Source organism: Scleropages formosus, chromosome 16 (genome assembly GCF_900964775.1).
Source record: "Scleropages formosus chromosome 16, fSclFor1.1, whole genome shotgun sequence".
In the NCBI taxonomy this organism is placed as follows: domain Eukaryota; kingdom Metazoa; phylum Chordata; class Actinopteri; order Osteoglossiformes; family Osteoglossidae; genus Scleropages; species Scleropages formosus.
In genome coordinates this window covers 18,831,460-18,903,548 of record NC_041821.1, presented here as the reverse complement: position 1 = coordinate 18,903,548, position 72,089 = coordinate 18,831,460, and the positions used below count along the sequence as shown (strand labels likewise).

The 72,089-nt window shown below is 40.9% G+C and overlaps 1 protein-coding gene across 1 annotated transcript; it reads left to right on the top strand.

Annotated features, from left to right (window-relative positions):
• Window positions 1-40,596: 40,596 nt before the first annotated feature.
• Window positions 40,597-68,583, top strand: LOC108933797 (protein jagged-1b-like). The gene is made up of 26 exons (XM_018751127.2): window positions 40,597-40,941; window positions 41,330-41,656; window positions 48,102-48,159; window positions 50,770-51,027; window positions 51,926-51,986; window positions 53,773-53,903; window positions 54,054-54,173; window positions 55,557-55,670; window positions 55,787-55,903; window positions 56,543-56,656; window positions 56,776-56,822; window positions 57,730-57,903; window positions 58,253-58,403; window positions 59,163-59,327; window positions 60,267-60,380; window positions 60,588-60,701; window positions 60,817-60,930; window positions 61,283-61,399; window positions 61,938-61,965; window positions 62,325-62,410; window positions 63,043-63,156; window positions 63,656-63,765; window positions 63,892-64,131; window positions 64,875-65,006; window positions 65,488-65,638; window positions 66,460-68,583. The coding sequence occupies exons 1-26, from the start codon at window positions 40,870-40,872 to the stop codon at window positions 66,948-66,950; spliced, it is 3,720 nt and encodes a 1,239-aa protein (XP_018606643.2). The 5' UTR covers window positions 40,597-40,869; the 3' UTR covers window positions 66,951-68,583.
• The last annotated feature ends 3,506 nt before the right edge of the window (window positions 68,584-72,089 follow it).

Below are 72,089 nucleotides of genomic sequence, written 5' to 3'. Positions count from 1 at the left end.
CAACGATGATGAGTCAGCATACAGAGAGGAGGTGATTCAGCTAGCAGAATGGTGCAAAGACAACAATCTATCTCTAAATGTTGACAAGACTAAAGAGATAATTATTGATTTCAGGAGGACCCAAGTAGCTCACTCACCTCTGCCCATCAACGGAACAGCTGTAGAGAGAGTCAAAAGCTCCAAGTTTCTTGGTGTGCACATGCGAAAGGAGCTCTCCTGGACCCTGAACACCAACTGCCTAACCAAGAAGACCCAGGAGCATCTCCATTTCTTACAGAGGCTGAAGAGAGCGAAACTCCTCCCTCCCATCCTCACTACGTTCTACAGGGGGAGGATAGAGAGTGTCTTGACCAGCTGTCTCACCGTGTGGTACGGGAACTGTACAGTCTCCGACCGCAGGACCCTACAGCAAGTGGTAAGAACAGCTGAATAGATCATCGGAGTTCCTCTTCCCTCCATCGACTCTGTATACAACAACCATTGCAACCGCAAGGCCAACAGCATTGTGGACGACCCCTCTCACCCCTCTCATGGACTCTTTGACCTGCTGCCTTATGGCAGGAGGTACAGGAGCATCCGCGCCACCACCAGCAGACTCCGCAACAGTTTCTCCCCTGAGGCAGTTAGACTTCTCAACACCCAGCTACCTCCCAACACTCAACTGGCTCCGTTGACCAATTAACTCAGCACTACAGTACTGCCTACAGCTCACAGCCATACCCGTGTCCTATCCGGTGTATTTATTTATTTATTTACTTATCCATTGTCTTATGCTATGTTCTGTCTTGCACCATGGTCTCCGAAGAGAGACTGTTCCACTGTACACAAGCTGTATGGAGGAATGACAATAAAAAACTACTTGTAACTTGTTGTTACTTGTAACACGTTAAAAGACTAGGGTCAGTTGATTCATCATTCCACCAAGGGACCATCCCTTTCATATGGTGGTTGTGCTTGTGCTTGTATGAACCTGAGAGTTGTGTCACCTGGAGTTTAGTGCTCCTATGAGCTGTCCCTTGTTGAGAAGGTTTGAAGGGAGAACCTAGACAAAGACTGGTCCATAAAGACCCTTATGAACACACACATAAAAGCTGAGTGTACCCTACAGAGGTTAGCACTACCAGGATGCATCACCTGGACCCAGGCTTGTGAGTGGAAAACCCACATTACCCGGAGAGGCCCAGAAGTAAATGAGGTAGAGCATGTCTGTCCCAGCAGCTTTCCTTAAATGTCATAGTGCTTTTTAATTATAGAGTTAATGCAACAGATAGTCTTTGAAGTCCAGCTTGTGTAATGTTCACCCATGTACCTTCTCCATGGGTATCATTCAAGGCTATAAACTGTAGTGGAGTGTTTTTATTTATTTATTTATTTAATGAGGTTTGTTTTAAAGTGACACTGTCTAAGTGGGGTGAAAGCACAGTAGACTTTGTAATAGCTCTTGTTTTTCTTTTCCCCAAGGCTAAAATGGGAGACAGAGAGTGAGGCTGTCTGGGCCTCACTCTCTCTCTGTCTCTCACACGCAGAGGGAGATAGACACCGGCCGCAAGACCCCTCTGTTCCTCGCATTCCAGTGACTCTGTGATGTTTCTGCTTTGCTGAGGACAACAATCACATCTGAGTCCCATAAGGGCTCAGAACAGCTTAGTATGTTTGGAAAGATTTTTTTGTTTTAATAAATCTAAAGAAGAAAACAACAGCGCAATTGGAATTGAAAAATGAAGGGAGTTACTTGTAGGGGGATGGGTAGGAAAGAGGTTAGTGGAAAGAGAGGATTTATTTATCCTTTTTTTTTGTATGAAACTGCATTATGTGACTTAGTTGGGTCTGGTGCTGATCTCATTCTGTGTCGTTACAGAGCAGAGGGTTTCTCCTCTGTGGCATGCCTGTCAGTTCAAACGACTAAAATTTAGTGCAGAGATTTGGAGAGACTGGGAAGGTTATGGCAGGCCCTCTGGTTTTCAGAGTACTGATATGTGGGACATTTCCACTGACTGCCTGTGCAACCAAACTGTACTCTTGGATTTCAGTCTCTTAAACCCAGTATGTGACTCAGATTTTTCCTTGTACCATACTTTCTCTTTCAGCTATTATTATTATTATTATTATTATTATTATTATTATTATTATTATTATTATTCACTCTGTCACTATTACAATAATAATTATTTGCACCATGCAAGCATTACACTGTTTTTTTTTTGTTGTTAGCATATGTTAGCATTCAGTACAAGTTGGCATACATGCTGAGATGTACAGTCCCTTCCTCTGCAGCACCAAAGCGGTAATGATACCACTTAGTGCCAAAACATGTTCCTGCTTGGGGCAAAAGTTCGTTAGGCTAAGGTTGAGAGGGCTTCCTGGACTAGTCGGCTTCATATGCAACCAATCACCAAATACTCAGTCATTGCGGGGAGGGTCATACGTTGTCCAGAAAGCAAGATGATTGGCTTTGAGTCCCGCAATCCCTTGGTAATTGGCAACTCCTTAGTGATACAATATGATTTCCAGCTCTTCAGTTATGTTACTTTTATGTTACTTTTTGCAGAACCCTAACCTAAGCAGCCATTTTACATTTTACTAGGAGAAATTCAGGCCAAATACTTTTCACTCTGTTACAACAGCAGGGAAGTGGTAAAATCCAAGTAGCAAAATTGTCATTGTGGACATTATTACATGTCAGCTGCCCAGGTTTGACCAAATGGCATTGAAAGACAACCTTTGGGATTTGTTTGGATCATTCAATCCAAACTAATAATTTACTTCACCTGTATTAAAGAGACCTTCCTTTGTTGCTCAGTAGGTAGCGTTGCAGTCAGAGCTACTGATATGCGGTCTTTAAATTCTGGGTTCAAATATGCCAAATCATGGTGAGTATCTTAATGCACAAATCTCCATGGACAAAGTCATCAGATAAATAAAGTGTTAATGATAAAGTATGAAAATTGTAGACATAGCCTTTATTAAAACATTATAAGCAGTGAATACTTCCATAATAGTCTTCAGGGCAAATTTTGTTGATACTAACCTTCGTTCTCAACCCCTCCTACAGAATCACTCATCGATTTTTTTTTTTTTCTTTTATTTATAAAATTTATTATAGTGTGCAGGTTGTCAGGTCACATTTGCACTGATCCGTAGTTGTTTTCATTCAAAGGAAAGAAAAGGGCACCATAAGTAAGAAGAAGGTGGAAATGTCCGGTTGTGGATACACCTTTATAATTTCACTACATATCAGCTACAGGTACACAGCCCTGAAGAGCGCCCCGGGTTGACAGTTAGATGTCCTTTTTTGACCCTGCTGTTGCTGCCAACTTGGAGTGTACAAGGAACTTGCTGAGCCAGGGTAAAGCTCAAAATGTGCCAGTCTCCCCCTTGAGAAAGCATGACACTTCACAAATATGAATTATTCAGGAGGTATGCAGCCCCCCTGGTCCAAGTCCATAGAATAAGTAAATCGATACTCAACACAGTCAGTGTAAGAAGGGACCCATCTACCAAATAATGCAGTAACAAGGGAAATATATTACTAATATGAAAATGGTACAAAAATCAAGAAAAATTATTCAGGCACATCACTTTTTTGTGTTATGTTATATACATTTCAGGAGCTGTTTTCCTACATATACTTCCATATATTTCAATATACTTTTAAAAACATATTTCTCTTCCACACATGAACAAGTTCCACAGTAGGTACAAATTTAGCCAATGTGTGCACTTTTTATTGCTAAATTCAATTTTCAGGACAATACAAAAAACAAACACACTTGCACCCTTCTGAATTATTAATGGTTAGCTGCAAAGAAACAAGGCTTGTTTTATTCTCTTTATGAGATGGTTTATGCATTGTCTCTGAAAGGCAATTCATTTTGTTTTCTAAATTTCACTGTCAGTAAATCATGGTCTCACTAATGCGACAATATAAATTCATAATGTGAAAGGATTATCTGGGTATGTCTTGCAATTAAATGCCTTCATGTGTGGGTTTTTGGGACTCCTGCCAGAGTCTCTTCGGCACCAGTCCCAGCCTTTTATTTACTTTTAATTCATTTTATGTGGAAAGAATGTTATTCAAAGTATTGAAATGTCCCCCAACCCCCCATCAAAGATTTCAGCAGCATTCAGGGAATGTCAAAGCTTTCAGAATTCTGTTGTCTCTGTGAGGCCACACAAGTAAATGTAATCAAGATGTGGATGTCATAATCATATCAAGAAAGACAAAGTAGCTGACATTCTCAATAAAATATGTGAATTTCATAAAGAAAGAAGAATTAATGAGCAATGGAAAAATGTTTCAGTTATGAGTGTACATACTTGTAAATACAGTTTATTATAAATATCAATCAGTTGGTGGAGCATCAATGAAGATAGGTTTGCCTGTTAAACTACTGATGCACTGAATGACCTGGTTGTTGGAACTGATTATGATTCCAAACTGGGAACAGAGGAACTGCAGATATTTACGTCCTACAGAGTTGATCTAAGGCACAGATCTAAGCCCATCTGACATGAACATGTGCTTACCCATATGTGATTGTCAGACCATCTGTACAATCTATTACTGCAATACATCAACACCCAGATGTTTTAAGATGTGAAAGTGGGGAAAAATGTCAGATGCATTTGTGGTTTGAGAGTCTGCTGTAAGCAAATGGGGAATCTATGCGTGTGAACATGTCCAGAGAGGTTCATCATTCTAATAGCTCAGGAGTATAGGATTTAAGAGTATAGTTTTGGTGCTGCAGCAGAGAAAAATACCATACAAGAAATACCCTACAACCCTACTAGGGAATCGATCAGAGAACAATATGGTAATTTGTAACCAGACCTGACTTTATTTTCTGTGACAAGTTAATGCATCCATACATCTGCTGTTATTGTTCTCTCTGCCTATTTCAGTTTTCCCCACCAAAACCATTCTGGCTATTCTTAACTGACATACAAGCAATAGCAAGTGAGTGGCTAGGTTACAAAGAAAGGAAAAAAAATCGTCCAAAGTCACTGCAGGTAAAAACACGTTTATATCCTTTTCAAGTTGCTTTTTTTAATGCTGATCTGGACTTCAGGAACAAATCTGGGAAACATCATGGAAGACCTTCACATGTCTCTCCAGGAGTCAACACCTAATGCCTTGTTTTCTTCATGATTCCTCGTATGTCGGAATGCCACCTCTTTGCATTGGGTGCCTAAGAGGTTGGCAGACGGCCAAAGTGGTACATTTTCACCGTATGAACCCCACCAAGGCCCAGAGCACTCGAAATGCACTCTGCTTGACATTTTCAGCCATTTCACTCATTAACATTAGCCATTAACATTGTACTTGTGGAGGTCTGCCTAATTTAGACCTTTTAAACCAAAAAAACAGACAACTTCACTTTTCTTTCACACACACATCAGAACAATGTGAAACCCCCTGACCCAGCATTGTTGAAAAAGTTTCCATGTGTTTATAACCTTTTCTTTTACCAAGACTGCAGTGTTTACTTAAGGTTTTCACAATCACCGCTGATTGCTTACTTTGGGAATGTATATTCAAAAGTCAGGGCTGGCCAGATGTTTTGTTAAGCAATAATCACATACAATATAATTAAGAAGTATTTTTATCACTAGTATTTTTAGAAAAAAGAAATCTGTTAAGTTGGTAAAAAAAATTCTTTTGAAATTATTATTTTCTGTTATTATCAGCTTTGCAGCATTACAGTTCTGTGTGTAAATATTTGACAAGTGTTACACAATGTACAACACCAATTATAATATTTACAGTAAACATTTATTTGAGTCACCTTTGGAAAATTGAGAACCGAGGCATTGAATTGCAAACTAAATTTAACAGCTGAAACTGAATATACCGCCCACCCCCCAATCCCCCGTTGAGGCAACGCACGTTTCTTGGTGTTCATAATTTTAACAATTCCCGAGAGAAAACTACCTCAGATTTTTTTTAAAGAATTACTCATTGACAGCTCATGAGCTTTATCAGAAAATAAACTGTAAGAATAAGCAGCTTGAAAATTATAAGTAAAAAATGTAGCTAAAGCAAATGACTAAACTGAATAGGCTGTGTCTCAGTAAAAAGCAACATCTCAGTGTTGAGTGTGTAGGGGGCAGTATCACAGTGTTTTTCAAAAAAAATTTTAATATTTGGAAATACATAGGGAGGGTAGATAAATGCATTCTGACTATACTTTCTTCTTGAATTTAATAAGGTTAGGGAGATGACATCCTTGAAAACCTTTTATTATGTCAGGATGTGAATGTGCCTTTAAAGAAACAACAAAGAAAAAACATGTGTAGAACTTCTTTCTGTCAAACCAATAGCAACAGCAATTCATCAGGATCCATAGAGATATTAGCTCACATTCTATTGCAATATGGCAATGCATACCTCATGCTTCCTATGAACTTTTCATGGACATGGTTTGCCTAGTTAACTAGGACGGGAAGGCTCATGAATAAAAACATAACACAATAATTTGAGTCGAGAGAATGATTCTGAGATGAAGCTGACCGGAGTGAATCTGACAAATTAAAAGTTCTTCGTGTTGGCTATTTTTTCCTTCCATGAGGATAACTTCCCACACACCAAGTGTATCAAAGGGGACATGCTTTAATCTGTTTTGCTCGTATGTATAGTTCTTAACCACCATGTTGCCAACTTTAAATCCTCTTCATTTATTCGAAAGACTCAACAGCTCAAGCAACTTAAAAGTTATTTCCCCCCCTTTCATAAATCACAGGAACGTGGTAACTGTGAAATAGAGGTAATAGCTAATGGCTTTTATTCAGCCAGCCTCAGCTTTCTGGCAAAACTGCATACACTGCAGGTATGATATGAGCCCCTGTGGCATTTGGTTTTTGTCACAGATTTCTGCTAAACATGACACCATATTAGACAGGTTGATATGAATAAAAGAAAATACAAAAACATATCATTTTTGATCATCAACCTGGCATCGACCCCAAGCCCAGGACGATGCCACACATTTGAGAAAGAATGTATTTTTCCCTACTTGGAAAGTGCTCATTATTTTTCAGGTCCAGGCCAAAAGCCAGCAAGGAAAACTGCAATTTTCCTTTTAAATAAATGACACTGGCATGCAAATCTAGGGGTATTAAGGGGGCTAGTGGTAGGAAGCTTTCTGCACATGATCCCATGCACTTTCCGTGGTTGTCGCTCGGTGGTCAGTTTTTTCTTTTCCTCTCGCTGATGGGAACAACCGGGGCAGGGTAAAGAGATGCAGCCGAAAACAGACCAGTCCAACCATGTTACTCCTGAGACTGTCTTTTCACTTGGGATCAATAAGAACCACTTTCTGGCTCTTAAAGCAACTTACTACACAGTAACAAGTCTTGCCAAAGTCATTTACGGAACTGGAGCATCTTTTAAAGTAGTTCAAATAAATCAGCAAATGTGCGTGCATGTCTGGTGAAGGAACTGGCTAACCCTAGCTGTAAAATATTTCATCTTTCTTTGCAATAACTTCTGCAAATCCATGTTAAATTAATACTTAACCATTGTCACAATGTTGGCAAAAAGTGGCAAGTCTTCTTTTAGGGTTTTTTTCTGAATGGAAATGCAGATTTAAAAAAAAAAATGTGATAATACGTAAAATAGAGGTTACTAAAGTGAGGGGCAGTGGTGCAGCGGGTTTGGCCTGGGCTCACTGTGAAGCGGGTCTGGGGTTTGAGTCCTGCGTGAGGTGTCTTGCAGTGGACTGGGGTGTCCTGCAGTGGACTGGCGTCCCATCCAGGGTGTGTAGTCTCCTCCATCGGCCTTGCACCCTGTATTGCCAGGTTAGGCTCCAGTTCTCCTCGGTACAAGCAGTTGTAGACTGTGTGTGTTAATAAAATGTTATAACTATGGTTTCTTTTTCTGAAAATAGGGTCTAAAAACAGTTTTTCATCTTGGCATAGAGTATATACCTTACCTAACAGGAAATGATTCTTTATCAAGCCGTTATTGTGATGAATCAGTTATGCCAGTGTCATTTTTCCTTGTCTGTCAGATGTCAATGTAATTACTGGGGCTTGTGGAAAAATGAAATTATGTCATGTTTATCCACAAATTCTGAAGCACTTATTCAATGTGTACATGGAACTCTTTCTGCCCAAACAAGACATTTTACTGTTTACTAAAGCAAACCTCCACTGCTCTGATTTATCCCTCATTTAATTCTTTCCATCCCCATCACAGTAATTAATTGCTAGATGATTATGACTGATGGAGATCCAGCAAATCGTTTTGTCTTCACCGCTTCTCTCCACCCCCCTCCTATTCTCTTACTTTCTGTGTGGTTTCAGTTGTAATTTTTTTTTCTCCTCCACTGCCCATATTCCACACCACATGAGGACAAAGGATTCAATTCAAGGACCTCTTCAGACTTCTAAACATCCCTGATGCAACAGTAGGAAATTTTCTGTTTGTAAGCAAAATATGTCTCTAACCCCCACCGTCTCATTTCATTGTGAGCCTCCTTCATCCTTTGCTTTTGGCACTGGGTAGCAGCTGGATTGGGATTCATCCCCCTGACAGTTACCTTGCCTGAGGGTCATGGACCATGATCCCAGCAGCACTAGGATTGTCTCTCTCGTGGCTGAATACGATCCTACCCAGGTTCTCACAAAGCATATAGTCATTCTTCGGGTATTTCACCTCCTTTCACTTCATCTCTCAGATAGATTATTGAAAAAGCTATCTATTGTAATTAAAATTTCTGTGAAAAGTTCTCTGTTGATTGTATCACCTGAAAGGTTTATTAGAAATAAAGCAAATACATTGTTGTGAATTTTAATAACTCTCTGCATTGGTCTAACACATTGAAAATGTCTAAGCTATTCCATATAAAACCCTTTGTTCTTTACTTTTACATTTGCAGTAGATGTATACATTTTGCAGATGTGTTTCTCCAAAATAATGTATAACTCTAAGTAAACAGAAATACATTTCACAGCAAGTGAAGGGTTTTATACAGAGAGCAAATTTTTCCAATACTGTATTGTGAAAGCACAGACTGTTGGTGTGATATCACTGTTTTACTGGTTCACATTTCATGAGCTGCATATACAGTAGAATTAAACATGACAGGAAATGCACAGGTGATTGTGACAGATGGCGTGATACAAATGTGTAGAGCAGTTTGGAGGTCAGGAGAGAAGTGAGTCCAAAATAAATGCATCTCGAGACCCTTTTTAAATGCTGAAAGGGCATCAGCAGTCCTGGGGGAATTCTTATCAGATACAGATATTATTAATAAACACAACAGCCCTTCAGATGGTGTTGCATCTCTCTTTCAGACTTAAATCTTGTTTAGGGGAAAAGATTTCTTTTCTACACTCTCCCTATGTTTTTGTTTTCCACATCAGAGAATAATCCCATGGAAACCACATGGAAAATACAAGTCACTGGACAGCTGAATACATCAGAAAGGATTGGAGAAAAGTAAAAATGTTGCTAAACTGCTACAGTTTATTGAATATGTGACATAAGTTATGAATACCCACTAAATTACAGTAACAGAAAGTTTAATTGTTGGCAAATGCTGTTTGAATGGCCATCATCGTTGGCCTTGTATGGCTCTCTGGCATGAGTATCATGTGACAGTCTAATGGTAAGTCACTTTAGTGACACTGTTGACACAGCAGCAACTCATAGTGCAAAGGGGTTTCCTGAACTGCCCTTTGTCTGAGCTTAATGATATTCATGGGTTCAACGAGGGACTTTGAAACTCTGTTGTATAACTTTGTGTGCCAGTTTTGTAGATTGAGAAAAAATGTGTTTCAATTATGAATGAAATCCCTAAAGTTTGGAATTGAAATTGAGAAGTATTTTAGAGACAACAGTTTTAAATGACACACTACAAATCTAAGTCCCACAACTTGCTTAATGACTCTAATGAAATGTGGGAAGGTCATTGAATAAATAGCTAACAGCACATTCTTTAAATAAGGAGAAGATTGAGAAAACATTTTAGTTATTTGCAGCTGCAAACCCAAGACATGGCACCATTTTTTCCATGTAATACTTTCGAAAGAGGAAAAATAATTTAGAGGAGTGTGCTTTGTACTAGCCCTAGCTACTGGCCCTCACATTTCATACAACATCCATTCTAGATATTCCAATAGTGACATTTCATTGAATTGCTAGGCCGTGTATTGCTGTTCACTTTAAACAGTTTTATTTATTTTGCTTTTTTGATGGGTGGCGCGGTAGCGCAGTGGGTTGGACCGGGTCCTGCTCTTCAGTGGGGCTGCGGTTCGAGTCCCGCTTGGGGTGCCTTGCGACGGACTGGCGTCCCGTTCTGGGTGTGTCCCCTCCCCCTCCGGCCTTCCGCCCTGTGTTACCGGGTAGGCTCCGGTTCCCCGTGACCCTGTATGGGACTAGCGGTTCTGAAAATGTGTGTGTGTGTGTGCTTTTTTGATTTTAATTATTGTTGTGTAGTACAGTATTTCAATAACTGTCTGTTAATTGCTTAAAAATGAAAGTATCCCATATATGGTCAAAGAACAATAACAAAACAGGTAGAAATGCCAGCTGAACTAAAGCTGATGAAATTAATTTATTCAACTGCTTTTATTTATTTAGTGGACACATTGGAGAAAAGCATCCACTGAACCAATGAAGGTAAAGGTAAACTGAATATTTGGAAATCAAGCAGTTGTTAATATATATTTCTTTTAAAAAAAAAAAATCTCTATTCCATAAAATTGTGGATTTAATATTGCAGACTTCAGTGACAGCTGTGGTGACTAAGAATGGGCAGCATGGCTGCCAGTTGATATTTACTGGCAAAAAAGAGAAAGAATAAATAGAAGGGGTCTATAAAATTCAATGGTTAATCCAACGGAGTTGGTAGTTATTATCCTGAGGCCAGATAACGTCGGTGGACCATGTGGTAAGAATCAGGAGCACAAGCTCATGCAGACAAAGGGGCTGACCAGACGGACCCCACCCCCACCTCCTCACCAACTCCTCAGCAAGGGCAGAAAAAAGCTCAATTTTCACACCGAGGTGTTTCGGGTTCCAGCGGGACTCACATGAAAGGACCGCCACTGGTAGAAAGTGCCCAAGGATACTCTGCAGCACAACAATCTGAGGACAATTTAGCCCTGGTGGAAAGCCTGGTTCAAGGGGATCACGCTGCATAATTGCACATTCCTCTGTGAATGTGTACTATTTTGATGAGTGAGCCAGACCTCAGAACCCAGGGCAAAGCAGATCCTTGCAAAGAAACACGCATAATAATTTCTTACAAATCTACATTTTCTTATGGATGTTAAATAAAACATTTTTCCCCTTGATTGAACCCTTCGCCACCTTGGAAAGAGTTGAATGATCCCACAGAGGGCAATGAAAAAAAACCCTTAGAGCATCAAATCTTCCTGAACACAATTTTCCTTTGACTTTATGAGAATATCAAAGAACAATCTTCAGAAATGAGACGTGATAGATCTGGTGTGGCACAAAGTCATAAAAACATAAGGAGAAATTATTAGCATCCATTTCTTCATCATCTGAACGTTGATGTTGGCTTCAGTAGCCATAATCCTGCCCCACTCTTCTTACCGTGAATCAGTTCATTACAAGTTTATTTCATGGGTAATTTGAATCATGCAGACTTGCTTTACATCTTCCAGAGATGAAGATTACAGCCAGTAATGCAGATCTATTGGGGCACCACATTCAGCAATGGGTATTCAAAAAATAAGGTCATATTCAAAACCAAGGTTAATTCAGCTGACAAGAATGTACCTCTTTTAAAAAGTACCTTATCAGAAGTATGATAAGAGAAATGTAAATAACTGAATAAGTACTAATAATATGCTATCATAACAGCTTATGGGACTAGAGCAGAAAATGGTTCAAGTTCCGAAAAACAAGCTACTGCTGCAGTGTTTAAAAATGTGAACTGCTTCTTTAAATTACCCACATTGAAAATTGCGTTACTTTGGTAAAACCATGGAACAAGTGACAGTAGTTTATTATAATTAAAACCAGAATGTTGAAGAAAAGTCTCTAGGAGTTTAAGAACAGCCTAATAATGCTGTGAGCATTTAGGTCAGGGGTGGTCAACCTTAGTCCTTCCGGGCTGCAGGGTATACTGGTATTTGTTCCAACTGAGCTCTTCACTTGGCCTGAATTGGGATTTTGATTAAATGTGCTGCACTATATGAAATATGCAAGGAGACAACTTCCAAGGGGGAACTAGTTGAGAACTGGCTACTTTCAATCTTGTTAAACTACATTTTATAGTACTACCACAAGTACATTTGGGCCAAAAATACGGTATACTCCCTTTATTCTTTTGAATGAAAAGAGTTCTATTCAGTTTCACAAATATTTTCAGCTTATTGTTCATTTTTAATGGTTCAAGGGTTAAAATTGTCATTAATTTTTGGGTAGAAGAGAAAAAAAAATTTGAAATATTTAAAAGCATGTGCACATGCTATGGTTTAGGTTATTGCAACTTGTCCAGCCACCAAAATCAGGAGCAATAAGTAGTTTCAGCAAGTAATGGAGTCAATTGTCAGAGATATTACTATAAACCAGTTTCCCAGAGCAAAATCAGTTATAAACCTTTCTGTCCTCTGAAGGTTCAATATCAAAAGATTTTTATTAAGCCGATAAAATACACACATTGATTTCTTTTCACGAAAAACTGAGACTTAGAAGAAAATGCAAAGCACCTGTATATTTCCATAATCAAATTCAAATTCCCTTCTGGAACTTATTAGATAGTGTTACTTGATCACACCTGTGCAATATTGCAATTCATTGACCTTTTGCCCTTGTTATGTGGAAGTATTAGCAATTTCTCGGTATTCTGTCTCTGTCTCAACGCTGCAGTTAACCCAGTTATGCTCATGAAATTTATATATACATTAATAAATTCTAATTATTTGCCTTTTTCTTTTAACAGCTAAATTGCTAAATGTTTCCAAAGTATGTGTAAACTGCATTATTTGTCTATACTGAATGCTGGAGGCATCACACAAAGGTTAAAAAACCTGGAAAATTCCCTCAAAATATGATATACCTTCTGAATTGACTTGAATATACTGAAACATGAATACCATCACCTCTTTTCTGCCTACGCTTTTTTTTTTTCCAGTCCAATTCATGCAAGTAACATTAACCTTTGTACTGTATACACAAAGGCGGCATGTCTGTGCTTTAATGATTCTTCCTTTTGCTGCCAATCTGTTGTTACATCCAGCTGTCAGTATGTAAGGAATTGTTATAAGCAAACAAACCACAGTACTGGTCCCACACAACAGTCTTCTACTGTATGCATATTTCTGATCTTCCCTTACCGCGCAAGTAAGCACTTACATTGTAATCATACATTTCCTTTATTCCGAAAGTGAACAGAGAAAGAGGAGCATGAAAAAGCCCCCCCACCACCACCACCACCACCACCGCCAGTGAAGACCACAGTTATTAGAATCTTACTCGTTCAACTGTGTTATCTGAACTGAAATAGACTGTAAGGGGAAAGAGGTCCACACCAAACAAGAATATCAGTTTTCATCCACGTTTTCCAGCTGTGACCTCCTTCAACAGTAACAGACAATCAGAAGCCAGAAATTCAGTAATTTCTTTGTCCTTATTAAGGGGTGACAGTTTACATCAGGCATTTCACAGTGGGTATAAAGAACAAAACTGTGCTCAAGAAACCACAAGAAAACAATTTTTAAAAAAAAAAATAAAATAATAAATTAAAAATATAATAAATTGAAAAACAGAACAATTTATAAATTGCACCAACTTGGGCATGCAACATCCTTTCTTTGCTGTTTTAGTCTCCTTTTCCTGAATATTCTTTATATCATTACCCAAGGGTTTCATTAGGAAATTGTATAATTATTCTATCAATAGAGTAACTTGAGCTGTTTACCAGGCTTTCGTCTCTTCCAGAGACTTTGAAAAAATACTTTCAAAAAAGCTGTTTAAAGAATTTTTACTAGTCTATCAAATAATACCAAACATTATTTTCTAATTTCTATCCGGATAAGGGACTGTGGAAGACACAACTCGAATTTCATTTAGGGAGCTCTTGCAAATACTTTATTAACATAATACGTTCATAATACTATTTTTGTTTCCAGGAAAAAAAACTGAAGATTTATTGTTAAGAAAGCAAATTTATAAAAATTGACTTGTTCAAACTCAAGGTTATGGTTACAGTTTAGGGTTAGAAGTTCAATGATTTCATAATATGGTTTTGAAGCAATAGTTTATTTCCCGATACAAAGAAGCCACATCAGTCAAAAAGAGATTACAGCGTGTCTTCTGCCATTTCTCAGTGTAAATGGATCACCACAGAGATCAAAAGACAGCCCTAACTTGCATTTTTAAAAAAGAATGAATGAACGATATTGCCTGGATTTCAGTTTGTCCTCCAGTTCTTCAAATCAGCCTAGACCCAAAACATCCTCCAGACAAAACCTTTTGAAATGGACACCGCACTGACCGGGGTTTCACATTTCCACTCCTCTACTTTGACAAACTTGAGATCCAAACTATTTGTCCCAATGTGTTTTCCGTCATCTCAGATGTCCTCTTCAGTGGTTGTTTGTAAACAGATTATGTGACTGAAATGTCACCCATGTCTACGATTTCCACTCAATCGGTAAAACATGGTTATGGCTGTGTGGCTTAAGAATTCCTAAGGTCACTATTTACGATGGAATAATAATATAAACTCAAAAAACATCTTGTTATTATATCCATCCATATTTTTTACTAACCCTTCTCCTGGTCAGGATTGCAGAGCCTATCCCAGATACACTGCGTGAAACACTGAGGGGGGTATAGCAGTTTGCTATAGGGTAGAAGCACACACCTTACAGACTATTTAGCGCTCTCAGTTCACCTGAACTGTACAACTTCAGACCGTGGCAGGAAACTGGCACACCCCGAGGAAATCCACACAGACACAGGTAGAATATGCAGATTCCAAACAGAGCAAGCCAGTTTCAAGTCCATGCCTACACAGCTTAGGCAATGTGAGGTAGCAGCATTACCCACCACACTACAGTGCTACCTTCTCGTTGTTATACTTCACAAGCAAACTGAACTTTTGAAAATCTTGACAAGAGTTAGTTTTTTCTATACTTTTTCAGTGTCTTGAAGAAATCTTTAAAGCATAGCTGGCAATGTAATTACTGGTTGTGGTTAGAGCTGCTGCTGCCTTTGGATCTAAAGGTTGCAGGTTCGATCTCCAGCTGTTGTACCCTTGAGCAACGTACTTACCCTGAATTGCTCCAGCAAAGTTGCTCAGATGTGTAGATAGGTAAGTACTGTAAATGGTATGATTTTGTATATTGCTTTGGACAAAACTGTCACTTAAATGAATGAACATTAGAAAGGTTAATGTAATCAGAAGGCATGGTGGCACAGCGTCTGGGTGGTGCAAGAGAATGTGAGTTCAATCCCGTTGTGTGTGGAGTTTGCGTGTTTCCTCTGGGTACTTCAGTTTACTTCCACAATCAAAAGACCTGCTGCTCAAGTAGATTGGTGACTCTAAGTCACGCATAGTGTGCAAGTGACACAGAGAGTGTGTTTCACTGATGTATGGGTGAGTTTTGAATTGTAAGTATTGTAAGTCCATCTATCAACCATGACTGCTTGTCCCGAGCGGGGGGTCACAGCAAGCCGGAGCATTACCCGGCAACACAGGGTGCAAGGCTGAAGGGGGGAGGGAACACACACAGGACAGGAAGCCAGTTCATCACAAGGCACCCCACGCAGGACTCGAACCCCAGACCCACCACATAACGGGCACCAGCGGAACCCGGTATTGTGAGTCACTTTGGGTAAATAACATGTGGCCTGATAACACTATTCCCCAGATACAACATTTATTCAGCCACTACTCTGGCATTGCACTTGCTTATTTGTATATCTTATAATATTTTTAAAAAAAAATGGTCAAAGGGTATCGGGATTTGTCTATCCTGTGTTTTATGCACCTACTCGATCGATGAACCGAGGTGCAGCAAGTGGTAGGTAACAAACTAGGTTTACTTGAGACTTTCATGTCTGCAGCTATGTCTCTCTCTTAATGTAATGAATAAATTGTACTTTTGCTGAGATATACATCGCTTTGGACAAAAGCGTCTGCTAAATGAATAAATGTAAATGTAAACACTATATGGTGTTATATGGAAGTTGTTTTGAAGAAAAGAGTCTGTTAAACAAAATAATATAATTACCAGTGACTGCTGGTACAACTGTTTAAAAATTTTATATTTTAGATGCAAAGGACACACTAAATCTCCTTTTTACTATGCCGGTGTACTGTACTGTACCAGTGACATATGAGAGGTTTTTGTAGAAATGTAACACTTCTGCAGAAATATCAGATGAAACATTGAAATAAAAACAAATCTGAAGATATGAATGAAAAAAAACAGTGTGACTTAAAATAACTTTGTGTGCACATGTTGGCAGTGAATGTGAGTGTTGGATTTCTTGAAGAGCCATTCAAAGGATCATTGTGGCATATAAATCATGTACAGATTAAATGGCCCTACTTCTCCCATAACCTGTCTCTGTAATTCACCTCTGTAATTCAATTACAGCTGCACTTAAGCAATTGAAACGATAACTAAATTACAAAATGCGGGAGATGAGTCTCCGCGCTCCACATCTTGTACAGCCATGAAACGCTCAGGTAAATCATTATGAGTACCTCAAAGATGAGCTTTGTTGCCCTCTACACTGACTTTCCTCAAGGTCACCGAAATGGATGGGAGGGCACACCCATTCCCCTCCACAAACACACACACACACACACACACACACACACACACACACACACACACACACACACATATACTCAGGAAAGAGGAGAGTATTGAATTTGGTGGCTGGCTCTGAGGTCAGACCCCTTCTGCCAGACCCCTCTGAGACAAAGGTGGGGTAATACCCACCTCTGGGCACATAAACACAAAAGCTTTTCTACACATGCGCTCTCGCAACATAGGTACATGCTCCCGTTTGTCACACTACTGATTCTTTACATGCAAACAGATTTCACTCTGCCTGTCACTCATTCCTGCAGCACAAACACTGAGAAGTCTCAAAGTAACCGACACTTAAAGCCCTTGTATGTTACACATCAAATCTGGCTTCATTAGCATGAACATAGATGCTGTAGAACGTCATCATAACGACCTAGAGCTCCTATAAAATCACAATGTAATGACTAATTAACCAGGGCCCAAAAGTCATAAATGGCATTTAAAAAAACACAAAATAAACATTATTAGGAACAAAATACCTTTTTAAAAATAAATTTTAAAAACTGAGATTTGCTCTATCCTGCTGATTCCCTCTGGAAATGTATGCATGACACCAATCAGTGTGAAGGGAGTTTAGTTGAGAATCAGCATCTGCTCTACAAGAATCCTGCTCTACTCCTACCTCTTAGATTTCATTTCAGCATCTTCAGATACTATGTGACTTCCCATCAACGTACTGCCCATTTGAAACAGAGGGCGAATTTGAGCTTTATTCAGTTTTTCGGAGGTCCTTCATGACTTCATTAACAATTTGTCTTGACATATTTTTAACCAAGCTGATTTGCCCTAGGGACACTGTAGGCTGCTTTGGACATGACCACAAGTTAAACAGGGAAAAAATAATAAAAACAATCAATCCGCTCCCGATGACTGGCTTTGGAATCAAACCACTAGTGTCGCTCATACACACCCACCACAACGTAGGAGGATTGTGGAATCACGAAAGACTGGTAACAGATACGAAGCTGTCACTGTGAGATTAACAGCATAAAAGTAGCCACCTACAAAATTCCAGCGTCAGAGGTACCAGTCTAAATGACCCGCTCTTCTTTTTCTTTCAGTGTTGCAGTTGCTTTGTCTTTCTTCAATTAGACACGTCCATGCATAAATGTAGTGAATAAAGACATCTTCTTAATATATTCTGAGGTTTTATATATTTCCTGAATATGTTTGCTTTTCTGTTCACGGAGGCGTTCGGAGGGAAAATACCACTTCACAGTGTTTATGACATTGTGGTATGTTTATTTAAACAGAACATTATAAATAAAATGAATATAAATATTAAAAACTTTCTTATATCCTCTTGCCTTGAGTCACACATGGCACATCTTGGCATTTCCATCTAACATTGGTTTAATCAGTTTTAGAGAGCCCAGCCCAGTTATGGTACTGGTCCAGTTCCTGTAACACTCTGGATCCTGACAGCCAGACATGGAAAGTACATAGACTATTCCAGTACTCCACCCACTCCCCAGTTACATTACTCAGTTCCTCATAAAAAATTAATAAATTGGAATGTTGCCTCAAATTAAGAAACCATATTTCTTTTAAATATTGAAGGGTCCCACATTATTCGCCAATATCGAAACTGTATGGGTAAAAACTTAATTATATCATAATTACATTTGCACTGTACGTGTATGTGTGTATGCATGTATGTACATATGTATGCATGTTCGTTCAGTTTTTATGTAGTTTTAAAATGGAAAGAGCAATGTCTTAATGACTGCATATGTCTTCGTGTTTATAATTTCAATGGAAACATTGAGACTACTTTAAAAATTGAGCACTGATCTTTTACATTTATGCTGATTTCTTACCCTGGCCTGAAACAGGAGTTTGCAGAGGACACGTGAGGGAGTACCACATGGAAACTCTAAACAGCCTCCTCGACGTCGCCCAAAATTGCATGCACATTCCTCCTCCCTCTCTGCCCCTTTTTAGCTAAGCCATAGAAAACTTAACTTATTTTGTCTGTCACTAAAATAAGAAATCATATGCCAGCCTCCTCCTCAACAACTAATGTCTAGTTTCTGCTAATTCAGACAACTTTCAACCTGTCTGGGAATTTCTTTCCTTTTGAAAAGGAGCATACAGTACATAACAGGAGCAAGGCAATAACATAATGCATTTGGAAATATGCCTAAACATCACATTTCGCTGGTTTGTGTTGCATGGTTGCCTTTTTTGGAGCAGATAAGTGTGAACCCAACATGAGGAAGTGTTAGAACAGTGGTGCTGGATGTCTCCTTAACATTGTCACCTGAAAAATTACCATCTGACCTCACAATGCAACATGTTTTATTATCACAGTCTCTGTGTCCATAATTAAGAGCTTAGGTAAATGGCACAGAACAGTGCTACCTGCTGGTTCTGAAGGACCCAAGTTGGCTGCCCTTACCCAAATCGCACTACTAACTTGTAAAACTGATGGATTTTTTAATACATTAAGTATAAGAATGGTGTGATGTTGGTGGAGTGACTAAGCAATGACTTTTTTTTCCTCTCCCTAACACGTCTGTAAGTCCACCACGGACGGTCCCAAGTCTGGCTGAGAAAAGAGGACGGTACCAACAAGAAGACTTCAGGACATCACAGTTCTCAGGGATGCCTGGAGAACCCTTGTTGGCGGCCTATGCCCCAGGAGGGGTGGAAGGCAGAAGAAGAACACATGTCTGTGCATCAATCAAAATAATGCCGTCACCTTCAGAAATAAACACTACCAGGTCTTCCTCATCAGAGAATTGGTATCAGTGGCAGGAAGAGTTCACTCTCTCCTAAGGTACTCTAATGGGAAAAAAGTCCATGAACAATAGAAAACAAACTATTTGGTTTCACAGTTTTGATTTTAGGTTGCTTTTCCAAACAAATCCCCCATTAGGAGCCAGCACACATGCATCTTAGTCTATGGGCCACTCCCAGGTATGTTCCCCCAAAATTTGAGAGGTTATGGAATTATTGATTGCAAGGTCTGTGGAAGCAATGGCTGAGGAGACTGTTTACTCCATAGGCAGATCTTGAACTTCAAATCCAAAGCCTTAGATTTTCTGAAGACTTAAAATTTTATTTAGTATTTGTGTTATTATAAAGTTGCTACATAAAACTACATGGAGGCAAATTTAATAACTGTAATATATCGGATTAGTGAGCCATTAAGACATTAAACTTCACACAAATGAATGGACTGTTACAAAATGCAAAAACTCATGTTATAAAACCGTATATTAAAAGCTTATAAACAACACTATTATGGTCAAGTCTCAGCAGGGAGAAAAAAAAATGGAATAGTTTCATATTACTTGCGCACTCCATGTCTTTCACTTCCAGCTCAGTTTAAAAAACACCCAGTGATTTAGCACAGATGTTTTTCAAGTCACCTCTGCACTAGTTACATGTCTTCTTTATGATATAATAATCCTTATGCATGCAGAATATGTTTCTGGAGGATGTTTAAAGAAGGTTGGATTGCTGTGTGTCACTTTATTCAACAAGTCCAGGCCATGAATTTCTCTAAAGTACTGATTCTTCCTTGTTTTCTCTACCGCCCACCTTCCTGATCCTTAACAAGTCCAACCAAGTGTCTACCTAATCCTCTCTTCAGTGAGGAACAAATAAAAGCAGTGAAAAGAGAGAGAGGGAGAAAGCAGCAAGCTTCATGAATTTCCTTCTCTTCTAATGTGAGTAGGCACTCGTCGTCTTCTTGGCTCTGATGTTCTGTAAAGTGTGGCTTTGGTCTGGGTGCACCACTATGGCAACTAGAAAACATGAGGACAGGGATTTCAGTGCCCACATGCAGCTTTATTTCATTGCCACTTTAGGTCGGTTATCGAAGGACACAGTCTACCGTCACACTTCTACTGAAGAAAAGCAGGTTAACTACTTTTTGTCACAACCACGCCCGCACCACAACCAGCAGCACCTGACTTCAGTTAAGCACCTGAAGGCAATCAGAGCAGTCAGTTATAAAAACCAGCCCCAGCTCCTTCCCATCTGTGGAATTTCTTTGAGACAACTGTCCCTCCAGCATTCATAGCACTTCCTCAGCACCTCACCCAGCCTCGTCTTAGTTTCCTGCTCCCTTGCCCATCTCCTTGGTCCTGGTCCTGGTCCTGGTCCTGTTTCCTATGGCATCAAACTGCGCTTCACGTCATCAACCACGTCTTCAGATTCTCCCCTCAGACCCCGTTTGTGCCTCGGATTGAACCATGCTTCCCCCTGACTCGGAGCATTGCCGCAATTGGGCCCACACCCGTCTCTCTGATTTGCTCTGTGTGACACTTTTCTAAAAGTTTCAACAGCAAAGGCACCCTTTTAGGATTCACCATATTGTCCTGTGATCCTACTCAGTGTGCTAAATGCCACCACACCATAATTTCATATAGAGAGGACAAGGGTGGGCAGTTCCTAGAGTAGGTGCAGAAAGGCCAAGGGTATTTGAGAACTTCTGTGTTCTCAGGTTTGAACAGAATATGGCTCGGGTTTGACATTTGGCCTTAGAAACATGGACAAGTGCTGGCTAGAAATTCTGCCCCACAAGGCTAACTGAGAAAGATTAAAATACTTAACAAACAGCACCATGCCAGAAAATGACTCCAATGGGAGGGAAAGGATGTCCTTGTTCTTTACTAAGGTATGTTTTTTTTTTTTTTTTTTTTTTTTTTGCCACAGAAGGCCTGTCCCTGAAAGAAGATTCTTACTTTCAACATGTAGTTGTTTTGAGAGTTTTCTATGAGGAATGTATTGGTCTCACTCTGTAGCAGCCTTCAGAATTTCCTTGGTGCATTCTTACAAACATTTAGAAAGTCTGTACTTGGCATATTTCACTGTTGTTTTTTGGTGCAGGCTTTCAAGATATCCCTGACAGAACTTTCTCAGTTTGTACCATTTTACATGATGTCCCCAGCAGACATTCAGAATACGTGACCCAGATAGAACCTCCTTTATCTCATTTTGGTCAGGCTGTTAGTATTTCCAATCTGTACAGAATTCCCTTGGTCTCATTCCTTTGTGGCTATTGTTCATCATACTGCACTTACATTGTACTCACTTTTGTTGAAGACATAGTACTTACTACAAAAGTGCAATAGAGATATTGAAACACAAAGCTGAATTATGACACACCTGTCATCTGAAACAATATCTGCTCTTTAGCACTGCAGTTTTCTCTACCTAATGTAACAGTTTCCAATTGGAAATGTGGTCTTTCGACGGCCCTAGTGCAAGCACCACACAGTGGGCGTAACAGGTTCTCGAACCTCTAGGTGGATAACATGTCTCTTTGGTCCCACACAAAAGTGGTCACTATGGAGCCCAGCTCCACGTGCAACTTTGCCACGGCAACCATTGTTGGCCACATTCTGCGGGTCCCCTTTCAATCATCAAAGCTATAGGGTTTATAATTCTGCGTATCACTCGGCACCATTGCCAGCATTTAACCTGAAACATTATCCATGGTGACACCTCCTCGCCTCGGAGAGGCCATTCACCAGTCTCCTGTTACACAAAAGAAACCTTCAAGTGCTTGTGACAGTCACCCTCAGATCGTTGGAGTGGAACGCCCAGTGTTGAATGCAAACCGATTCAGGATTAATTGAGCCCCTGAATTAATATGAGGGGCAACTCCAGGGACAACTTGAGAAGCAAAAACGAAAACACTTCGCCAGCGAATGTACTCCCTGTTTTATGGGGCACCCTTCATTGGCAGAGACTTCGTCAAGGCAGCTTTTGGGGTGGATGCCAAGGTGACAGCTGTGGCATGCCATGGGAACTGTGGACCAAGGTACACATAACAATGAAAGTATGTGGAGAATGGTATCCTCAGTGACCTTTCTGGTGGCTAAAAAAAAATGTCATAATGCACCTAATTTTTCCCCAGAATAATATTAACACCAAACTTGCATTCAGAAGGAAATATAGCACAAAAGAATCACAAAGAGGAATATTGCGTTGGATAGAGATTATGTTCATGACGTGAATGAGTGGATGTTTTGGTATTGTGCCATCAGCACAAAAGCCTACAAAGTGTTTTTTGGGCCTGTATTGCACAACAAAACATGCATAACAAAGAGCGACAGTGCTGAATAAATTAATTAATCAGTCAGAATACAAAATGCGTCAAACAAACATCTGTTCTGTGCTGTTGAAGTTCTGTATTGCAAACACTGGAAATCAAGGCACTTACTGCTTCACGTACTCTATACAAAATAACAAAATAAGACAAAACTGTATAAGTATTGTCTACAGAGTATAGCAGCCGCCACCCTCAACACTATCAGAGTAAGACTTAAAATATTAAATCCATCCTGATTTTGAATTGAAATTTATGTCCAGGAACTCTCACTTCTCTGAGCTTTTGATGGTTAATGTACTGTCTCGGGTTTTGTTTTGTGATATATTTTAAATGTCATCACCAACAAAATTTGGGGACCTTGTTACCGTAAATGCTAATCGTCAAGTGTCGTACTTCACATTTTTGCAACATGAGACAGTACAGAGCCTACTGAGCTTCTGAATATATATTCAAGTCACCTTGGCAAACCCCTAGGTTAAAAAAAATATAACACTATCATGTATTTCTTTATATTGCTAGCTATAAAGCTTTAAAATCATATCAGTACTTTTACATTTTAGTGTCAAATGTGTGAACATTGCATGTGTTTATGGCTTTGACTTTGTTAAATTATTTGGCATGTGTTTCTTCATTATTGTAGTGATACCTACTTCGCACTTGAAAAAGGTCATTTTCACTCAACGTGTGTCATTAGCTACGCCTATAGAGGATCCCTAAAGTCACTGCATTTTATGGAATTATTTCTGGCTTCCTCTGAGTACCGGAGTCCTGTCCAGTAAGTTAATTTCTTTTTTCATCAGCCTTCACTTATCAGAGACTCAATTTTGGTATGAAGTGCATCATGTTTCTTCAGGTCCTTCAGACTAAAAACAAAGATCACACCAGCTCCAAGCACTGTTTACACAGAAATCTAAATGAGAAACATTCAGAGCCACTGGGGGTACACAAACAATCTTGCTAAGATTTTTCTGTCTTTGGTTGAGGTTCCACAGTTTGTCACAAACTGCAGGTTTACATTGTCTTTTCAAAGTTGAATTCCTGTGGTAGGCTTAGAAGTTTCAGTCTTTCTTTAAATATTTTATAAGAACAAACTCAGACTGCTGCCTTTCTGCTAGAGAAAAAAAAAAAAAAAAAAACTGTTTAGTTTAATTTACAAAAATATTACAATTCTTTTAGGAAAATGAAATATAAAGCATTTTTTTGTCTTTCAAAAGGAAATAATTTTGGTTTTTTCTAGAGTTTACCATATCCTCTCTACCTACATTGCAATTTTTTTTAATGTCAGCACATTAAACAACGGTTTTGATTTTTAATTGTAAAAGGTAAAACTGAAATACTCAGTAAATACATCTCTAATCTATCTACATGATACATATAAGAATTTATGTATTTGTAATATGATCAACTAGTTTAAGTGTTACGAAAAAGATTAATTTCTTCTACAACTTTGGAAAGTCTCAAGTCTATTGTAATGTGTCAAGATACTGGACCATTGGAGATATGTCAGTAGGAGAGCAAGATATCTTTATGAAATCTTAAGAGTTCCAAATATGACAGACTGACATTAACTGAACATTGAATTCTGCAGTTATGTGATGGTGAATAAATGTAACACAAGACTGGGTGTGTTGCAAGTACATGCTTTAAAAAACTGTAGAATAATAATTTCCTGTGATAATTTGCCAGCATTAAAGGTTATCTCTGCCTGACTGATCACCAAGATGTGTTTAAAAGCACTCCTGCATTATGTCACATCTGATACTGCCCTTATCTTGTTTGTTGTTCCTCACATAGAATTTGAAGTACCTATTCATCAGTCATGACTGAGAAATAAAATCCACTCTTGGATCCATTTATGTCTTAATTCCCATTTCATTCAAATTCAATGGAATTTAACTGGATTGTTGAGTGGACCTGCTACGTAGTGAGAACCCAATGTGAACAGATATGATTTACATACATTATCAGATTGGTTAATCGATTTTCTGCACCTACTCTTTATAACGCAGACCCACATCATTCATTTTGCTTTCAGCTCCTATCAAGGTAGTGTAATAAAAGGATCTTCAAGGTCTTTAATGCTTCCAAATTTAGTGCTAAACATTACTTGCATTTATTATCTATTCATCTATTACTCATTCAATTCAATTCTATTTATTTTTATAGTTGCCATTTTATATTATTTTATACGATAATTTTTATATCCTATATATCCTATCCTTATATTTTCATATATTTTTATATCCGTAACACCTTGTCCAAGGCAGGGTCGTGGCTGTCCAGAGCCTATCTATGAAGCATAGGGCATCAGGGAGTGTACATCTTGAGTCCTACAAACTCATTCACTCACATTCACCAAAACAAATGTCTATGGGCTCTGTGAGAAAACCAAAGCACCCAGAGAAAATATATGTAAACATAGACTAAGCTAGCTTCACACCCATGTGCATGTCCACAGTCCAGAAGGTTTAATGTACTAATCCTACCAATTTTGCTATCATGGCATCCTGTGTGAATTATTTGTATTTTAGTTTTGTTTAATTTGAAACTATGTGAGCATTTATGTTTTCAGTATCAGATTTTTTCAGTCACCTTTTTGTATTCTGATCAATACTGTCCTTAAAAAGGTAATTAATGTCTCATAATTATTAAAGTCATTAATATTTCAATAAATATACATTTTTTTAGCTAAGACTCTGACTGAGAAGTGTAAATCATTATTGTTGAAATTTTATTTATTAATTTACCTGCCAACTTTTCCCAAAGTGACTTCCAAAGATGCCAGGTAAATAAAAAAAGGTATGTAATATAAGGAATATATACTAGATGTGTCTACAATACAGTTACAATATAACAAATACATGATGGCATTCCAAGATGAGTTGACTGACACCGAAAATCAGATGATAGACACTTTCAGTGTAACAAAGTAGAGTACAGAAATTCTTTCACACCTAGAGAGTAAGATGAGAGAATGATTGATGCTTTCTGGCAGGGGAGGGGGGTTCAGAGAGCCAGCTGGCTGTAAGAGGTTACACCTAGGAGAATATGGACAGCTCAGAGTAGTGAGGAGTAGAGCCTTAATGGGATCTGCTGGTCAGGATTCAAGGAGTGCCTTGAACTGGGTCCAAGCAGGAGCTGAGGATAAGCAGAAAGACCAGAGGTGGGCACTCATGGTGTGTGTGTGTGTGTGTGTGTGTGTGTGTGTGTGTGTGTGTGTGTGTGTGTGTGTGTGTGTGTGTGTGTGTAATGTTGAGCAATAGATGAGCAACAGCATCTGGAGAAGACACAGCAGATGTAGAAAGATATGTCAATGGGGACTTGTAGAAGTCCAGTCTGAAAGGACAAGAGCCCAAGCAAAATGCTGAGCTCTAAAATCATTGAGGAAAGGTTGGATTTTGCATATGTTGCATAGAAATAAGAAACAGGTCTGTTCCAGTGAAGAAATGTAATTATTGCAGGTGGGCGATTCACCTAGTGCCATACTAGGGTTCTTTGCAGTAAATGAGGGAGAGAGTGTGAAGTTACCTACAGCAATTTTAATTTGAGATCTGCAATGAATAGTTCAGTCTTAATTCCTCTAACCGGAAATTTTGCTGACACCTTTGTCTAAGGTGACTTCCAGCATCAGGTATACGCCACTGAACTCCCTACAGTCATTCACCTCATTCATACAGCAGTGTCATGTAACACAAACACAGTTTGCAAGCCAGCCAGTTCATGCACACTGGATTCAAACTAGTGTTCGATTGCATAGCTAGGTGCTGTGAAGCATCTGCACTACCCGCTGAGCCACCATGCCACATTTAAGCAGAGGTTCAAACCACTGAAATATAGAACAGCCACCAGCTTTCCAGTCACACTCTCATTTGTATTTATTTGCCTGCAAAGTATCTGTGATTTTTTAAAAGATGTTTTTATTTGGGGGGTGCGGTGGCTCAGCGGGTTTGGCTGGGTCCTGCTCTCTGGTGGGTCTGGGGTTTGCGTCCTGCTTGGGCTGCCTTCTGATGGCTTGGTGTCCCATCCTGGGTGTGTCTCCTCCCTCTCCAGCCGGGTTACGCTCTGGCTTGCTGCGACCCCACTTGGGACAAGCTGTGTGTGTGTGTGTGTGTGTGTGTGTGTGTGTTTGTTTTAAAATCTTAATGTTCCATTCCAGTCATGTGGCAGTAAAATGTGGTGTCACAAGTTGAAACACAATAGTATTTACAATAGTATTTTATTAATTCTGTAAACATAAATCAGTGAAAGTCAGTCCCATAATAGTGGGCCTATGAAAACTAATGTAATTACATAAGGACCTCAAGCTGTTTCTTATTCTGAAGCATGATAATTGTCGTAAATCTTTTGGCCCTTAACAAATTATTTTCTTTTTTTCCACTGTAGTCCCAGAGCTTCTTTGTTAAACCATTACAGCTGAAAACAACAGCCAAATACACAGTTTTCCAAAATAATTGGACAATGAACTTAACTTCCTTTTTCTGCGCATTGCTTATTCTATGCATTTTGAAGCTGTACAAGAGCTTACAGTGTCTGCCCACTTAGAAAGATTTTGTGTTTAGTCTAGAAAAACGGTGTGATGTACTGTGTAAAAATAACATAAATTTAGGCCTCTCGCTCTTTTCTGCATTCCAGTTTAGACAGAAAGAAGAAAGAGGCAGAATCGCCCATTAATGCCTCATCTCATTCCAGCAAGGCGGCGCCTCTCAATCTGAGAAGTGCTCTGTGCCTTGAATGTAGCAGTTGGGTCATGTTTATACTAAAACCAAGAGGAAGGTCTGGGTTGGATTTATTAATACTGATGGGGGGGCAGTTGGAAACAATCATCAAAATGTCATGAAAAAAATTGTATGTCATGAGCTCAGAGGAATCTGGATGCTTTGGCAGTGTTAATGTCATTCAGAGCTTCTAATGCCTTTTTCATTCTTAAACCCACTAAATGCACTGTGGAAAGTTACAACCCAACACCTACCCTTTCCAATACTGATTTGGCTACATATCAGTTGGCTTTACGCTTTTCAAAGTGTTTTAACAAATAATGTTTTTCTTCAGTGCTATACATTGTACTGCATATTTTTCCACAAAGTTATTTTATTAGCTTGTCAATGAAATGTTAAAAAAAAAAAAAAAATCACACGAAAAATATAATTATCTGCAGTAACCTCTTGGAAAATTCTGCACTGTCATGGTTATTACATACGTTTTGTTGACATGAGGAAGAAAGAAAAATGGGACCTTCATTTCTGTAGCCTTAAAAATGTAACGGGAGAAGGCAGCTAATGACATTGTTTCTAAATGAATACATTTGTGCCATGTTCTTCCATTGGGAGATTCATTCATTGTCACAAACTGCTAGTGCAGACAGGGTGGCTGTGATCCGGAGTGAGTCAAAAAGTACAGGGCACTGTGCCGGGTACATTCCTTTTCAAAATAATTAAAATACTGGTTAACGTGAAGAAAAACAAGCTGCGTCATCTTCGGTATTATGAAGAGAAAAGAGCTGCAGTCTGACCATGATTCTCTTGTCTTCCGCCTACCATAGGTACACAGGAATGAGAGTGTGAAGGATCAACCCCATGAGCAGAGACACTGAAATTAACCTATGCCCTGGATGTACGTGGGAACCCGCACCGCCACGCCATCAGATAACAAATGCCGATAAGAAACAATCTTGGAATTATTTATCCTTTACCAGTGAAGTTTGGCTCTGTCTTTTGTTCACTTAACATGCAAGGGTTCAGGATCACATTCTTGAGCTGTTTGCTGCTCAACAGACACACAGATGCCCCTTCAGAAAAGCCATCACAGTATAAAGCGGCACCTTTCAAACCCTGACACTAGTGGCAATGATTTAGGCCACACCGCATATTCACAACATGTCTAAAAATGTTTGCATGTAGGACTGATCTCATTTAAAAAGCACACTATCTTCAGGTTTTTTTGTTTTTTTTTTTTTTTTTTTTTTTCCTTAGGTCACATCTGGTGTTTGTACACACAGTCTGCAAATGAGCGGCATGCCTTCTTTTCATGACGCAGACCTCCCCAGGAAGGGAGCATAACTAGTTGAGTCACTTTCAGGAAATATTTCCACTGCAGTTAACTCTCCAGTAAAAAGGGGCGGCTTGCTCCTTCTGATCTCTGATCTTGCGAATGGGAATCACCCAGGCTCATTCTTGGCAGCATTACTGAGAAAGTTGTTTTACAGTGTCATTTTACAATCAGATCTCAAAGCAGCTTTTCTGCCCTGCATTATTATGCATTGCAAAAAATCTCTTCCCATTTTTTCATAACTGACCAAAATGCCTTTTCTTCTTAAGTTGTTCAAAATCAGCTGCATAATGTCACTCTTTAGTCCCTTTTTTTTTTACTCTTAAATAATCTTGAAGAAATATGGCCTTTTTCATAGGTGGAGAGAAAAGGCACTGATAGTGGATAGTGACTGACTTCTTGAAAAGCTTCATTAATACACATAGAGTTGATGAACAAGTTCATCCAGATGGCATTCAGCTCTGGGGATTATTCATCCTGTTTGATTATTCCCCCATGTTTTTAGGAATGAAACATTTCGGTCCCCATCTCCGAAATGCTGAGGAACAGGAGTACACCGTGAAATGCACTGTAAAAAATGGAACTCGGTCTGCGGAAAATAATGAAGGTTTGGAAAAATTACCCTGAAAAGAACTGTAATTTTCGGTTTAACCAAGGATGAATGTCATACTACTGCATTGCTCCTTTCCTGGGGTGTCAAATTCAGTCCATGACAGATTATTTTGCATGTTGGTTTTTGTCTCAATCACTCTTTTCCAGTACATGGTACAGTCACCTTCTCCAGTTTGAATAAACCATTCTTTTTTGTTCTTTAAATTACAAAAACAAAGTAATATAATGCAGGCATTTTTTTAAAGGAATACAGAGAACCCATCTATTAAGTCATCTGTGGCTTAATACTGGACTGGTTGGACCAAGTAATAAAACAAAAAACCAGGATGCAGGCCCCCCATGCTGTGTCACTAACACTCCTGCTTTAGTGTACTTATTGATTTTGATTCACAATAAGCAGATAATTTTATGTGTAACTCTGATAAAACGCCCTGTGTAAGAACAGTACTGAGCAAACCATATTCGTATGACTTAGTTACATATAAGCTTCAAAGCATCTTTGCATTTAATGTGTAACACCTTTTAGAACAGTACTGGTCATTTGTAAAATTTTTAGTTTCCTCGGAAAAATTTCAAACTGTTTTATGTTGGACTCTCTGGAAAGCATTGCCAGTTAATCAGACCTCAGCATTATAAATCTCACCACCTAGCATGTCCAGGTGTAACACACACACACACACATTTTCAGAACCGCTTGTCCCATACGGGGTCACGGGGAACCAGAGCCTACCCGGTAACACAGGGCGTAAGGCCGGAGGGGGAGGGGACACACCCAGGACGGGACGCCAGTCCGTCGCAAGGCACCCCAAGCGGGACTCGAACCCCAGACCCACTGAAGAGCAGGACTGTGGTCCAACCCACTGCGCCACCAGGTGTAACATGATGGACAAAAAAATTGTCCACCTTGTGGAAGGACACAAGGTCTTTTAGTTCCAAACTAGCAGTATTCTGTGCTTGTGGTAGAGTGACATAAAACACTTTAGTCAGCAATGCTTTGTCTTTGGGCTGATTTTCAGAAAGCCACCACTACACTCAATTCTATCTTATCCATAAGTTCAACCCTTTGCCTGATTTGCAAACAATGCATAAAGAACACCCCCTCACTGATGACACACCTAGGACTAAAACAATAGTGCCTCCAGGTATTTCCTACAGTCATTACGTAAATCACTGTGAGTGTGTTGCACAAACACCACTTTGCCACCTCTTGACCACTTTTACAAAATCTATGAGTTGGGAATTGTCAACAGTTGTTACCAACTGCATCGTGAAATAACATAAACCACATAAAAAAGTGTTGTAAGAACAATTTTCAGAATTCATCATTACTTATGTCTTAGATATTTCATCAAAGGGGGATGTGGTGGTGCAGCGGGCTTGGCCAGGTCCTGCTCTCCGGTGGGTCTGGGGTTCAAGTCCTGCTTGGGGTGCCTTGCGGCGGACTGGCGTCCCGTCCTGGGTGTGTTCCCTCCCCCTCCAGCCTTATGCCCTGTGTTGGCGGGTTGGGCTCTGGCTCGCCGTGGCTTCAGCCAATGTGTGTTTGTGTGTCTGTATTTCATCAAGTAATTCCCTCCCATGCAGTAAAAAATACATTTAGGAGCTAAATAAAAAAACATTTGATTTTTTAGTATTGCTTAAGATTCAGTGTACACAATATGGAACTGTGCAAAAAATCTTACACACATCAGCTGAAACCACTTGTCTCAAGCAGGGTCACGGCAAACCAGAGCCTAACCTGCCAACACAGGGCGGAAAGCCAATGGGAGAGGGGACGGGATGCCAGTCTCCCGCAAGGCACTCCAAGCAAGACTCGACCCCCAGACCCCCCACACAGCAGGCACCGGCTGAACCCACCGTGCCACCACACCCCCCCTTATTTCATCTACAATTAAGCTTTAAAAAGCACAGTCGCACTCTAAGTACTTGTACAGTGGGTCGTTTTTTACACGTAAAGTGGCTTGTTTCTATTTACATGAGCATAATCTTGTCAGTGCTGCACAAGATAGAATCTCGTGTTATGGCAGCTCTCCTCTTCATTACAAAACAGGCCAGTCAAAACAAGAGGTAAGGAGCCCACGTAAACACAGGGCAGTAAAACACTCGTCTTAACTGGGAGGAAAACAGCAACAAATAAGGCAATGCTAACGGCCTTTTACATAATTTTATCTGCTGACATTCCTGCATCAGCTAAAGGGCAGAAGCTGCGCGCCCTGTTTTCCCAGGATGTTTTCAACACCACATATACTTCTGCCAAATGAAAAAAAGCTGCCAAGCTTAAGAAAAAAAGGAAAACTACACGTAGCCCTGTATTCAGAAAAGTGAACTTGTATAAGGTGGGTCCTACTGTGCCAACTTTCAGCTATGTCCTGTCCTGATTAATCGTTTGCTAACTAACCCAAATGAATGCAATATACATATATAATCAACCAAGTGCATAAAGCATCTTACTTAGCACTTTGCCTATTTTATTATAACGGTATGTCTGTGGGGATCTCATCCAGTCTGATGGACAGAGCTGTGGAGGGCTATGTGGCTAAAATGAGTACCACCACACTCTACAAGCACCCCACCCAGCTGAAATGATGTAAATTCATGTTAAATTCCAACATCATCATGCTGACTTTTGCTGCCAGAGAAATTTGTAATTACAGAAGCATCATTTGCATTAACATGTCAGTTTCTTGAACAGTACAGTACAAGCATTAGTCCACCTCATTTATGCACCAGCAGGACTGATTTATTAATGCCTTATGCTGTCAAGCATTTCAGCCATATTTGGTCTTTGCACACTTACTACCTCAGCCCTTTCATATTTCCTTCACAGCTGCAAGGCCATAAAAACGGCATAATAATTTGAAGTCTTACAAAAAGTCTACACCCTCCCCAGTATGGCCAGGTTTGACCAGAATAGAATTCTTGTTCCTAAAACCAGGGTTTTCCCCATCATAAAACAACAGGCACATTCCATAATGAGAAGATAAATAATAATTCCCCAAAAGCTGCTGCAAATCCAAGAAACGAGGGCTGGGGGGTGGGGTTGAATTAAATGGAAATTTCGATACTACTTTAACTCTTGACCTACAGGTTTATGTGGTGTGCAAGTTCTCAAAAATGCGCTTTTGTGGTGGCGAATTCTAACTTAGTGGTCAGGTCATTCATTTCACATGCATTTCGTAAGAGGCATGAGCCAAATCCACACTAATATAGTGGCTCTCCATGTGCCCTCATCTCTGAAACACTTGTTACGGTTGACACAATGGAACAGCCCTGAAGTTCACCTAATCATGAAATATCAAGATCACAACTTATTACTGAGATCTTAATGATTCTGAAAGTAATGCATTATTTTGGTGCAATCATGGGAGGGTTACAATTTGGCAAGAGGCCACAGTTTTTCCAATTTATAAATCTTTTGCTGATTCCCAGAAATGCTCAGATTCATTTCCTTATTTTTTTTTTGCTTTGAAGCCAGATGTCTCTGAATGTGATGTCAGTGATGTACCAACTCTTCATTAAGTTATGTTTGTGGTCTTCAGCAGAAAAATTAAACACAGACATATCTGAAAGATTATACTGAAATGTCCATAAATGCAGCCACAACTTGATTGTAAACAAATCAGATTTCTTTTTCTGTACATTTGTAAAATTGTATAATTAATATAAAGATTGAGTCTTAATTTCATTTTAATTAAATAAAGAAGTCAAATCCATTAAAAACCTAAACATTTTTCATAGTTGTCTTTTTATTAGGTCATTATAGCATAATGCAGAAAATTCATTAATTTGCAATGAATCAAGATAAAAACAATTTTCCAAACCTTTCATGTGAAAAATTCTAAATTCAGCCTCATCAAGGTAACCAAACAGCTCAACAGTCTATCACTCTGCTCCGAGGTCATTATTGCCATGTAATGCTATGTAATGCCATGTAACGCAAAGCACATTCTCATCCTTTATGATTCTCATTAAGAAACAAACAAAGGAATCAAAGCAACAGGGTTTATTCAAAATCACAAGGCATCATGTGACCTTGTGCAATGAAATGAGACTGTGATCCACCTGGGGAGTGCGGTGGCGCAGTGGGTTGGACCACAGTCCTGCTCTCTGGTGGGTCTGGGGTTCGAGTCCCGCTTGGGGTGCCTTGTGATGGACTGGCATCCCGTCCTGGGTGTGTCCCCTCCTCTTCTGGCCTTATGCCCTGTGTTACCAGGTAGGCTCTGGTTCCCTGTGACCCTGTATGGGACAAGCGGTTCTGAAAATGTGTGTGTGTGTGATCCACCTTTAGGAAAAATGGCTCAAGTTCCCAGCACAGGTAGGGTCGCTGCCTATACATGCAGCTGTCAGAATTGGTGGATGCTAGGCTCTTTAAAGGGTACAATCAGTTCCACCACATTTTTGTGAAAGAAACTGATTCAGTTAAACACAGTGGCACACAGTAATGCGAGCAAAGGCAGCCGTCAGACGGATGTACAGTGTTGAATATCAGATGGACAAAAGACACCCATTAGCACTAGCTTTTTGTTTGCAGTACATGTCTAGCACGGGGCACGGGGGCACAGCGGCATAGAGGGTTTGGCTGGGTCCTGCTCTCTGGGGGGTCTGGGGTTCAAGTCCTGCTTGGGGTGCCTTGTGACGGACTGGCGTCCCATCCTGGGTGTGTCCCCTCCCCCTCCAGCCTTGCGCCCCGTGTTGCCGAGTTAGGCTCCCGTTTGTTGCAACCCTCCTTGAGTCAGTGTGTATGTGTGTGTACATGTCTAGCTAGCCTTGAAGAGGGGGGACAGTCTTGGCCCCAGCAGAAGGAAAAGAAAAGGCCTTAGAAAAAAACCATTTATGCCGGTTAATTATGCTCGTGTGGGCAGCCACGCACCAGTGTCTTGTTGATCATTACCACAATCACATCACAGAGTAACCTACGACCCCAAAACCTGACTGACAAAATCAGGATACCCCTCCACCACCATACCCGGTCATGCAGTCTTGTCTTTGCTTGCTCCCGCAGAATGCATACTTCTATCTCAAAGGTGCAGCGCCACACTCCCACGGGCTTGACATTAGATAAAGTTTAGCTGAGAGGCTTACTCACAAAGAACCTGCTGGGAACGTACGCTTGACTGAAGGCCCCGCAGAAACCAAGTGGGTTGTCATTCGTTTCCTTGGCTTTCCCTTGTTTTTCTTCCATAGGATCGTTTTCCTCTCTTCTGTGTTGTTGCCAAGGTAATTACGAGGGTCATTAAAGAGAGGAGGGCTGAGGAATACCTTTTACTGTACCAAAGGCAAGATGCTTAAAAGGTACTAAAAGTGTCGTCCTGGTCTGATCGATACAATGACAACCTACTATAGGGAGAGAATGCAAAAGGAGAAAGCAACATATTCTTGGCTTAAATGGCAAGCCTATTTTTCTACAACTTAATAACCAAAAACACATCCCATTATGTGTTTTGTTAAGTGTTAAAGTTACATCCACTCTTGATGACTGCACATATACTCAGATTGCTCTGTCCCCTACTTGTGCTGAAAGTAGAACATCCACTGTTGTTGTGAATAAGGACGTCCATCTGTATGCCGGTCTTTTTCTTTGTCTTTTTGAGAGTCTGGTCTTCAAATGAAGTGTCTAAAGTGCAATGATTGAAATCTCTTCATTTGTGCTTCTCTTCCTTGAGAAAATGCATTTAAGCCTATGGCCTTAAAAGACTCATCCAGCATCACAGTCAGCTTTTTTTTTTATTCTTTTTTTACAGTCCAAAATTCATGTCCATGTAACATTATACGCGCGCAGACATGGGAGGAAAATGCAATTTAAACCCATGTCTGAATAGTTGAGGCATTGTGAGACAACAGTGCTCCATACAGCATTATAAAATTGTCATTGCTTGGATACCAATCTTTATACTTGCTGATACATCAGCACATCCAAGATCTTTTCAAAACCTTTCGTCGCAGCTCTGCCAAGTGTTAGTTATCAGTGTATCTTTTGACTGCTTGATCATTTTTGATCATTATGATTATTACTGGTAATTTTTTTTGCTCCACCTTGGCTTTTTTATATAAGATTTTAAGGTCTTCTTCAGCCTCCTCTATTACTGTGGTATTATCACCATATTGAAGGTCACCAATATTCCTTCTAGAAAAATTGAATCAACTTCTCTTCTAGTCCAGTTTCTCTCATAATGTTTAGCATTCAAGTTGAAAAAGTAATGAGGAAACATGCAACCTTACCGTACTCTGTTACTAACAGGAAACCATGCAGTTTGTCTTCGATATGCTTTAACTGTGACCTCCTGACTAGTATACAGGTCCTTTCTCAGGATAATCAGGTATTCTGTACCTGCATTTTACTCAGTACATTCCACATTTTATCAGTCAACACAATAAAAGGCTCTTCTGTATTCAATAAAAGGCATGCCGTTTTGTTATTCTCTTTGGTATTTATGTAACAGCAATGATTTCTCCTGTCACCCCATCCTTTTCTATACACATCTTTAATCTGTCTTGCAAATAAGTCTTTGCAACCTTTGCATATTTGAGTACATATAACTAATTGAAACAGAAAGCATTAGAAGTGTGTGTGTCATTCATTCATTCATTCATTCGTTTGTTTGTTCGTTCGTTCATTCATTTCTGATCATGCCAAAATGCAGAACCAATCAAGGATATTTCTCAAAAAGGAATATAAAGAAGTCTTCTATTTCCTCTCTTACAAAAGATTATACATGACTTTGAAAGACCTTCTTCACATGTTCTCTTTTGCATAATAGACACAACATGGAATAGAACAGAACATGAATAATTTAACCTCCTTTTCTGTGTATGGCTTTGTGAAAGTTTGATAGATCTTAGATAGCTGGATCATTTTCAAACTACTCTAAGACTGAAATATATTTATTGCTGTAATTGAACTGTGAACAAGTTGAACCTCTTCTATTTGTTCCTAATTCGATAATTCACTTGACCAACTGCAAGTGTTGCTTGTTAATTCATCCCTAAGCTCAGAAAGAAGATATTTTCAGGTTCATTAGGCTACATAGAACACCTGATGATGAATGCAATGAGTCTGATACACCTTTTAATGCACACTTACTTTGCAGCCCCTTGTAAGAGTATCAGCAGACGTTTTATGATTCCAGCATAGAGCTACAAAGATGTTTGCAGTTATAGATAGCAAGTGTTACTTTCAGTACTCTATAGAGACTTGACTCCCTCTATGCAAAGTGAAGGCAAACTAGCACAGGTAAAACCGCTCATTTCCTCTGTACCGATTTAATCTTATCAATCAGGTGCTTAGCCACTACTTCCTGTGATTCAGCACCCAGTTTGGTGGATGTAATATGCCCAACCAATGGCCCTATGCACAGGTTCAACCCTGTGACTGGAGCAGGGGCAACCGCCCCGATCAGAAGGCAAGACTTGAACAGGTCGAAGGACATCAGCACTAACAACTGATGGGCCACCATGCATATCTGGGTTTGAAGGACTCAGAAACTGGGTTTTCACAGCATGATTTAAAGAGCGTATAATTTCACGGCTATTGGACAAACAAGTCAAGCATCTCATGAGGTTCCAAGCGGAGCCCAAATTAACCTTAATTACCAGAGAAAATGAGTGTGTGAATACAGTATGAAATGTGATATCATATCACGCTTGTGGGTCCACACAAGCTGGAATGCTGAGACATTTTCAGGATTATAGAGACAGGAAATTAGACAGAGGAAATTTCAGTTTGATGAAAAGAAATTTATAGAAACTACATGTCTGAATAAGTACAATCAAACATTTGTCAAAATTGTTATGTCCTGTCCTGAAATATTTTATGTTAAACTAGCTGATTCCATTTATGTTAAGACTGAACATCTAAAAGTGAAATTCAATGACTTTCATAATTATACTGATGTCATAATTCATTGTATATTAAACAATACTAAATTGTTTGATAATACTACTAAAGTTTTCACCTACGTAGTTATACTATGCTGTTTCACATATTTACGCTAGGGTGCTTTTTTTTTTTTTCAAGAAAAAATTTTTAATTGCTATTTTCAAAAATATATAAAAAGGAGCAATATGGAAAACTCAATTGCTCGTTTACACTTTATATACAAAATTATAAAACAAACAAAGACTGGGATTCTGGCATTTGCAAGTCAATGCAGGCAAGAACTTCCAGTGAAAGTGTACAGATCTTAAATCTCTTTTCTCCAGGGAAGGTGATGGCATTTCTGTGACACTTGCCTTGGGAGACACACCCTGATTCTCCAGATAGATATAGACTCAATTTTTTTATGCCATTAAGACAAGGAGAGAGGCAAATGAGCTCTTATGACAGCCTATAATCACAGGAATTATAACTCTAAACAGGAGTCCCTCTTCTGGCACAAATGTTAGATTGTCACTTGTACAACTGAAAAATCATTTCATGCCACAACTCTTTTGAATAGCTACACACACATATGGACATGCCTTTGGGACTGTACGTAGTAGAAAAGGTTATGTGAAAAACATTCTTTTTGTGTGGTGATGCAAATTATAATTTTATTTTCCAGAGGTGTCATGTTTCCTCTTTTGATCTTTGTTAAACCTTGTAGGTTTTCTTCTGTTGGTAGGTGAGTATGGAAATAGTACAAATCAAGTTTGGACAACATGTCTATAAATGAACAGCACTGAGAGGTACAGGAATGAATGATGAGTTGCAGGAAGAGAAAGAGACAACCAAACTGATGTTACGTGACAGTGACAGAACACACTTCATTCACAACAGAAAAAATGAAGTATAATATAGTGGAGGGTCCCAAGTTTTTCAGCCTTTGGTCTATAGCATAGAGGCAGATAGAAGTGGTACGTAATCAGTGTCTCAATCTTCCAGCAGGGGGCGGTACGGAAGACCAGGGCAACTTCCTTTTCTCAAGCTACTCAAGGAACGTGGGAACTACCTAAAGTAACAAACACTACAAAGTTCAGAGACTACCTAGCAGTCTGCATTCTTCAGAAAATGGAAGTGATGCCTGGACGCATTATTCTTGCTTTCAGAAACTGACCTGTGTTTCGAACATTTTAGCAATACCAGGAATTCTCCTGCAATTGAAATTCGCATAATAAATTTTTTAAAAAATGAGATTCTAAAAATAAAATATATAGATATATATATAATTGATCAACAACTAGCAAGTCCTCCCTGGCTTAAGTAGCTTCTTCAATTCCTTGGTCGGGCTTAAATTCTACTACAGTCTCTGGCAGCTGAAACAGCCTATAGGTGCATGCTGATGAGGCACCCACAAAATTGAAGTCACAATGCCACATTTAATCATAGTGCACTGCTAACATTTTACTTTATTTGCTAAATTCATCACCTTTTGCATTGAGTGATTCCCTTCCTGCAAGGAGAGCAGAGCTTTTGACTTTTCGTAGAGGCTTGTTTGAAATCCACTGGTACCAAACAGCTACCGAACCATCGCTTCCCAAATTCAGCAGTGTTCCAAAGGGGTTCTATATCAGGAACTCGGGCAGAAGTCCTGTTGTTCTAGTTCACTCACCTATTCAAAGTGAGGGACCTATTTTAGCCTCGATAAACCTCCTTCTGTAATTGAAATTGAATGTCGAGCAATTATTGCGACAACACGTTCAGATGCCCACGGCTCCCTTTCATTATTTGATCCCCATTCACAGAGCTGCTTTGCAGGGAGTGCAGCTGCTCTAATTTGAGAATAAAGACAGCTGCCTTTGTTCCGAGCAGTTTTCTGTTTTATAATGGAACTTCTTTTCAAACTCACATTAGGGATGAAGAGCAGCCCTTAAAAGACTTCGACCCGGGATGGACAGATCTTAAGCCGAGCCCCCTTCTGTCGCCTTTCAAACACTGTTCTTGAATCGATTTTAATGCCGGTCGCTAAACAGCTGTGAGGTTTAGACCCAGGAGAAGGAGGCAGGCATTTCTGCTGCTCTTGCACAGAGGCCTACCTGGGCTGACCCAGCAAGAGGGCACAACTATTTCTGCACATAGTACCAGCATATCAACATTCGCATCACTGCTAGTTGTTTTTTTCTTTCTTTTTTTTTTTTTTTTTTTGCTATTCACAGTCTGACAGTTCTTAAAAGTAAGGAACAAAAAACTTGAAAATAGGCATTTCACCAAAGAAAACACACATTGTACATTATAAGATAGCAAAAGATGGGATGCAGAAGATTCATGCTAACGACATCTTTTCAAGGAAAACATAGCAGAATTCACTGGCAATTCTGACAATACCTGCAAACAACATCAACAGGTGTTTGTTTTACAAAAGAAGAACTAGGGATTAAATTCTTCTCTAAGTTCCATAAGCAGAAAAAAACTTTTTCAATGTCATAATTTTTTTATTTTTTATCTATTAAAAAAACACTTTATCATAACAGTCATATGGCCTGAATTAAATACTTAATGAATATGTGTCAAAACCAGACCTTCTGCATCATTCTACATCATTTTCTTGAAAATAATTTTTTTTTTTAGAATCAACAACAAGAATGTTAACAATGACATATTCTGTCTCCAGACTCAGATAGCCAAAGACTTTGCAATCTCCCAACCAACTGTAACCCTGTTAGTTAAACTAAAAATTAAGGGACAAGATGTATTGACTACTATTACTGACACTTGCATGATCTCAGCGTGATCGATTCAATCACTCATAACCATCACACAGTGCAGGTGTTGTCCATATCTGTCTCTTGAGAGTGCTTATTAGATCATTTTAATAATGTGTAGAACCTATTTTTTAAACTCAAGACCTATTTTTATCTAAAAACTGCAGATTTTGTTATGAAATAAAATTGGAGGAATGTGACGGTGAGAATGCATGGTTTTGCAAACTAGAAGCAAATGTCTACTATCCAACATGCACTGGGGTATCCGTTTGACTAAAAATTTCAAACGTTTATGGGGTTCAGATGTAACTTTTTCACATTTTTTCAACGTGGGGCTGAAGAGGATGGGCGGAGCTTCCGCAGTCGCCCCTCCCCTGCTCATGAATATTAAATAGGCGCCTGCGTTACTCTCCCGCCCCTTCCCCAAACGCGCTGTATAGATGGGACTGTCGGGCGCTCGCAAGACGGTTCGCTTTCTTATGTCCATGGTATTGTTACATCGCAGCTGATCAGAAAAAGAACAACAATAAAAACAATAATAGCCGTGGAGGCATAACATAATAAAAAGGGCCTGGCTGTTTTGCATTTTAAATCCGCGCTCTTGAAAAAAGTGTTGTTCTCCACTCGTGCATGTTCAAATCGGAGGAGTATATTAGAGCCGTGCGTCGGCCGGACGTGTAGTTTCAGCGCGAGCGGCAGCAGCACGAGACACAGGAGGCATGATTTTGAGACGAAGTTCAATATTTGCAGGATTTTCCTTGTCTGTCTTTTTATTATGCTTGCGAATCAAGGTACGTGGGAGGCAGCTATTTTAAATTATTTCTGCAAAGAGAGACTTTGTTTCTTAAGTGTCTTTTTTTGTGTGTATCGTGTGTGCAAAGTGAGTTTTCCCTCTTGTTGACTTTTTACATACGTGTTTTACAGTTAAGCTGTCGTCTGATTGATCATGTTTTAAAAATAAATTCTCTAGAGCCGTGAAGGCGATGTAAAGGTGACTTTTTGTAAGGCGAAAAAGTTTTGGAAGCTACTTGAAAAATATCTCGACTCCTTCTTTACAGTACGCACACGCATGCTTACAACTTGTGTAAATACGACGTTGCTTTAATTTAAAGAAACTTGTTCTTTTATGCCATGTGGTGCAACTGAGTCTGACAGCATTTTGTCTCGTGTTCCGAACAGGTGTCAGTGGCCTCGGGACACTTCGAGCTGCAGATCGTGTCCATGCAGAACACGAACGGCGAGCTGCAGAGCGGCGCGTGCTGCGGCGGCGGCGGCGGCGGCTCGCGGAGCAGCGTGGCGGAGCGGCGGTGCGCGCAGGGGGCGCACGGCGAGTGCCGCACTTTCTTCCGCGCGTGTCTTAAGGAGTACCAGTCGAGGGTTTCCGCGGCGGGGCCGTGCAGCTTCGGGGCGGGCTCCACGGCCGTGCTCGGCGGGAATAGCTTTTCACTGAAGAACGCGAGGAGCGACAAGCCCAGGATTGTTCTGCCTTTCAGCTTCGCGTGGCCGGTGAGTCCCGCGCGACACACACCCTCTGTCCTCGTTGAGCGCCCGCGCCGGTGTGTCGCGCGCGGAAAATCTTCTTCGCCTCTCTTGCCGCGCGTGCAGTTAAATCGTCGTGTAATCCCCACCGCGTGCCTCTTTTTCCCCCCCACAACAAAGTTGGCCAGGTCGGTACGCATTCGGGTTAACATCATGGTACATTTACCGGTGCTGGGCAGGAAAGCAGGGAAATAAAAAAAAAAAAAAAACACAGTTAAGATACGGTCTTGTTGTTGAAGACGGCGGGTGGTGTGTGAAGATTACAGATGTATAATACATGTCATTCCGACGATGAGCGCGTCCCTGACAGGCGCTCTGCTGACGAGGAAAAGTTCAGTTTTTAGTTGTCAAAATAAGGGAAATTTTACTGTAAATTAACGGAACTGCTGAAGTAACTTGGTCAGCTTTACTTAGTGGATTTGGTGAAGTCAGTTGTCAGTGGAACAACTGGTGAGGTAAATTCGTGTATGATTATGGTGCTGGCGAACCTGGTGCGGGTCGGTGGAACTGGTAAAAGAAAGTTAGTTGATGAAGATTGGTTTAAACCAGTGGGAACTGAGAGACAGAAGCTGGTGGAAATGGAAGGAGGTGGGGAGCTCAAAGCCAGTGGAAGTATATGGTGGTGAAGGCTGTTGTTGAAAGCTGCTGAAGTGGAAGTTTGCGATGCAGAAAAGCTGACGGATGCCTGGTTGCCCCAGGAGGATGGGGATGATGATTACCGCTTCCAGTCAGTTTCTCACATCTTGATCTTCTTTTGCCGCCTTGTTCTCTTACAGATGATGCCGTAGGTTTGTGAAAAGTTCTGCGGCGGAAACCTCACCGCAGGCTGCCGTGAGCTGTGAGGTTCGTAGGATAACTCGAAAGGAGCCTCGGTTGTGATGGTGGAATGTAACGGACTGATTCGTGGTGTTCGCTTTGCTGTCTCCAGGCTGTTGTTCTGTATTTGCCAAGAAAATTGGAGTCTTTTGTTTTTTTTTTTCTTCCAACTGACCCTTTCGACAGTCAACAGTAACGAACAAAAACAATGAAAGGTGTTCCCTTATGGGGGCCGTGATAGGAAAGGTGTTGTTTTTTAACACTGGAGGAATTTGGCATGCAGTGATGAGGAAGGAGCACTTCACTCATGCACACTGGGGCCATGTACTCTATGTACATGGACACTTTTTGGTCCTTGTTGTCAGATTTTAGCTAAAAAAGATGCTGTTCTGCATTATGGGACACATTTATGCTCTTGCATGTAGTGGATTTTAATGGCACTGTGAAGCGGTCAGTCTTATGTTTGCCTGATTGATGCCAAGGAATGAGTGTGAGTGAAATGTAATATGGTACAATGAAGAAGCATTGGCATCATCATTTTAGTATTGCGTGCTCTGTGTGCATAGAGCGTTTTTGTGAAAAGTTGTTTTATTTACATTTTTCCACATGATCGCGAAAACACAAATAAATAAAATAAATGGAGGGGAATTGTGTGCTTATTTATTTATTTATGGTGGTCTTTCATGACTCAGTTATTCCCAGGATGGATTAATTTACTATTTGAGCCTTAGCGGATTAGGGGTTGAAAAGAAGCATTCTTGGTAATCAGATCATATTGTTATGGGTGGTTTCCCTGGCAACCAGTTCTTGCATATAAAACACCCCACCCCCTACTTTTGGGTCCACCAATATTCCTCTGAAAAGACTTAATTAGACATTGTCATCTTGCATACTTCCTTTTCCATCACACTTCTTCCTAGCAATTTTGGAGCTGTAGGTTATTGCTCAAGCTATTTGAGAGGGAGAAAGCATGCCAGCATATGTAACGTAGCGAGGGCTCAAAGAGAAATATTTAACGTTCAGATTTGTTTGTTTGCTGTAACAGTATTTTTTTTTTTTTTTTTTGGTTCTGGAGGGTGTTACACTACGATTGATGTGGTGGCTTGTGAATAGGGTGAAGTGACTGGAAGTTTGAATGGGTTGCTAGGTAACAGACTTGCACAGGGAAGGAACTGGATGCAGAAGAACTCTGCACCTGCACTGGCTGTGTTTTTTTCAGGAAGCCAAGTTTTTTGGCAACTTGTAGAGCTCTTTTCTTGTTTTCTCTGAAAGAAAGAATGAATGAATGCAAGAAAGGACTTGGGGTATGCATGTGTGTCTCTGTGTGAGGGGGTGCGGGGGGAAGGGTTAAGAAATGCGGGGGGTTGCAGTTGCTAGGGGTGTGGGAGGTGGGTTTCTCATAAAAGAAGGCCATGAATTGATGAATTGATATTAGGCAGTCTCATGGATGAAAGGGGTGGGGGGTGACCTGACAATGGCTTTTCTCCTGAACATGGGTCTTGTTTGGCACTGTGCAATGCAACTTTTAGCCATTTGCTTCATAGGTGAACAGACTGCACAAATTGATTCTAGGTTGCTTTTTTGGCTTGAATACTCAATGCAGTTTAATTTAAATAGTCATGGTGCATATTTGTATACGGATGTATACATATCATACTTTAGGATTTGTGTGTGCTGTCTGTGAGTCTCTGTGAGGTATGGACCTCTTCGGACCTGGTAGATATAGTCATTTTAAACCTGCACAGTAATAACCTAGAATGGATTCTGATAGACAAATTAGATAATCACTAATACTGGCCCACTGGAATAAGCAGTTAATGTTTTGTGTTTATAAATAGAGCATCAGACATTAAAGCACCATGAAGTGACACTGACTCATACTGAAACTGGCCATTGAACAAATATACGCAAAATATTAGGTGCCATGCACCTAGCTTCCAAATTGATAAAAAAAAGTACACACACTTGTCTGTAGTGCCAGGCACCAGTTAGAATCATACATTGTGTAAATCAGTTGGTCTGGTGTGAAACGTTCAGTTGCTGAGTTCCAAAAAATGACTAGTTGAAAGATTGATACTGGTTCTGTAAAAGCTTTGAGATCCTCATTCTAGCCTGAAATGGGCAATTGAAAGACCTCTTGTTCAGACCTGGTATTCAGGATCCTGGCTGTTGTGTCTGACTGGGTTCATAGTATTTTATAATTTTGCCCCAGCACCTATGATGCAGCATATAATAAAACTGCTTGAAATCTTGCAGGCTTGGAAAGCTTTTCAGCAGCAGAGTATCTTGTACCAGGTGTTGGAGGCTGTAAAAGTGGGTGATGCTTTAGACATTCCAAGGGAGATGTGCATGTTCTAAATCGTCTAATACAAAAAGTCTTTTTTTTTTCTTTATCGTCTACCCATTCTTCTTCGAATGTCTGCAAGCCATACTTGTAGAGTTTTAGAAAATGTTACGATGTGACTGCCCAGACAGATTCAGTCACCACTACCGCTAATGTTGACTGAGAACAATGGAGTGTCTGCACCAACCAGCGGTGCGGATTACAGAGCATAATGGCTCTGTCCTGAAATAATGGTCATCCAGGACAAGCAACAGGAAGCAGCGGTAGACTCAGCAAAGATAGGCTTCCAGACAAACAGTTCCATTGCTTTACATAATATTAGCTTCAACGTGTCACACTTGCTCGTAATTTTCTTTATTTCCAGCAGAGTATGAAGGCACGTCAGTCTCATTCAGTGAGAGCCTGCCGGCACTGCCCACTCATTGTTGCTTATCACACAGAAAGGATGTCGCAGGGATGAAGGAAGTAGTTTTGATTGGAGATTTCAGAGGCTTTGGTCACAGTGGAAATAATGACAGGCTTGTTCGAGATACAGCTACAGGGAAAAAAGAACCTTCTCCAAATGTAAAAACCAAACAGGTTTATTAACTTGATTAGACAGATTCATTATTATAGAGGGTTTTTTCCCATGTATATCATCAACCCTGCTTCATTCTGCTATGAAAAGGGATTGAAATGCCATCTTAACTTGAACGTGTTGATGTAGGAGGTTCTTTGTTTATGGGTCCAGGGAGAAAGCCATAAAGTTGGCTAGGAATTCATCGCTATTCTCCCCTCTCCTGCTGTGCCAATCCTTCTGACCTTCGGGACCCAATGAAGTGATTCTGAAAGACTGAAGTGATTGTGAAAGTGCTCCTCTGTTGACACTCCTGGTGCTTCTGTAAAAATGGCCCGTGAGCACAGACGGGGCAACTTCTGCAGATGTGTTCCTGATCCGACCAATTGGTAAGAGATACGCAATTTGACGGCAGGGTGCTTTTCAAAGTCGACTTGAATGTCGTGAGTTTTCTGACAAGCAGGTAGGTGCAACTGTGCAACTCTGCCTGACATTTTACTGTAAGGAGGATAAGTTTTCCCTTTGTATCTAAGTGAACATGATAACAGAGGATGTCCTAAAGTAGGACTGCACGTGAGCTAATGGTCTCTAAGTTATTTTTGGATGGGAACGGGGCAATGTTTATACATTCCCAGATCCATCTGGCTTTCTTGTCATTTTTCTTGACTGAGGAACCCTGCATGTATATATACTGAGGAACCTAATATATTACATGACTGCTGGCAGGTCCACAGTGGGAAGACTTTGGAATGTGTTTGTTGATCCATTCATTTTTTTTTTATTTATTTGCATAAAACCACCTAAAGGTTTTCTTTTTTTTTTTTTTTAATCTGAGACCCCATTCCAACCATAACAATGGGTAATACGTGAACCATAATCTTAACCTGTTGACTTGCAGCCACCTCACTGGTTACCTATTTGACTGCAAATGCTTGTGACATGTCGGCACTTGCGCCAGCTCACTTGCCATCTGAAGTATTTTCCCACAGTTATCAGCGAGTGAAAGCACAGTCCCATTCAGCGGGGTGTGACACATGTAGTTTGGCACTCTTCCCGAGCATAACAGATGCATGGCCAAAACAGCTCCGCGTTGGAAAAGGAGGCAGAAACTGCGCTCACACCTAGGGGCTGTTTACCTTCTTGGTAAACTTTTTTTTGTCTTCTAATTGAATTCAGTGCTGAATGGACCTGGATGGAAGGGTGTGGATGGTTCAGTTTTGCAATACACAAACAGTAGTGTTTTATTTTTTTTTTTTTTCTGCCCCCCCCCACATCTGTATTTGAAAACTGGAGATTGACAGGTCCAAGTGAACAAAGCCAGTGTAGAGGTGTGTGGTGGTAGAGTAGGGGAGGGGTAGTGATTTCTGGTAGACACTGGGCATGACGCGTGAGTTGTCAAGGTTGTGCCTTTTTTCGTCTAATTTGTTTGAATGAAGAAGTCAGAGCAAGAGCTTGAGTGAGGCTTTGGTAACTCCCTATTATCCAAAGCAGCCTCTTAAAGTATTTTTTTCTGTGCTTGCCGAATATTTCTCTGCAAAAATTCATTGATTTGTATATGTCACATATGGCAGGTGGCTGCAACAAGCCCTGCAATGGATGTGGTGATGACCTGCCCCTTGCATCCTCCCATTCCCACTAGCCATCCAATGAACATATGCACCTACTCTGTTGTCCACTGGTGCAGTGTTCCACTGCCCTCCCCTGTCAGTCACCTGATACCGGTGAGAGCCACCGTGGTCTTACGATAGACAAAAGCATTTCAAAGGGGCGCTGAAATAAAGGCGAGGGAAGGGGAGACTCTCCAGGGATGTGACCAAGTAAGGTGCGGTGCGCAAAACCAATTCAGTGGTGCCCCGCTACGCATTCATTTCTGCAGAAAAGAATGATACAATTAAAAACCAAGTACACAGTAGAAGATGCAAGTATCTTGCCAGAAGTTGGAATTTTGGAACTTTAATGCAGGACTGTAGTGACGTGAATCATGAGTTAATGTGTTTTGAGGAGCTCTAGAAGCTTCTTTTTCTCCAGCTTTTTCTATCTACAAGGAGATGAAGCTTGTTGCTACCCAGTGGTCTGATTTTTAAAACCGTCAGAGCACTGTGATTGTTATAAGTTGATTAGTTTCCTATCTAGCTCTGATCTGCAATGCTTTGCCAAATTTATTCCTGTACAGTACATATTAAAAGAATGAATAAGTGAATAAATGTAAAAGGGCCTGCATGCACAAAAGGACTTCCTGTGATGTTTCAGTAGATTAAAAGGACTTGAAGGTGCAGCATGCGTGAGTGGGGTTGAGCTTTTGCATAGAAAGGGTCAATTGAAAGACAGACCACTCTGTGGTGTTTTGGGGCATCCGACAAGGTCAAGCACCATTCAGAATGTGTGCATAATGATGGGGGCCCAATCTTTGTGAACAGATACTTTTTTCTTCAGTTAATTACATTAAACGGCAAAATAATATTCTTCAGTTGCTCGCTGGAAGCGAATCCCTCTAATGCCTTCCGTATGCACAGATTTCCCTAATGTGCTGTGGTAGGACTGAAGCGGGACAGAGACGGGCATGGAGCAGATGACCCTCCAGTCATCCTGGATTTCTGGAAGGAAAACCGAAAAACTAGTTGCAGATTTAATGGTGTTTTGCTTGCTTTTCAGTATTTATATGACCGAGAAATTTTTCTTTTGTTTTTCTTTTTCAGAGGTCATACACCCTGATTGTTGAGGCTTTGGATTTCAACAATGACAGCAGCACCAGTGGTAAGTGTTCCATTGCACAAAATTAAGTGATTGGGTGAAATGGTTTTTGAGCAAGGATGTGGACTGTCAGAAGAGAAACATTAGCCACTGGAGATCTTGATGGCATGGCAGTGGTCTGTGGATGGCACCCATGGTCTCCTGAGATAAAAATGTTCCCTTGAATTTGCAAAAGAAAGTGCTCTGACAGATGGTATGCACAAGAAGAATAGCATATTGTGCATACTGGGAGGTTGAGGGGTGGGTTTACATAGTTGTGATTTTTTTTTTCTATACATGATGGTTATTGACAGGTGCAAGTTTGGTTAAGCCACCACCCGGACTGAGTTATGAAGTATGGGCTTACTTTAAGGTTCTGCCCATTTTCCCCCACCAAGGGAGAAGAAACCCTGAATGCTTTCCATCCTCAGAAGGAAGCTTTTTGTCATTCAGCTTTAGAGTTAAAAACAGGCAGTTTTTCCCCAGTTACTGTAGCATTGTCCATCAGACTTGTTCAGAAGAAGTGATCAAGAAAATTGCAAATATTGCATTAGTTTTTAGCAGATCCAAATCTGTTTGATCCACTGGATCCCTGGATGTAGCCAGAGAATGTTTGGCATATGAGTGTGAAAAGTGCAGGCATACGGTGACCCAGACCAAACAGGCTCTGGGAGGGGGTGAGTGCAGCACTAACAGCAGTCATATGCTGTTTTACATGTAGGAAGTTAGTAGTTATTTAGTGGATCATTTTCTCCAAAGCAACTTCAAATATTAAGGTGCTTATAGTTGTTTGCAAATTTATACAACTACATAATTTGACTGAAGCAGTCCAGGTTATGTTTTTTCATCTACACAGGGTACTAGAGCAGAAGGTGGGATTTGAACCCAAGTCTTTCTGCTGCAAGGTGGAAGCTCTAGACAACACACTTCCTAACGCTTCCTGTGACACTCAAAACACTTGAGATGTTAAAATGAGATCTGTAAGATGAGTAAAAATAAGGTTAAATCAATGTGGATCAGTCAAATATTGTAATTTCTAGGCTCTAATAGACATTCATTCATACTTATTGCAATGCAATACTAGTCAAATATACTGGCTACTAGAAATAGCGCTCATATACGGTTTGCGCAGTACTTTCATTGCTTTGAAAAATCAGCAGCTCTGAAACAAGAATATTCTTTGAGTAGTTTGTTGTGGTACATCTCAAAATAGTGAAGAAGGTACGTTTGTCCAGCTAAAGGCGTGCCAGAGATGACTGTCGTCCTTTCGATTCCAACTAGCGTGAATGCACAGCTTGACATGAGTTATGGTGTTTGTGCAAAGACCCATACATTGTTATACAATTGAGAGAAAAAGTTTTTGAACTCTGAAATTTTTGGGTTTCTGCACAAATGGCTTTTAAAATATAAGTCAAATAAAGGCAGCCTCATTTAACAAAAAACATACACAACATTTTACATTACTTTATGTATGTGACCCCTTACATTTAGTAACTAGTGGAACTGTCTGTGTTGTCAGTCACCTCAACCAAACACTTTCAGTACCTGCTGATCAGACAGGCACAGCAGAAGCATCTCCTCACTCAGGCCACACGCCACAACCTAGCATCAACCCCCCAGTTTGTGTGAAATGTTACCGGTCTCTGTAATTTGACCTTTTCCCCATTAGTGATAGTCAATGAAAGTTGCCCACCCATCCAAATGGACTGCCCTCTGTCTTGTCATGCATCAAAAAGCACAGGCTGAACAGAATTTGGTGGTGGATGTGAGCTAGGAGGGGTGAGGGTCAACGCTGTATGGACAGGGAGATCCCAGCATGGTGGAGCTGAGCTTTGCTCAGCATCTCTCCTTGCCTGGCCAAGCGGAAAAGCTCATTAAAGGGCCATAGCCCCTCAGGCCAGCAAAACCTTTCCGTTTGGATCCCACCCCCCCTTCAGCAGAGCTCCCAAACTGACCTTATCTGTCTGCGTGCCAAGGAGTTCAGGGAGGAGAGGATTGTGGGAATGGCACTGTGACCTATGGAGCAGTGTGAGAATCTGCTCACGTAGGCTCGCCATTGCAGTGAAGGCAGTCCAAGGAATTCTTTGAGTTTGGTGCTACTTCGGTACTTTTACTGTTCATTTCAAAAACTTTGGTTACAGAACTAGACACAAGATTTGTGAGTATAGTTCTCACAACTTGAAAGGCATACGGGAGCTGTGTAAGCAACAATTTCGTTGCCACTGCAGAATTTAGTGATTTGAAACAATACAGTTAGTGGTTATTGCAGTGAACATGACTTTGAAGGTTATATTTTAAACTGATTCATTTAGCAAACACTTTTCTACAAAGTAACATACAATGATTACTAATTAGTTCAATAATGACCCCTTGTTGAGAATTTCACTGTGCACATTTTTGCCTGCAGTATTATTAAATAAAACATGCTGCTTACGTGACCCTTTGACCCATGTAAAGGAGATTCTGTCATATTCAGCACATTTCTGCAGCTCTTTTATTTTACATAGAAAATTGTTTTTGTGTAGTGTCCCTTAGAAGCTAAGTGGACTGAGAGTGCAGGAATATGTTCTGTGCCAAGCTAACAACAGCTGAATCCATTTTTTTAGCTGCAACCACTGACGGTTGTTTTCACAGGTGTTTCAGGGGAGATCATTGAGAAGGCTGTTCACTCTGGCATGATCAACCCGAACCGGCAATGGCAGACCCTCAAGTACAATGGACCAGTGGCCCAGTTCGAGTTTCAGATCCGGGTCACCTGTGATGAGCACTACTATGGCTTCGGTTGCAACAAGTTCTGCCGACCGAGGGACGAGTTCTTTGGCCATTACACCTGCGACCACAATGGCAACAAGACCTGCCTAGAGGGGTGGACTGGACCCGACTGCAACACAGGTACTAAGGTCCATTGTGCTCAGCATGGCTGAAGCCACAACTGTTGGAAGCGAGATAGAGCAGGACATGACAAAACAAAACACCTACAAACTTAGATCCATGACCACAAAGGGCAGCAGGTGGCCTAGTGCTAAGAGTTGACACATGTACTTGAATGACCAGGCTTGAATGACCTCGTGATGTAATAACCCTGAACAAGGTACTTACCCTGAATTGGTGCAGAAAAAAAATTACCAAACTGTATAAATAGGTCAATTAGTGTAAGGAGCTTATCACTGTAAGTCACAAAGGAGAAAAGTTAAATGAGTAAATGTAAATACTTTTGTACGTTTGAATTGGTGCAGTGAATATATTCGTATGTACTCTATATGGGAGAACACTTTTCAAATTGTACACTTTATTAATTATTAGTTTCCTTGCATAAAAGCAGCTGCCGAGAACCTCAGTAATGTGATGTCTAAGCAAGAGAAGACATAGACCATGGTAAATGTAGCAGGCCTGACATAGAGCACAGTGATGTCAGAGTTTTTGAGAGCGCCCAGGGTAAGCCATCTCCTTGCCGCTTTGACTGCCGTGTCCTGCAACAGCACATTTTGTCCGCGTCACGTATTTGTGGGAAGCGGGCAGGGAGGGCGGGAGCTATTGTTGCGAGCTGAATTGATGGATTTGCGGGCGCAAGTCGTCACCTACCACCAGTGTGTTTCCAGCAGGATGAGGGCAGAGCTCAGATCAGTCTTGGATTTTGTAGGATTACTGCCCTGGTGGAAGATTAGAACATTCCCACGAGTGAGGGGCTGGGGTGGTGGGCAGGCGTGGGGTGGGCTGTATTTGGGGAGAGGAGCTGACATCACACTGATTCCCTCTCTCTCTCTCTTTCTCTCTCTCTCCCTCCATTCAGCAATATGCCGGCAGGGCTGCAGCGCAGAACACGGATTCTGTAAATCACCAGGGGATTGCAAGTAAAGACCTTTTCTTCCAACATATCAGTTACTGGTTGTGCAAAGGCCATTTTATTTTACAGTTTTCTGAAAAGTTTCATTTGAAATGATTTGTGAAAACAAATTCTTTTCCAACTACCTCATTATTTTTAATAAGATACTGTGTATATATACATATATATTATATATATATATAAAATGTACTGGTATAATAGAGGTGGGTAGTACTTAACAATAGTCCTTACATGTGTTCTTCTTTAGTCGTAGAGCCTTATAATGAAGTGAGGCATTTTCAGAATTTGACTTTCCTCAGCGCCACGCTTTTCTATATAGGCATGTGGTATGCGGAGCCATGACCCTGCAGTGAAAGGTCATGGTTCGAGCCGTTAAGCAACACTGTGGTTTTCCCTGGGTGCTATGGTTGTTCTCCACCCAACTTCAAGGTTCTTTTCTGTGGTGGGAATCATTTTGGACACTAAGGCTGGAACTCTCTATATCCTTCAAGGTAACCCCAGTGACACAGGCTGCTACCCAGGATGTGCTCTTGAGTTGGATTAGCCTGAGCACCTTGCATTCCCCACACTAACTGCACCACAGTCTTCGGTGTTGAGAACTTGATAGCAAGCTTAGAATCTCATCAGAAGACACTGAATTAAAGCTTTCCTTTTTTGTTTCAACTTTCTGGCCACACATTGATGATGCTCCTCTGATACAGGCCAAGTAATGATGGAAACCAGAAACAAGAACTGTCAGGCTGACCCTGAGCAGTTCCACGATTAGTCGGGCAGAGTTTGGTAACTGCAGCTTGGAACATGCTTTTTCCAGCAATATGCCGAGATTCCAGACAAAGTTTACTCTTTCTTTTGTCCTTTTTTAGGCATGTTTTACTGCTTCACGAATTAAGGAAAATACAGAGGCAATTACTGTTACTAAAGCATTTGGGTTAAGTTATTTAAGTTCAAACCGTATCGCCATCAGAGGACTTGCAGCTGACCTTTATGGCACGGCCAGTGGACCCTTCCTATTTAGTGAGGAAGACAGAGCAGGCAGGCTGTGACTGGAAGCCGGGAACAAACGTTTGTAGGAACCTCCTGTATGATCTGACCATCCTTAGTGCATGAAGCTCTGTGAATACCTTGTGTGGATGCTGAATGGGAGATAAGCGTTGCAGCACTTTCATCTACCTCAATGGTCAGAGCTGACCATGTGTCCCGTTGACAGTGTCACACCTTTTACTGAGTCACCTTGCAGCAAGCCCTTGCTAGCAACTCAGATGTTATGCTATGGATATCATCACCCCGCTCTCTGTTGCCAAATATCCTCGCCTTTAGAATCTGGAGAGCACCCTACTGTGAACCTAAGCTTTGCAGGTAATTTGCTCTTGCAGCATATGCGCTTGCTGAATTCTCATGAGAAAACAAATGCTAGCATCAGCACTGAAAAGCTGGTTTGCCCTGTATGCGACAATGCTTTTTGGATAAACGCTTTTTTTGACTTGCATCATTTCTGTTCCAAATCCACGTGCCTTTTTAAATTAATCACTTTTCACTGGCACATAGGATATGGAGCCAGAGACATGTTGCTGCTGGTGAAAGGGACTGCGTCAGCTTTTTTTTCTCAAAAAACATAGTTGCGTAGACTTTTGTACAGGTTTGCAATGAAATGTAGCACTTGCGTTGCTGAAATGTTTCAAAATAACCAAACAAAGAGGCTTCGACACCTTTTACGGATTGGTTGAGGTACATGTTGAGACTTAGGGTTCATGGGGAAGCTGGGTGGGGTAACCCCAGCGGCTCTGTGCTTGCAGGTGCTTGTATGGCTGGCAGGGGGAGTACTGCGACAAGTGCATACCTCATCCAGGCTGTGTGCACGGCACCTGTGTGGAGCCCTGGCAGTGCCTTTGTGACACCAACTGGGGTGGCCAGCTGTGCGACAAAGGTAGTCAATCCCCCACAACCCTCATGCTGCCTCCGTATCATTGCTCCGATGGTCAAATCCACATTGCATCCACTTTCCAGTCAGCACATCTGCCTTCCCTGTTTTACCTTTACTCACTCTGTTTATCTCTCCTGTACCCGTTATCCTCAGATCTGAACTACTGCGGCACCCATCAGCCTTGCCTAAATGGTGGTACCTGCAGCAACACAGGGCCCGACAAGTATCACTGTTCCTGCCCTGAGGGATACTCCGGGGTCAGCTGTGAGAAGGGTACGTACCTTCATCTGTGAGGTACTCAAAACAGGGTCTGGGGCCTCCTGCATCTTGCCACCGCAGCACTGCAGTATTTTCTCCATTAGGTAATCCAAATGGACAGCGTGTTACTCAGATTTACAAATAAATGTCTTTAATTCATATTAAATCAAATGGTCAAACTTCAGTTTTGTTGTATTCAGTCACTACTTTCAAATAGCTGCAATATACATAATGTTTGTCTTTGTGACATGTGACTTCACTAATATGAAGTCAGATTTACAGCATATCCTATTTTATTTTTAACAGTAAAAATATACTTTGTACTTGTAAACCTTATATTTATGTAGACCATTTAATGCATATTTCTGCAATAAAAAGTATTGCAAACTAATGGTTTTGTGTTTTTTTTTTAACTATATTCACATGCTTTAAAGTTAATAACAACCTGAATAATTAATGATTTAAAAAAAAAAAAAACTTTGAAATCTATTACTAAAGAAAGTAATGGTTTTAGGTTACAATTAAATTGTATTCGTGCTCGAAGAAATAGCTTAAAGTTAGACCAGATTCCACTGGAGATTTAGCTTTGATTCTGCCAAAGTAGTTTTGGAAGTTTTCATGCTGTTCTAGGATGCCAGTATTAATTCCTGATCAGAAACCCAATGAATGAAAGGGATGCTCATCAAGCATGATGTATTTGCGCACACATATTTAACAGAAGGGTTAGTGTAAACAGCAGAATCAAGCAGATTCTTTTCATTTTACAAAAGGGAAATTGAGATTTTGTTTATAAAAAGGAACACCTCTGGCTGCTGACATTTGTATTGCCCTGTTATCATACTTGCCCTTTCCTGTAGGGAGGTTATTGAGGTGTTAATGATGAATACCAGTGGACTGAACTGTAGTGTCAGGAGTGCCCACACATATATGGTAGCTGTCATATCACCCCTCTCAGATACCTATTCGTTGAAGAATGTGTATAATTTATTGACATCAGGGGAATATGTACTGACTTGAAAATTATATAGTGATTCCTCCACCCTTCCCCATGAGAGGTATGTTACGGTGCATCGGTTAGGTCAGCTTAGAATGAAAGATGATTTCCTGCCTGCCGGGAGCTTCAGTGCTGATGGGAATGAGGTGGGATTTTTTTTTTTCCCCTGAATGAGCTCTGTGGTGTTCTGTGTGGTCCTGGATGCAGAGGGCTGCTGGGACTTGGGGTTCTCCCGGCTGTGTGGGTGGGAGGAAAGAGAGATGGCCTTCCTCGTGATCTGATCTCAGAGTGTGAAAAAACGTGGCTGTTGAGCAATATTTGGAGACCACGCTTCAAGCTTACCGAAATACTTTGTTTTATTTCTCTTTTTTCAATCTGAAATCTTGGGTTTCCCATCTCCGCAGCTGAGCGTGCCTGCATGTCTGACCCCTGCTTTAATGGAGGTAGCTGTGTGGAGACCAACCATGGCTTTGAGTGCAAATGCGTGCCTGGATGGAGTGGCCCCTCCTGCTTGATCAGTAAGAACCCCCACATTCAAAAACACTTGTGCACCCCCTACCTGGTGCATGGGGTCACCCAGAATTTTCCTTGTCATCATCCACCTTCAAGCCTGACTCTTGGTCCTCTCTGTTAGATGTTGACGACTGCAACCCCAACAACCCCTGTGGTCATGGGGGAATCTGCCATGACCTGGTCAATGGGTTCAAGTGCAGCTGTCCTCCTCAGTGGACTGGCAAGACTTGCCTGATTGGTGAGTCTCCCTGATTTTGTTTGTGTGTGTGTGCGTGTGTGTGCATGTGTGTGTTTGCCCTTTGTAGCTGAGAAGACTTCAAGGGCTGGTTTTAAAGGAGAGCTGGCTGCAGCGCTGGAAGGCTGTGTTTATTAAACGGTGTATGGGATGAGACCACCTTACTCAGTGATACCCTGCATCCGTAGGGTGCCTTGGGGGTCAGGGAGGAGGAGGGTGTTAGCATCAGCTCAACCTACTTACTTCTTAAAAATGTCCGCAAGTCCATTTGAGGCAAAATGAAGGGTTTCCAGGGCTTATCAGAATGCCTGACTGCCCCCTTTCAATTTAATCCTGGTAGTCCTCCCCTCCACCCCACATCGCAATTGCTCCCCCCACCTCTCTCACTCACTTGCTCATTATGTACAACCGTGGGCGGCTTGTTTGGGCATGTTTGTTTTTGATTTGGGCATGAATGACTCTTCCCCCCGGCAACCGACTGGGGGCCAGCCTCATTCGTGGGCTAAGGGTCGTCTGGGGCCGAGGAACACATTCCAGTGTAACCTCTTTCTTTTGACTTGTGTTAGGGCTCCTCATTAGCTTTACTGCAGTAAATCAGACTGACACTTTCATTTTTTTGCACCTCTCTTCTGTCTGTCTTAGATGCCAATGAGTGTGATGGTCGCCCCTGTGTGAACGCCAACTCCTGCCGCAACCTGATTGGTGGATACTTCTGCGAATGCATCCCTGGCTGGAGGGGACAGAACTGCGATATCAGTGCGTTGAAAGGCCCTGTATGGCCTGGTGGATTGGAATTAACCAGTGTATGTTTTTGGAAAAAAATTAGTTTCACATTACCCTACTAATCATGTGATGTTCATCAATTTTCTCCACAGATATTAATGACTGTCAGGGACAGTGTCAAAACGGTGGAACTTGCAAGGTACGTTACTTGCTCTGAAACTAAATGACGAAGCGTTTATCGGTTTTGCCTAACTCTAATTTTTCATTTAATTTCATTGTTTAAAATCTGTAAACATAACACTTAGTACACATCATCTGAAACCGCTTGTCCCATGCGGGGTCGCGGGGAGCCGGAACCTAACCCAGCAGCACAGGGTGTAAGGCTGGAGGGGGAGGGAACGCACCCAGGACGGGGCACCTGTCCGCCAAAAGGCGCCCCAAGCAGGACTCAAACCCCAGACCTACCGGAGAGCAGGATCCTGTCAAACCCACTGCGCCACCGCACCCCCATAACACTTAGTATATATCTACAAAACCCTAAGTGTATTATTTATTTGTCAAAATATAATTAATTTTTTGGCAGTCTTTAGTAAAAACAATCACCTCCCACAACCTTAAATTGCCATAAGCATTTCTTGTTATGTATGTGAACGTGGTTCACACACACACACACATTTTCAGAACCGCTTGTCCCTTACGGGGTCACGGGGAACCGGAGCCTACCCGGTAACACAGGGCGTAAGGCCAGAGGGGGAGGGGACACACCCAGGACGGGACGCCAGTCCATCGCAAGGCACCCCAAGCGGGACTCGAACCCCAGACTCACTAGAGAGCAGGACTGCGGTCCAACCCACTGCGCCACCGCACCCCCATAACACTTAGTATATATCTACAAAACCCTAAGTGTATTATTTATTTGTCAAAATATAATTAATTTTTTGGCAGTCTTTAGTAAAAACAATCACCTCCCACAACCTTAAATTGCCATAAGCATTTCTTGTTATGTATGTGAACGTGGTTCAGTAATGAGTAATGTTGTATACATGTTTGCCTTGTCTTCCCTGTTTTTTTCACTGCCTTTGTCTTGTTTCTTTCTTGTTTTTAAGGATTTGGTGAACGGCTACCACTGTGTGTGCCCTCCTGGCTATTCAGGCGAGCACTGTGAGAAGGATGTCAGCGAATGTGCCAGCAACCCTTGTCTGAATGGTGGTCGTTGTCAGGATGAACCCAATGGGTTCCACTGTCTTTGTCCGCCTGGCTTCTCTGGAAACCTCTGTCAGGTAAGCAGTGGCACAAGTCGCATCAGGTGCAGATTAGACACCTCCGGGTCTTTGTGGTCTATTTTTATTTCTCTTCTTTGTTGATGTAGATTTCCTCCCTTGTGGTTTCCGTGTTCCCATTCCTTGTCCCGCCTACTTAATGGAAAGCCAAGTGTCTGCGATCTGAAATTTAAAACCAGAAATTGTGTTGAAATTATGAGGCTCCTTGGTTGCTTTTGAAATGCATCTGAGGCCTTTCTCATTTGCTTCCTCCATTGAGTGTTTTGTTTACAGTGGGCTGTGCTGGTAAAAAAACTGCCACATACTGCTTTTACCTGTTTTACATCTAAAGTCACTTTCTCCCTTTTAGCTCAGTGTCGACTACTGTGAGCCAAAACCCTGTCAAAATGGAGCTCAGTGTTTCAACCTTGCCACAGAGTACTTCTGCAAATGCCCTGAGGACTATGAGGGCAAGAACTGCTCCCATCTGAAAGACCATTGCCGCACAACACCTTGCCAAGGTAAGCTTTTTTCTGTGTTTCTCCCCCCCTTCCCACAGACTAATGAAATAATTTTCTTTTTTTATAGTCTATTTTTCTGTAAAATTCATCCTTGAGTTGTAGACCATCTTGATTTCCTACATGTTATTATTTGCTGTGAAGAAATGGAGATTAGCACTTGTAGATTTCTGCCTGAGGGCTTCTTACCCAGGGTTAGAGTTCAGATTTCGTACCTTACGAGCTCCATCTGGTAGAGTGCCTTTGACAGAATTCCCCACCCACTTGAAAATTGTTTTCAATCTCAGAACATTTCCCTTCCTCTTCTGTAATCCAATATATCCCTGGACTTCTTTTCCTCTCTATCTCAAATTAATTTTTCCAACAACCCAGCAAGCACTTAATGGCTCTGTGTGTGTTCCTGTGGGTAGGATCTTTGTAGAGTTTCGTTTTGGTGCATTATGGGTGAATACAGACTGGAGGTCAGACCAACCACAGAGCTGAATAACTCATGGGACTTCTCTCTATCCCACCCCTCCTTTTATAGATGAAACAAGGAGAAGAAAAGTGGGTTTCAGGAATGAAATATCCCTCCTTTGTAGGAATTTTGGCTATGGCAGGAATCATCTCTGGCTGCAAAATTACTCTTTAAAGCTGCAGTATTTGTCCCTTTAAATGTGTATTTTGGATTTTTTATATTAATCCAACAATTTTTCTGTTAGAATTTCACAGTGCGTCTGCTGCTACCACTGAAAACTGTTTTATCCTTGCCCTGCGTTGCAGTGATTGATAGCTGCACGGTAGCTGTGGCCTCCAACAACACACCGGAAGGTGTGCGATACATCTCCTCAAACGTGTGCGGCCCCCATGGGCGTTGCCGAAGCCAGGCTGGGGGTCAGTTCACCTGTGAGTGCCAAGAGGGCTTCACTGGAACCTACTGTCATGAAAGTAAGTAGTAAGAGCTAGCCTGTGGGGTCCTTTTAAAACCATTCTGGCCTATACTCAACTCGAGTCCACAGGTTGCCAAGGATTTCATGGCAAGAGTAATGGTGAGAGATTTATTCTGAGATTTTTGGAGCGCTTTCTGTCAAAGGAATAGGAAAAGTTCTTGGTAAACTTTCTTAGTGTTTTCAGTGATTATAATGGTAGGAATCAAGATTGGCTACTGTGCCACACTCATCAAAATTATTTTATTTATTCATATAACTGACTGTTTTCTCCTAAGCAACTGACAGTGTAACCTACTTGACAATTATTTACCTCATCTATATAGCTGGGTAATTTCTATTGAAGCACTTTTTAGGGTAATTACTTTGCTACAGCTGGAGTTGGGATTCAAATAGCTGTTTTGTTGTGTGCAAAGTGGTAACTCTTACCACTACTCTCTCTTAGGTGTCTAAGGCCTCTGATTTTTTTAAGGCCCCTCTTAGGTAGCTTTATTTGTTAAGAAGGTTGTGTACCTAGTACACAAATCCATTTCACCTCATACTGGGGCTGAGGATTGGCTACACTCAGTAGAAGTTGGTAACTGACCCCTAGGTGTCTCTGACTGGCTATCCACCTGTTTAGCATGCTTGGCGGGGTGGTTTTTTGGAGGCCTGTGTGCCTGGTTCATTTTAATCTTGCTGCTTACTTCCTGGATTTTGAAATGAGCATCTGTCAGTACATATGAGGAAAACAGAAGGAGAAGGATCAACCTTTGTGGTAATCTAAGCATTTGACCTTTGAATGTGATTCGTCGAAATTGAACCCCAAAATTGAACTGTTGTCATTGGCAAAAGTGACCATGGTTGTAGGTACTTCTCCTAGCTGTGGCCTTGTTTCTCTTTGTATTTTGCATATTTTACAAGTGCCATGATTGTTTTTCCCTGTTTGACACTTCTCCAGACATAAATGACTGCGAAAGCAACCCCTGTCGGAATGGTGGGACATGCATCGACAGAGTCAGTGTGTACCAGTGTATCTGTTCAGATGGTTGGGAAGGAGTTCACTGCGAGACCAGTGAGTTGTCTTGTGCTCTGTTTTTTTTCCTCTGTTTCTCTCTCCCCTCTTCTCTTCTGATAATGACTTCAATGTGGGACCAGGACTCAATTGCGGGTTCTAATAACCTTCAGAAGTATCAGTTGCATGCAATGCAATTGGAACAACCTCTCCTTTCTAGAAGTAAAAGGAGTAATGTCCTTTTGCTTCCTTTCCCTTTGCTCTCAGATATCAACGACTGTAGCGTTAACCCCTGCCAAAACGAAGGTAGCTGTCGAGACCTGGTGAACGACTTCTACTGCGAGTGCACAAATGGCTGGAAGGGGAAGACCTGTCACTCCAGTAAGCCCTGCCTTTTTTGGTTGTCACCATGAGACCTGCACTGTCACGTTTGTTCATGTGTCAAAGCCTTCTTACTAGAAACTGATGACATCTGCCCCCCCCTTTTTTTCCCCAGGGGTTAGCCAATGTGACGAGGCAACCTGCAACAACGGGGGAACATGCTACGACGAAGTAGATACCTTTAAGTGCATCTGTTCTCCTGGCTGGGAGGGAGCTACCTGCAATATCGGTAGGTCCATAGAGGGCATCCTGGAGAGACTGCAAAGCAACTTTGAGCATAACCCACCCCTCTCTGCCTACCTCCTACCTTCCCCATTGCTGCCCATCTTGCCTTTAGTGTTACATTGACAATAATCATGTTAAAAAAACCTTTAATCCAAAAGATTATCTTTTCAAAATATTAGCACAGCAGTGAAAACACTCCTTGCTGTTAAACTAAGCCCCAAAAGAAGAAGAAGAAGAAGAGAAAACATTAGATGTAGTTAAGGAATAGAAGAATCAAATTATTACCTCAGCAGCTCTGATCTGTTTACAGGGAAAAAACTTGTTAATGACCTTCTTTCCACTCCCTCCTCTGATAGCTAGTAACAGCAGCTGTCTGCCCAACCCTTGTGAGAATGGAGCCACCTGCATGGTTAAGGGTGACTCCTTCACCTGCATCTGCAAGGAGGGCTGGGAGGGCGACACCTGTACCCAAAGTGAGTGTCCTTTCTTTAGGGCTTCACACAAGTTGCAGTATTGGAGGAAAACAACAATGCGGAGGGGTTCTTTGAGTCATTCTTATCAGGAAAATAGTTCATTAGTGAAGGGGTTGGAGAGACTGTACAGACGTTCATCTCATGGTGACCCTATGTCCTGTGCCTGGGCTGTTGCCACCTCTTCCACACATTTGTTGGTTTAAAATTGAGAATAGTATCAAGCAGGAAAAAAGGAGCCTGTGCAGTTTTATATTCCCACGTCTTTCCTATTTATTATTTTCTGGCTCAGCGGTACATCTGCCTGCCTGTTTCCAGTTCCTTAACTGATTTTGCGTGGAGTTTGTGTAGTGTCACTTCTTGTGAAATTACACTGTTGAATTTTCAGGATTAGTTAAATGTTGGAGTCAGTAGACACCCAATGATCAGGGGGTGCAGCTGTGACGCGGTGAAACAGCTTATGCAACTGGTGACTCGTTTTATCTCTGTTTTCATATTACTTCTATTCGATCTGAGTTAAATAGAGCTTTTTCTTCTGCAGATACTAATGACTGCAGTCCACATCCATGGTATGTCGCTCCCATTGTTTTGTGCAGAAAACACAGTTTAAATGTATGGATGAATGAATTTATTGCAATGCATAATTCAATAAAAATTCATAAAAGCATAATTTAAACAATGCTAATTGGATTGCCTGTGACAAACTTTGTAATTTTTGCTTAACCTGAATATTAACATGAACTTCTTTAAATTCCTATGAACTTCCTTTTTGAAAAATATTGGGCTGTTTTCTATGAAAACACTGAACTTTAGCATTTCTTATGTAAATGAAAACTTCTCAATGCTGACCATGTCTCTGTTGGCAGATTCAAGACTGAATCTGTGATTGTGAAGGCTGGCTAACTCTGACTTTTTCCTCCCTGTACAGCTACAACAGTGGGACCTGTGTGGATGGCGATAACTGGTACCGATGTGAGTGTGCCTCTGGCTTCGCTGGCCCTGATTGCCGGATAAGTGAGTATTAACCCCCGCAGAGCCTTGGATTACACATCCCTAATGCCTGTTTAAGTCAACTTATATCGCAATCTGTTGTGAAAAGCTGCATTTCAAGGGTCTTGTGGGCACCTGTAGAGGGTTAGCTGTTCAGTTTAAAAAGCCTTGGACTCTACCAAGAGTAGTGTAAAGTAGAAGTTAAATTTTAAATCTAAGGCAGTATTCTTGTCACATCTCTCTTTTTTTTATATCATATCATTCAAAGATTAATAAGAAAAACATTTACAGTGTTGTAGAAAGCGTTTGGGGTTCAGGAGCTATTGACTTCCTGATTCATGCTTCAGCGGTTTTCATTGAAACAGTTATAGACCAATTTGTACAAAGTAAGTCTTGGATCCTATATGTCTGTTTGTTGTTAGTTGTTTAGTCCGATTAGTATTTTCCCTTCTTCAGATGTAATGTGAAACAGTGGACAGACCCACTATTTTAAATCTGATTGTCAGCAGAAGTCTTGAAATAGTCTCTGCAGGGCATAATTGTAGGACTTACTTTTTAAAATCAGAGCACTATCTAGGCTGCAATGTGACAAGGAAGTACAAGTAAGTGTTAATTGCCAAGAAACAAAACAAAGACATTGCTTGTTTCTTTTCCAGATATCAATGAGTGTCAGTCTTCTCCTTGCGCTTTTGGCTCCACCTGTGTGGATGAGATCAATGGCTACCGCTGTCTTTGTCCCCCAGGCAGAACTGGTCCCAGGTGTCAAGAAGGTAAGACCACATCGTTGACCTCAGGTCACTGGGCTAAGTATGTTGGTCGCTAAGTGTACAGACCCAGGTGCTCAATGCGCCCTGTTGATTCTTACCCCATAGGATAAGCTTAACCTCACCCAATCAGGTTTACTCCTTTGTCCCAGCTGAGTTCCATGACAGAGTATAGGATCTTCTATCATGACATGTCAGAAACATTCACATTATAAAACAAGGCTTACATGGTTGTTTAGTTGCCCTAAAAAGCAAAATAATTAGCATATTCGCGATTATTAAGTTTTTACCTACGTATGCCCCATTAAATCTCAGTTTATATTAAAAAAAAATTTAGGGGCATGTTTATTCATTGTTCATATGCAAACATTCCTTGACGAAATGGATGATTTGAAACCATAACACAGTAACAGGTTCTGGAGTCAGAGGTTCGACTTAATGGGCAATTTCTCTGTAGCCGTCAGTTTGGTTGTCAGTGGTACAAGTGTTTCCTCTAATGTTGCAGTTACTGGAAGACCCTGCATCGCCAATGAGCGAGTCATTGCTAATGGATCCAAATGGGATGTGGACTGTAACACATGCTATTGCCAAAATGGGAGGGTCTCCTGCACCAAGGTACTGTAGAAACACTCATTTTCCCTACACCCAAAACGACTGGAAAAATACCTAAGATATGAATTGGCGGTGATTCCTTCCAGTCACTCGTTGGTCTTTTCATGCATTTCTGATGATCTTCCATAGATGTGGTGTGGTCCCAAACCTTGCTATTTCCATGGGAAGGGACGCAGAGACTGTCCTGTCGGCCAGAGCTGCATCCCCATCAAAGAGGAGCATTGTTTCGTGAAGCCTTGTCCTGGCCAGGGGGAATGCTTGCCCCACGGCCCACCTCCGGCTCGTCCCAAATGTCACCCAGGTTCAGGGCTCCCAGAGAGCAGCTGCGCCAACATTACTTTCACCTTTAACAAGGAGACACTGCCTCAAGTGAGTTCTGGCTGCACAGTGGGGGTAGAGTGGGTATTGTCAAGCAAGGGATTAAATTTAGGCAATTTCAGTACTGGCTCCACCCATCCAGGGAGAGCCCTCAACCCCAGACAAACAGTTCACTTTGCTTTCGGCCAGAAGGGTGCTTTTTACAATCTGCCTTTGGAGTGAATCTTGGTGTGCAGTTTTTCCTCCTAAGTGTTAAGTCCTTAGTGCCCAGCTGCTGCAGAGAACCTCCAGTGCTAAGAAACGCATTGTGGAGATTTTAAATTTGCAATAAATTGTCAACATGTGATGTGTTCCAGTCAGCTGGCATGATGTCCAGTCTGTGTTCTCTTACAGAGGCATGTTTTGTCTAATGTTGGTGCTCCTCCAAGCTAAAGCATTCCTAGGAAAATATGAGTGCAAAAAAAATGAACTGCAGTAATTCTCTTGTGGATGTAATGTGAACCTGTACTTGTTTTAATCTAGGGGTGGGACAACTGCAGTCCTCACGGACTACAGTGTCTGGGCTTTTTCCGTTAACAATTGATTTACTTCTGGAACACTAGGTGAAGTTCCTACAGAAATAATGAAATGCAGCCCTGGAGGACAGAAGTTCCCACCTCTGTTTCAGGGGTTTTCATTTCTTGTCTGGTGGCAGGGTCTGCTATACTGGTTTTGTTAGCCTTTTGAGCAGTCATGACTGGTTAAAGTCATTGAATTCTCAGTGGACTCATTCACCAGTCTAACTGTTTTTTTAGGGTCTGACCATTGAGCAGATCTGCAGTGAAGTGAGAAACTTATACATCTTGAAGAACCTCTCTTCTGAATATTCTGTGTCCATGGCTTGTGAACCATCACCATCTGCCAACAATGAGATCCATGTAACTATAGTACGTATACATTTACATTTGTTTTTTTAGCTGGTGCTTTTCCCCAAAGAGACTTAGTTTTAAGCTACTTAGATTGATTTAAGCTATTTACACAACTCAATAATTTTTACTGTATCAATTCAAGGAAAGTGCCTTGCTCAAGGGTCCTACAGCTGGAGGTGACATTAAACCTTAGTTCTTTGAGTGTAAGGCATCAGCTCCAGAACACTATGCTCCCTGTTGCTCCTAGTTATTCATTGCCTCAAGCATTTAGTTTATATTCTTTTGTAATTGTGATAATTATTCATGTTAATTTTTTATGGAGCATTTACAGATTTGTATATTCTTGCAACATTACATTTACATCTATTCATTTAGCAGACGCTTTTCTCCAGAGCGAAGTACGTACATCTCAGAGGAATACAATTTGTGCATTACCTTAGGACGTTACATGTCAACAGAGCAGCTGTGTCATTAATTGTGTAAACTATGTACACCTCAGTCAACAGAAGAGCAGAAGCCAGACAAGACCCCCATCAAGGAAATCACAGATAAGATTGTTGACCTCGTTAGCAAGCGCAGCGGGAACAACACCATTATCATGGCGATAGCAGAAGTGAGAGTACAGCGGAAGCAGACCCCTGACCCGCCTGGTAAGAATGGAAATGCCTACCAACAGTCTTCTTGCTTTTTTAAACGTGTGACCTATTTTGGCATAGAAAACCTTAACAGTGCCAGTGAAGCTGGAGTTGAAGCCCAGAGGTTGACAAGGTTTTCATTACAGGCTTGTTAGCTGAAAAGCAGGAGAGTCTGCTGTAAAACAAAAAGCATGCTGGGTAGCAGAGAGAACATAGATCAGACATTGGATGACCACTCCCTTTTCTCCTTGCCTTCGTCTTATTGGTGTTTAGATGCTCAGTATCATAATTTCTCAGAAATTCTGTGTATTTCTCCACTCATGAAGGCTCGGAGAAACCTTTGGTATTTGAAACTGAATCATTCTAAACTATCATTTCTGTTGTTGTGTTATGTTGAATTTATTGAAAATACTTTGACTTGTGTCTTCTTAACTGCCCTAGTCATTTGCTTTTATCATTGGTGACATTAGCTGGAAATTTATCTCTGCTTGGATACTGGAGTTTGGAATTATAGTTTCCTTGTAATCATGAGATGAGTACTCAAACTGTTGACAGGTTTATTTGTTATTCTTATTTGGGTTAGAAATGCGGATATGAATTACAGTGCATGGGCATCAGTTTGGAAATCTTAAAGGCATCCCAACAAATGTTCATGCATTACTGTATTTCTAAGTTCCGTGGTGGTGAAGGCAACAACAGGCTTTACCTCATAGGACTTACTGCAAAACACTGCACTGTATGACACGGCCCTAATATAACCTCAGTCATGCTGCACTGGCACCATTCATATGTTCACGGACCCTCCTGACCTGAGTGTTCTTCTCCTGTGTGTCCAGTGAGCTATCTGGTGCCCTTGCTGAGCTCCTTGTTCATTGTGACGTGGGTTCTGGCATTGAGCGCAGCTTTCCTGTGGTGCATGCGCCGGCGGAGGAAGCAGAGCACACATGGTGGGGCAAGCCATGCTATACCACCACCTGAATGCAGCACTGCAAACAACGTGCGCGAGCAGCTCAACCAGATCAAGAACCCCATTGAAAAGCATGTGCTGGGAGGTGTGCCAGGTGTAAGGGACCACAGTGACAAGAACAGCGTGGTTGCCAAGGCACAGGGCTACAAGCCTGAGCCAGAAGATGAGAACGATGATGATGGGGGGAAGAAACATCCCCCAAAGGCCATGTTTGCCAAACAACCGGCCTATACCCTGGTGGACAGGGAGGACAAGGCATCAAAAACTGCCCAACCCCGACATCCAAACTGGATAGACAAGCAAGACAACAGAGACTTGGAAACGGCACAGAGCTTAAACCGCATGGAGTACATCGTATAGCAGATAGCGGCCTCGCCTTGCAACAGGCCTACTTTTCTGTAGGCTGAGGGACTCGCAGTGTAGTTGATAAGAATTGTTGTCATATATTTTTGACTGAGGTTGCTATTTGCATAGAATCCCTGTGTTAATTTAAGTTTTGACAAGCTGGCTTACACTGGCAGTGATCGTTGCTGTGGTTGGCGGGATGTATCACGTGCTGCATTTCACTGCTATGCAAAACTAGTTTCACATGCCCTTTTATAAACCAAGATGCTGATGTACTTTTCTGGGTATCTTTAAGAGTATTTAATTTTATTTAAGTTTTGTTTCTTGTGTCGGACACTTTGACAAGTGCTGGTGAACCGTCATGTGTTTTCTTAGGTAAGAAAACAATCAAAGAATGTAGCTAAGAATTTTGAGTATTTATCTGGGCTCAATAAGGTTGGTGGACAACTAGTTCTGTATTAAAACGTGTATTTGCAGCTCCATACCACAGCAGCCATCGAAAAGTTTATTATTTATAATTTTTATGTTGGGGGGTAGGGTCAGGTTAATGTCAGCAGTTGCTGCCAATATGAAGAATTTAAGTGTCAATTTAGACCACTGTATAGTTATGTAAATATTTTTTTTTAATTAATCATTGTGTATATTTGATTTATTAACTTAATAATCAAGAGCTTAAGTATCATTCTTTTTTATTTATATGTAATGTTTAGATCTGAAGGTTTTGATGGCTTTGTGAGCTTACAGCATCTTTTTTAATGAAATGTCTCATGTTTCATAAATGCCAAAATTTGAAGTGTTTTTAAAAGACATTTTATTTTTTAACAATAGGCATTTTTGTGCCAGGGTTGGGGGGTCTAATGTCAGTTGTTTAAAACCATTTCAGTTACATCACATTTTGAAAGTACTGAAGGCATGTAAGAGAATAATTTTGTTATTTTGGGTTTCAGAAAGCAAAGACAAACGCATTTGCTTGCCCCAAAAAATAATGTCTAAGAGAACAAACTATTGCTTTATGCATGTAAAACTTCTAATCAAAGGAGTTAGGAACAGAATAATGTTTCGTCCAGTTATCGCATGTAAAACAATCCCCCTACTTTTTGATAAATTATTTGATTTTCTCAGGTTTTTGACTTGCATATTTTTTGACAGCAACTTACAGATTCAAGTTTTAACTAACTTTTAAAATTTTCAGTGGTCAAGTTCAGTACTTTTATTTCTTTATTTTTATCCTTATTTCCCTCAGTGGAAGAGTTAGGGCTGAGATGCGTTCTTAATATGAGCTTTGAGGCTTTTAGTTTTTTTTCAGATCAACATTACAGGTGGCCTTTGGATTGTTAAATTAATGCTTTCAAAAACCCATAAATGGAAGATTATTATTGGTAAACAGAAACCCTGCCTTGTACTTATTAGCATAATGTGATAAGCTAGATTATGAATACTTGAACAGAAAGAGGGGCCCTTGGGAACACTGTAGAACTGCAAACAGATACACTGCCTTGCAAAAATGGGACTCTGCTTTTGCTGTGCACATTTTTAAGGCTCTTAAAAACATGTTAATCTCAGCTGTTAACTCAAGATCACAGAGATACTTCACATACTTTGACTTTAGTGTTAACTTGAGGATGAATCTTTTTTTGAGGTGTTGTTCTTGGCAATAATTTTTTGAAAGTAATATTTATTAAATATTTTGTATAAAAATATTTTTCGAAGTTGATTTCTTTGTAGCAAACCTCTTTAATTAGTGTTGCCTGGGAAAACAAACTTATGAGATACATGTTGGAGACTATGAGTGATTAGGTTTTGATCAAACTTTTTTCCCTAGAGAAACTTACAGAAATAAGGCATTGTTATTGTAATTTTGTACTGTAGTCACCATAAATGCATAGAATCCGGTGCAGGAGAGACAAGAATAGCTTAACTTCACTGAAGGCAAAGACAAGAGGCAGGATGTGTTACCCAGTAAACACCATGGTCGTCACCTTCACCGCCATTATGTTTAAAAAACTTGTCACCTGAACAACCCATTCGTGGTCAGTTTTAAAAAAGGAGAACATGTAAAAAATTACTTAACCAGAAAAATCACAAAGTATGTTAAGTATGGCAGGTATACAATCCCTTTTTTTATTAGGCTGATGATTTTTTCTAAACTCGCATTCAGCTTAGGAAACCAAAGTACATTTTAGAAGGTCTTTTCATCTTTTTTTTTTTTTTTTTTTTTTTGCTGGATCATGTTCCACAGGTACCTGCCTGTAGAATTGGCAGTCAGGTGGGAAAGTACTCATTCCACCATATTAGAGCCAAAACCAAGAACCAAAACCAAGACTTTCACTTTTGAATTCCTAGTGAAGGCCAGAGGCGGAGGAGCAAAGAGCTCTTTCTGCAGTATAGCGAGTGATCGGGTCACGTAGGGATCAATGAGCAGATCTGTTCATAGTCTTGTACGCTGAGCTGAACTTGATGTTGGCAGCTACAGGAAGCCAGTGGATGGAGACGAGGAGGGGAGACACATGGGAATGTTTTGGCAGGTCAAACAAAGCTCGTGCTGCAGTATTCTGGATCAGCTGCAGAGGCTTGATGGTGGAGCCTGAAAACCCAGACAGGAGTTTCAGTTAAAAACAACTGGGTTCATAGTGAGAGAAAACCTTCTACAGCAACAGCCCAGTTGTTATGAGGCAGCAGGGCTACCTGCTCTGCCACCCTTTTTCAAGTTACTTTTTCAGAGTGCTTCAGCCTGGACGCCCACTTCAACTTATTTTTGAACAGTGACTTCCCAATGCATTTGATCAGAGCACATAGCAGGACAGTGCAGAATTAAACATAGCACTGGCAGATCATTTGCTTTAAGACATCAACTGTCGAATCAGCAGATTTGTTATAATTGTGTAAAAGTGTTTTACAGGATTTACAAGTATCTTGTCTTCCTCAGTGAAAACTACATTAAAGGAAAGACTTGAAAAACAAGCACGCTGAGCCGCGTACAAGGATTACACAAGGCGTGGAATTTTATTTAGTCATTATTCGGGAACAGTGTTCGATTATTTGATGAAACTACACGAAGTTCTCTATATTAGATTGCCGTAATACTTTCATAACACATACATAATATCTTTTATGCTTTAATGCATATTCAAGGCAACAACATATGATACACATTTTTTTGTAACGCTCTTGTAATTTGAACCTAAAAGTTCAAGTCGGGAAATTGCTGTTGTATCTTTGAAAAAAGTGAACTGGTTCCCTATTTATACACACCTGTACAAACATTTACATAAACATTTCAGTCAAGCAGGGTAATAACATAGCTAATAACAATAATTGATTTTTTATAGCGTCAAAAGGTTCGTCCTTATGAAGTATTAAGATTTATAAGGTATGCAGTCCTGGCTCATTCCTTGTCGGCATTTAATAATGACAAACTCCCCCATGCTCTTCTTTTGTATGAATAGCTATCTTCATTTTCATTTTCATACTTTTTGTTTATAATGAATAACACTTTTGAATGTAATGACAAACAGTTTATTAAATTTCTTAGCATTATAAAATTTGAATGATTTCTGCATTTGCATCAAGACTGAACACACACACACACACACACACACACACACACACACACACACACAGGCTGAAGCTGCTTGTCCTGAGTGGGGTTGCAGCAAACTGGAGCCTAACCTGGCAGCACAGGGCATAAGGCTGGAGGGGGAGGGGACACATCCAGGATGGGACATCAGCCTGTCACAAGGCACCCCAAGCAGGACTTGAACCCCTGATCCACTAGAGAACAGGACCCAGCAAAACCCACTGTGCCACCGCACCCCCCAAGAACATACAATTCTACTGAAAACAGTTTTTAAAAACTGCTTTTATTAATGGCTGATGATATAAAGTAATATAAGGATAAAGTCAACATAATGCATATTTACAAAAACAGTCATAGGAAAGCAGTGGGTAATCTCATTAGTGATGCAGACCTATGTGTTTATGCCGAGATTTTACAAACTGCTGTGGGATTTATTCTTGGAAAAGCTTTTGCTATGAAAACTGTGGAATGTTTCTCTCAAAGAGTTGAGAACTGACAGGGGGGGAGCGCCTGGGCATCTTTTGGTGAGTCATTGCATTTGAAAGCACGTCTGTCCCAGGCGCCACAATTCAGCTTTGAGTGTGTGTGTGTGTGTGTGTGTGTGTGTGTGTGTGTGTGTGTTGAGGTGCTCCAGAAACACAACCACACCTCCTGGAAACATGCGTAAAGGGCGCCTCTCTGGGTGGTCCTATCAGTGCGCTGGGGAGAGCAGTGGGTCCATGCACTTCCTCCCCTTGTTGGGTCAGCATCAAGAGCACCCCCACCACCTGGACTCCTTTGTGAACCCAATTTGGGGCCCAGTCCCTCTTTTCCCCACCAGTATTCAGAGGGCGTCACTCTAGCTCACAGAATAAAATGCTAAATGAGTGGAAAAACAAGATGTTTTATCAGAACTTACCCAGATGTTCTTGTGGCTTTATTGTTAGGTGGCCACTGCTTTCATGCACTACTTATTATCTACAAGTTCACCTATTTTTTGGCTCCTAACTTTTTTGGGGGGAAAAAAATCATACTAAATACTTTTCTCAGTACTACAAAAATTAATTTGTAGATTTTTGCAGCCTTATACTTTTAACTTACCACAGTAATACCTGGTCCTAGTTTCCTTAACAATACTCTTACCCCCGTTCACCGATCCTAATTCATTCCTGACAATGGACTTCGTATCAAAAATCCCGAAAATAAACTTACTTTTTCCCTTATTTCTTGATGGGGAAAATTTCAATCTGATCCAACCCCATGTCAACTTCACCCCAAAATTATTCTAAATACTGCCCAATAGGGAAAAATTCATGTAATACATTAAAACAGGACAACAATAATAACAATTTATAACAACATTTTTAAAACTCTGAATTTTTTTCATCAAGCTTTCTTTGAATTGCACAGGTACACAAAACTTTTCTGAATTGCATACAGTATGTGTCTGGTGGCGCAGCGGGTTTGTGTGGGTCGGGGGTTCCAGTCCTCTTTGGGGTGCCTTGTGATGGACTGGTCTCTTGTCCTGAGTGTGGAGTGTGTCCTCTCCCCCTCCAGCCTTGCGCCCTGCGTTTCTGGGTTAGGCTCCAGTTTGCCGT

Bases quoted from the DNA above. Each gene is read 5' to 3' on its own strand.
- LOC108933797 (XM_018751127.2), top strand. From the start codon at position 40,870: ATGATTTTGAGACGAAGTTCAATATTTGCAGGATTTTCCTTGTCTGTC. The intron at 51,028-51,925 runs GTACTAAGGTCC...CCCTCCATTCAG, and splicing joins TGGACCCGACTGCAACACAG to CAATATGCCGGCAGGGCTGC. The intron at 63,157-63,655 runs GTAAGACCACAT...CTAATGTTGCAG, and splicing joins TGGTCCCAGGTGTCAAGAAG to TTACTGGAAGACCCTGCATC.